The sequence below is a fragment of the Diadema antillarum genome, unplaced genomic scaffold (assembly GCF_040938485.1).
Source record: "Diadema antillarum isolate AM-2024a unplaced genomic scaffold, OU_Dant_1.0 seq00000118_RagTag, whole genome shotgun sequence".
In the NCBI taxonomy this organism is placed as follows: Eukaryota; Metazoa; Echinodermata; class Echinoidea; order Diadematoida; family Diadematidae; genus Diadema; species Diadema antillarum.
The window spans coordinates 260,818-332,906 of record NW_027271199.1 but is presented as its reverse complement, the minus strand read 5'-3'; the positions used below and the strand labels follow the sequence as shown (position 1 = coordinate 332,906).

General features: G+C 35.9%; 2 protein-coding genes and 1 long non-coding RNA gene across 5 annotated transcripts; all 3 read left to right on the top strand.

Annotated features, from left to right (window-relative positions):
• The first annotated feature begins 25,698 nt into the window (after window positions 1-25,698).
• LOC139727074 (uncharacterized) lies at window positions 25,699-35,392 on the top strand. Its single transcript, XM_071638051.1, has 5 exons — window positions 25,699-25,775; window positions 26,822-26,938; window positions 27,697-27,822; window positions 28,721-28,933; window positions 35,052-35,392. Exons 2-5 carry the CDS (start codon window positions 26,902-26,904, stop codon window positions 35,390-35,392), a joined length of 717 nt encoding a protein of 238 aa, XP_071494152.1. The 5' UTR covers window positions 25,699-25,775; window positions 26,822-26,901.
• A 7,365-nt stretch (window positions 35,393-42,757) lies between these two features.
• LOC139727070 (uncharacterized) lies at window positions 42,758-47,458 on the top strand. The gene is made up of 3 exons (XR_011710730.1): window positions 42,758-43,794; window positions 44,780-44,837; window positions 45,794-47,458. It is a non-coding gene; the product is annotated as an uncharacterized lncRNA (long non-coding RNA).
• Window positions 47,459-59,448: 11,990 nt separating this feature from the next.
• Window positions 59,449-68,739, top strand: LOC139727082 (uncharacterized). 3 transcript variants are annotated; one of them, XM_071638063.1, is made up of 8 exons: window positions 59,449-60,202; window positions 61,401-61,497; window positions 62,290-62,409; window positions 63,219-63,428; window positions 66,169-66,528; window positions 67,028-67,099; window positions 67,769-67,807; window positions 68,560-68,739. In XM_071638063.1, exons 2-8 carry the CDS (start codon window positions 61,434-61,436, stop codon window positions 68,658-68,660), a joined length of 966 nt encoding a protein of 321 aa, XP_071494164.1. In that variant the 5' UTR covers window positions 59,449-60,202; window positions 61,401-61,433; the 3' UTR covers window positions 68,661-68,739. The 3 variants fall into 3 exon arrangements, with proteins under 3 accessions (XP_071494164.1, XP_071494162.1, XP_071494163.1); XM_071638061.1 differs by having other exon boundaries at window positions 59,450-60,202; window positions 61,405-61,497; XM_071638062.1 differs by having other exon boundaries at window positions 59,450-60,202; window positions 61,375-61,497.
• Window positions 68,740-72,089: the final 3,350 nt, after the last annotated feature.

Sequence of the window (72,089 nt, the reverse complement as noted above, 5' to 3'; positions counted from 1 at the left end):
ACCTAGCCAGTCTTGAGTTTTTCATATTTTCTGAAAGAGCAAGTCTTCTTCTGCATTTTAAAGTTTGGGATCATAAAACAAGCAGGAAACTGTCTTTTTAGCAGTTTTTCTCAAACACTTTATTGTAGAAGAGTGTGATTAGATGTTTCTAAAAGAGTCCCCCTTTCATTTCTTAAAAACCCTGCACACACTCTTCACTTTCAACACTAATAACTTTTGAAAGGATACTGCTTCTGCTTTGAAAGCTATCATTAATCATGGACAAGATGTATTGATAAAGCATGCCTAATTTCAGCCTGCAATAATCTGATAATTCCTTCATTATTATTGCCCCAGTGGTTAACACCCTGTATTTTGTCCCATTCATGGCACAGCTATAGCGTGGCTTGGAACAGATTGAGCGCTTGAATAGACTCTTTACTTCAGAGCCTCTTTTCTCAGTTCACACTTTTCAGAGTGTATGCTTTCTTTCCAACATTTAAATAGGTTAGTGGAGTCAATTTGAATTGAGTTATACATCATTTTAAAGCTTAGAGTGGGCTCTTTCAGAATTTGCCCTTAACTGAAAATCCACGTCTGGCGACTTTTTGTTTATTTTGTGGTGCAGGGTCACAAATAGTGAATCCCTTTGTGGTATTGTGAAAGTGTTACCGAGTATTTTTTTTTTTATTCAGAAAAGGAAATACAACATGATAAACATCATAATCATGTTTATTTTATGAAACAATATTGCTCGTCAAACCAAGGACTGCGCTAGGATTCTACTTAAGTATCTTTGTTTGATACATGTGCTCCAACTCAATTTGCTCGATAATCCTCAAAAGCAAAGTCGCACTCCGAGAGTGAAAGAATATGCATGTTGTGTAAGTGTAGCTCTCTTTACGAACATAAAATCTTTCATAATCAAATATGAGCCTAATTATTGATCAATGTCTTCCTGTATTTATTATGTCATACCGAAATTCAAGTTAACAGTACTTAATGTCCTTGCTACAAATACAGTAACATTTAAAACCTGGTGATATGTGCAAAATCAAGATTAATATAACAATATCATTTTAGTTGCAGTTTTGATGTTATTGATTATTTTTCCTCACTTGTCGTGCTTACATTGATTCTTTCTCTTTAGATTAAAAAGATCGGAGCGTTATCCTTTGTGATACAAGATCAACTGAAAAGACGGATACACAGTTTAGTTTATATATGAAGAGTTTGTTTGCAAAAACCGATAAGTCCATATTTGCCAAATGGAGATATTTGCGATTAAAGGTCAAGAAAAATAAAGAGAATAATAGGAATATTTTTGCTTCTTTTACCATAACTTCAAAAATGTACCTTTATACGTAGTGACCAATATGTCATTTAAAAGGTATTATTTTGTACTTTGTAACCTAGACCATACTTCAAAATCTTCAAAAATGGACCTATCGGTTTTTGCTAACAAACTCTTCATATGTATATATTTAAGTGAAGTAATATATTTCTGTACAAATATGTGTCAATATTTTCTTTTTATCTCAATGTGTGCATAGATACTGGTTATTTTTGCAGTAATCATGATGTCCTTTAGAAAATAAGAGTATTTGTCAATAACTGCTTCCAAATGGTTTTGTCATGGAATGAAATATGAATTGAATTATATCGTTTGGCTTTTCATGGGGCCATAGAAGGTCATTCATTATGTACTTTGTGTATTTTTATGTATCAAGTTATGTAATCGCAGATTGTGTTTGGTTTTTGGTGTTAAATAAAATTCAAACTTCTACTTCAATCTTCTCACAAAAGGAGAGCATACTTTGATGTCATCATCGAGTCCTACGGGCAAATCCGTTTTTCAGCTTTGTCCTGCTGCTACTGAATTTGAACCTGTTGGTCCAAAACTTGATGTTCTCTTTGCTGCCTTATAGAAACGTTCACCCACAAAAAGGAATAAGGGAATATTCCCCTTCAACACAAACACAAAACAAGCAAGCACACACATACATACCCACACACGCACACGTTTAGGCAAGGAGTCGCTTCTTTCCCCATTAATATCTGCGAAACAAAAAAAAAAAAAAAATCAATTCACCGTACAATATACCACTAGTCTTAGAATATTATATACATAATGTCTACGGTTACTGCGGATATTCAGAGGCCTACAACAAAATAATGAACTCTCAAACTCTCTTTTGCTCGTTGTCTTTCGCAAAGAGGCCCACGTTAAAGTTGGACAATTTTGTTTTTTCTTCCTCCTCCGTGTATCAATATAATTATACGGAGAAAATCTTATTTGAATTTGAAGTTGTCACAGAATCAGGGGCGTCCCTACACACACACACACACACACACACACACACACACACACACACACGCACACTCACGCTCACATACACATACACACACACAAACACATAGACAAAAACACACAAAATTTATGAGAAGCTGTGACCCCCCCCCCGCCGAAAGGAAGGGGATAATGCAAGTAATGTAAAGATCAAAGAAGATTACAGATAACAAGAATAATGACAGATAATACTAGAAACAAAAATTAGACAATTATAATGTATCATTCTGGTCTGTTCCTCAAATTATGTAAACACGTTCCACAAGGGGAACCGGGGATGGCGATAACCATTAATCTCATAAAGGCACAATAAAATTATTAAGGAACTGTATCTGATCTCTGTAGGAAATACTGAATATCTAGTCGACGCATCATACTACGCTTTACCAGCAATAAAAAGCCGCCGCTCGTATGTCATGTGTCGAGCCGCTTTGTTACCACGCATACTTTTGCGCACGTAAATGCATTTTCCACCCGAATATTTTAACCAGGAAAACGAGATGTCTTGATGTCTGTACATGTGTATGCTGATGTGGATGGTAAAGATATTTCCTTTAGAGATCAGCGAATTCTCTTGAGTAGTTAAATCACCAATTATTATGTATACTGCCCTCACGTGACCAGCTCAGGACAACATGAAGGGAAGTGTGCACCAAAGAGTATAGGGCTCACACCCGTAAATACAATGGAATGTCCCAGACCCCTTCACAAATTCTTACCAAAGATACCAAAATAAATGAAGGAAAAAATTGATTAAAAATCAATGATGTAGTTTGGCAAAAAAAAAAACTGAATAGCTGTAGATGTTGAGTATGAATTCCCCTACAAACCGCATTTTGGTTGGAAGATGAAAGCTTTTCTGATGGAATTTGAGGGGACTATATTTCATTGGGTACGTGTACGGAAAATAGGAGATTTTTTTTGAGTGACAAGAACTCGTAGTCTGGCTTTGCGGACCCCTGGACAGAATTTGGACTGAAGAATCCACCCAGAAAAAGTTGATGGATGAAAGGGGATATCTCACTTATCCAGGTTAGTGAAGCTGAAACACCTGATTTCTCCCAGCTATTTTACAGAGTTTTTTGAAATTTGATTTTTAACACACATCCCTATGGGGAAATATTTATGGGTGTGAGCCCTATAGAGGCGCACGCAGTGCGCCAAGAGGGTCTACTGTCGCGATTTTACGTAGTACGCTCATGGGTAGGTTCCGGCGCTATTTTAGGAAGCAAAGTGAGCGATGACGGGCGTATTTTCACGTGACCCTCGATGGAGAGGTATCTGCCTTCCTTTCATTTTCTCCTTTACTTCGGACCTCATTTCGACATTTAGAAATATCATTCCCTTCAAAAACGAAATATAAATGAAGAAATTCCCTTTATTATCCAATCTGTAGTCCCTCCAAAGTTGAGCTGTAATTAAACTAATGACTTAATGATAGGGATTTTATAAACATGGTGTTTGATAATTGCATGAGATTGCTCACAGCTTCAGAGCCCCCCCCCCCCCCCCCCCTATCTCTCTCTCTCTCTCTCTCTCTCTCAACTCTTCTCATGGATAACGATGTAGACTATACCCAAATATATTTTCCCTAGAACAACCAATAGAAATCATTGCCATATGCCGGTCAATGAAATTGTCATTTTCATACAGTCATTCACAGAAAAGCTGTATAGAGCATTTATTTCTTCTTTTGGGGTTATCTTTTTTTTATATATTTACTTTTTTGGTGGCGGGTGGGGGGGGGGGGGGTACCGTGGATCAGGGTAATGTAGACCTCAAGATACGCTTAGTGAGCATTTCACTTTGTTGGCACTTTTACAATTTCTGAATTGTATGTGTCTTCTTTTTAGTACTGATTATATATTATAAACATGAACATGTTGTTATTTTTCTCCGTGTAGGCCCTATATTTTCAACGACACGCATGTCAAATTTCACGTATTTTTTTTTTGTACATTCTGTCGAAGAAATAAAAGTAAATTTTGAATTTGAATTTGAATTTGAACTTGAATTAGCATGGACCAAACGGATGAAGGGTATTATTTTTTATATAAAAGTATTGGTTGATATGATGCGCGAATTTGGGCAGAACAGCCCTTAGTTGGTTGAATCATATGCCTTCCTGAAGTAAATGGAATGAAATTAAATGGTATAATTATCAACATTCTTGTTTTTAATAATATTATCGTTATCTTATTTAATCGTGATTTTGTCGCCGTCACCTTATATTTTCAAATTACTGAACCCCGCCCATAAAAACAACGTCTAAAAAAAATGATTATTCTTGCCCTAATATTCCTGAGTGAAGTGACCATGTGTGTGTGTGTGTGTGTGTGTGTGTGTGTGTGGAGGGGGTGAACGTATATTAACCTCCTTTCTTGGCCGCAATACACATGTCAGATCGTCTCTCTTGGCCGCAAATTTTAATACCTCCAGGTCTGATCTGAGGACTTTTCTATACCCCACTGCCCTCTCCATCACGTCGGATCTCTTGGATTTTTCATGTAGAAATTCAACAATCTCAGCGCCCACTTTGTAGGCGGAATGATATTTAAAATGTCTATAATCAAAGAGAAAATCTTCTGGGACAATGCGTGATTGCCTGAATCGTGGTCTGTCACCTCTTGATCCACGTTGCCGGACGGTCTTCACGATGTATTGGAGGTCGACACTCATGGGGCGAGGGAGGGGGGGGGGGGGGGGGGGTAGGGACTCATTAGAAGATGTCTCCTTCCTACATGAGGGAGCTTTTGCAGACCTATTCTCAGACTTGACGATTTGGTGCACACTTTGGTGGAATATTTGCAATTTTTAATTAAAAAAAGATGAAATGTAAGAAAAATGGCTAAATGGTAGGCCTATGTGCGTCTTCAATGTGTAAGTTTATTAGAGGTGGACCTAAGATGCACGCATGGAGCAATGCTAGTTTGCAGGCACAAACCCTTGTAGGTCGTAAACGAGTCTGTGTGCGCCAAGACTACTACACGCACCATTGTACTGCAGCCGCCTGCAAACTAGAGCATTGCCATGATTAATCCTATTGTGAGCCCCTCAGGAAGCGACACAGCCAAGACTTTAGTTGTCGTCATTTTTCGCACAGAAGTGGATTATCTCCTGGATGGTTATTGGTGAGTATTGCAGTCTGTTGTAATTGACCTTTTATTACAAAAAAAAAAAATAAAAATGCCCCACCCAAAAAGAAATATAAAGGGGGGAGGGATGGGCACGAGAAGAGCCGCCATACTGCCACAATAGCATTGGTACTTACAAACAAACACGAGCGAAGGCCCACATGATATGCCGGTACCAGCGCGAGTAAAGTTCAGTTCTCATATCGCGTGCCTCTTCATGAACGGCTACGTATGCAACAGCACCTGCCATTGTTCGCGCTTTCTATGTTCTAATTTGGATATTTGGCGTGACACTTGTCATTATTATCGCCATAAATTTACCTTCACTTTTCAATCCTTACATTAGTATGTAAAGCCTGCCCATTTTTAGTTGTTGTATTTTTTTTTTTTCAGCGAACTCATTGGTATGATGAGACTGCCGAATGTCACTTACACAGAAACTTCAAAGAGAGAAAAGAATGGAGGGGCGTGCGGACCAATATGGATAGGCCCTACAACAGAATGTGCACATTTGACACGTACAACCTTCCCAGTTAAGAATTGGGATATCGTGTTACTTGCCATTTTGCTTGACGCATGTGCAATAAACTTTCTGGGACCCGGATTATCGTTGCGGAATAACATGCATGGCACGGAAATTAAGTCAATGAAATACGAAATCTTGATGAAGTCCCCACGCAAATTTTTTTGAAAGTACATCTTTATTTTGCTTTATTTTGGGCATAATTAGCTCTCTCTCTCTCTCTCTTTCGAAGTAAAGTTTATTTGGGCATCATCAGCTCCCAGGCTCAACGCTTTCCTGCGGTACTTCTTATCCTGGATTATATCTCGATAAGAGATCACTCTTCCTATTTCAAAACATATTGTGTAGGAATTCATACTTTCATCTAAATTACAACATTTTGCAGTTTTCTCATTGCTTGATGCATGTTACTTTGTCAGGGCAACGTGGTGATATCATAAAGTGTACTTCTATAAAATGTTCAGCAGTTTGTCAACATTTCATATACAAAACTCATTTTTATCATCACCTCTTGAAGGGGGAGGGAACAGCCTTGCTGCATTGCCCGTCCATTCGATTGTTGGTTCATTACATGTATACAAATTATTTCATTCAATGCGTGCAACTTCAAGCAGAAGATACAAGTAGACTTAAAAATACAATGTTTACAAGCATAAAGAATCTTTGAATTGCAAGAATCATACGAAATACATACCAAAATGTATAAGGCCAATCAACAATATTATTCCTTAGCTGCTAATTCAGCTACTTTCATGGACAGGGGATATCATTTATGACGTAAAACGTCCATAGGGTATATGCTGTAATCGATAATAGAGAGAAACCGAGTTGAGTATTGAGCCCAACTGGATATAAACATTTTCATCTTTTGATGGTCCTGTAAATTTATAATGGACATGATCTGTCTGCGATACCCTTGCTCCAATGAAAAACGTTAAAGGCATAATTTACCATTTGCAGATGAAGCAAAAACCCAGGATAAGTTCTTCATAATAGTCCTGCAATATGAGTTAGAGATAATTATAGAAACAACCAACATAAATATTTGAATCAGTATAACTCAAAATGAGAGCAACAGTTATAGTAAAATTGTGTCCAAACTATTCAACCGTCTGCAATTATGGTTTATTTGGAAAGATAATGATATCTTATTATATTTTGACATTTATTGCAAAAATTTTATATGGTAGGGTGATTTGCGATAGAAGTGACCTACAGATATGCATCAAAAGTGATATCTTGAACTTTTTTTTAATCATTGCTCCCAAAGGTAAACAGGACCTTTAACGGAATTATGCCAAACCCTATATCTCTAACTAAACTCAACACTCTCCGTTTACTTCCCACTTGTTGCGTTTGATTAAATCAGCTTCTGACACTTTTTATAGACAGTATTTTCACTTATAGTAATTCGCCATTTTTACGAAAACAGTTGCAACATGCATGCAGCATTAGAAAAAAAAAAAAACACAGAGTGGTATTGGTCAACTGAAACCAGCAGACGGAGGCAAAACACACTGCCATATTCACATTGATAGAGAGCAGTGTATAGGTTATGCAGCTGGTGCCATTTAGTAAAGTACATTCAGAGGGAAACGAAAGACTATTTTGTACATTCATATCATAAGACATTGGTAGTTGTGGTAGTTTTCACCCCGCAATTCATGGAGGAGAATGCAAAAAGGACTTTAATAAAAATTCTCGTCAGAATCGTTACCTAGATAAAGACAATCGGTGACCATAGCACAAGGACAAAAATTATAAATAATGATAATTAATATACCTATCATTCCATTCTGTCTTGATATTTAGCCCTGGTAAACATGCAAACAGCAAGGCAAGCTGTAGGTGTGGGATCTTGCTGGCAAAATATTCCACGATTTATGAGATCCGATACCGCAATTAATCATCATGCTAATAATCAATGTACTTTGACCGTGTGGACCTTGACCTGGCACCATGTTACTCTTATGTCTATATGGATTGAACCGAGCCTATTAAAAGCTTTGAAGGGACCATTCTTTACTGTATGTATATGTATGTGCATTTTGTCGTGATTGTAAATACATTATCTGCAACGGGCATGTCAAATCAGGTGTAAGGGTTATCTCAGAAAGCGCTTTGATAAATACGATTATAGATATGTAAATTACATCAATACGAGGAAAAATATGGTAGCACATCAAGATTGTTTTATCCAGTATGAAAATTATTATCATTATTATTATTATTATTATTATTATTATTATTATTATTATTATTATCATTATTATTATCATTATTATTATTATTACTACTACTATCATCTATAGTGCGCTTTTCCCACAAGGCCAAAAGCGCTTACAATCAATTCAAAACATGTACGACAGTATGTGTAATTTGATAGATGTTGCAGCTACGAACTAGTTGCTACTAGAAAGATGTGTTTTCAAGGCTTTTTTGAAAACACTGACTGATGGAGACTGTCTAACCGTAAGTGGTAAATTGTTCCAGTGCTTTGAAGCAGACACAGTAAATGTCCTATCACCGGCTAAGGTGCGAGTAACAGAGTATGTAAGAAGAAGCGGATCACCAGATGACCTCAAATTTCTAGTAGGTGTATATAAAGTCAAACAGGCGTCTAGATATTTCGGAACTTGATTGTTGAGTATTTTATAGACAAAAAAAAAAACTAGTTTGAAAATTATCCGTTGCTTGTCCTTATCTGTATTGCACCGTCTGCTTCTCCCTTCGAGCTGAACAATTATCATTTTGATTTACATTTACGCAAGCCATACAGGCACTGCATGTACAACGATAATGCAGAAACCAACGAATGATATCATGTCATATCAAATCAAATCAAATCAAATTATTCTAACGCTGTATTCCCTTGGTTTAAATGAGGATGGGATATGACATGAATATATCACCATCTGGTACACAGGCTGTCACAGGCCAGTACAGTTATTATGGCCCTTTAATCTTCACATTTTTCTCACGATCAAAGAAAGCTATCATCAAGTTGATGTATTTATTTATGCAGTACCAATAAGTTTCTGGAAACATGCGAAACGTTGGGTTCTTCTGCTTCGTTTGCCATGATCTCTTCCCTTAATGACTGTCCCATTCAAATGTTCATGTAAATAACTCATAACGAAAATCACTTGTCTCTACCCCCTCGTTACAGTTATATTTGATAATGATGAAAGGTGTACCCCTGCACTTCACAATACCATGAATACATTGTAAGGTCTGGCTACTCTTGTTTTAAGCCCATCATGAGCATTATCGCTTTCAAGCACAGCAGCTAGTCGTACAGGGTAATCTTATTCCTGTAATATGAACAGGCCAAGGAAGAGCAGTTGCTTGCAAATAATTGTTATTTGCAACTTTATCATTAACTTTTAACTACCTGCATGACTTGACTTCTTCCTTTAGTTACCCAAAGGTTATTTTGCTCAACAGTAAACTGAACAGATTCCATAATCGTTTACCACTTTTTCTTTATTTACATTCTTTATTGTACATAATTTTCTGGTATCAATTTTCTAGGAAAGCAACGTAAGTATGGAAGGTCTGTGTGATCAAAGAATAAGATACTGATTAAATTCAAAAAGAAAACACTTAAGCTGTTACTTAAGACAAGAAGAAAGAAGTACTTTCCCACCAGTTACTCCATTCACTCTTTTCAAATGTCACATTGAATGTACAAAACATGTATACATTTGTATTCATAATCTAGTACATTTAGTTATGCAGCCTGATGTGTTCATTCATGTCATTCTTCACATAGGTATCACCTGCGGGACAGAGAACCTCGGAGCAATGACTATCTACAGTACTCTTGCTATCTATCTCAATTTTCTTTGGTGTTAATCTCTACAGAAGTCGGTAATTCATACAATTCTAAATTGATTCTCAAAACGGAAAGGACAAAAAGTAATATCGTGTATTTATATGAATTCATCTCCGTCTCCCTGTTATTGTTTATTTCATCATATCTTAACTTTATCTTTTAGCTCATTTTAGTTCTTTAGTTATTTGCAAATATTGATTTATTGCAAATAGGTTTTATATTTTATGACAAAAAGACGGATATTGCTCTTTCTTTCGTGATCATAAAATGTACGATGTACTAAAAATATGCTTTTTAGCAGTCTCCTCCATTTCCAACAATTTTGTTTCTGCCTTTACCACAGTGACGTAACAGTTGTTTGTATCTCTGTTGATAATTTTCCTGTATATCTTTTACAATGTTATCTGTTCATCGCATTATGGTACTGATTTCCTTACATCTGTATAATGGTATTTCATTGTATTTCTAATTATTTGTTTGTTGGAAATGGAATAGATCAACTTGAATCAACTTGAACTATACTAAACATTTAGGAATATTTAACGAGGACGCTTGAATGTGGCGAAGTTTAGCACACAACACCCACAATACACAGATATACAATAACTCTTATTAGATATAATACACACAAAATGAATATCCCCGACAAATTTGTGAGGTGCCATTGAAAACCAATGCACTGTGTCAACACTACCACAATAAACTCGCAATAGTCACAAAAGAATTGAGAGTAAAAACCTAAACAAACCGAGACATAAGTTAGAATGTCTTCAGAGAGCAAATGATGTAACTCACATTGACTGACAAGTTGATAACAATTGTAATAATCAGCGACTGAAACTGGCGATATGTTGTTTTCTTTTTGATTGCTCAATAGGTTGTCGCATACCTGATGACGTCGTGATTGTTGATGTCCGCCCGGTTCTTTTGAGAGGTCTTCAGGGAAAACTTAATTGCGAATTCCATGGGACACCTAATTTTGTAATGTGGCGCAAAGGTGATAACTATCAAAATCAATGCAAGACTCTCGTACTGGAAGAAACTAGCCTTGAAATCAGATTCATTAGATTAAACACCTCCTGTCATCCCCTTCCCCCATCCCCCTTCCCCCTTCTACCCCCCCCCCCCCCCCAAAAAAAAAAGAAAAAAAAAGCAATGCAATTTGCCTTCAGGTTAATGTGTTTAGATATCAGAGACAACTACGGAATCAAAATATAACAAGTAAAGCCAAGTTGTATTCAATGCATTGTCTGTTGAAGGAAGAAGACGAGGAAATACGCGCTGGTCATTACTGTGATGTGAGAATTGAGCACTTGAATCCAAGACAGGGCAAATCAAGTCATGTTAATGTATCATGTGATAATTTTTTAGAGATAATTAATAGAAATTTAGATGAATATATTCCCAAAATAAAAGATAAGTTAGTTAATTATAAAACATCCCCTAAGCTTCCATGGATTTCTAAATCCCTTTTGCGTTCTGTGAATAGGAAAAATAGGTTATAGATATAAAATGAAAAAAAAAAATGAAGAGTCAAAAAGGAAATATACATCGTATAAAAATGTTTTAACTAAAGTTATACGATTTGAAAAGAGGAAATATTATGTGATTCAGTTAGAAAAATATAAACATGATATGAAGAATACATGGAAGGTATTGAAACAGGCCATGAATGTATCAAAAAAGAAATCAAGTATTACAAAAATTCGATTCGATGATAGAATTTTTGAAGATTCTGGTGATATAATTCTTATTTTTCAATGATTGGAGAGAATTTGGCGAAAGAAGTACCACCGTCTAATACACATTTTTTCACATTTTTTAGGTGAATCTAATTCTAGTTCTATTTTTTTTTTCGTTCCAACCACGAAACATGAAATAATGGATATTGTTACTGGAATGAATAACAAACGCAGTGCGGGTTATGATGACATAAGTAATTTCATTTTAAAGGGTATTATTTCTTCAATTGTGGACCCACTTGTACATATTTTCAATAAATCTATGTTATATGGTGTTTTTCCTGATCAAATGAAAATTGCTAAGGTTGTCCTTTTATTTAAAAAAGGAGATGATCTTGATGTAAGCAATTATAGACCCATTTCTTTACTTTCATCCTTTGCAATGTATCTAAAATTTTAGAAAAAATTAATATTTAAAAGAACAATTAATTTTCTTAACTCTCATAATGTTTTTGTAAACTCTCAGTTTGGGTTACGTCGGAAACATAGCACTATTCACGCTCTATTGAAGCTTATTGATAATGCCGCGCATACAATAGATAATCATTCACATCTTGTTGGTATCTTCCTGGACTTCTCCAAGGCCTTCGATACAATTAATCATGACATTTTATTTCATAAATTGTCACATTATGGTATAAGGGGGAAGGCCTTGGAGTGGTTCAGGAGTTACCTGCAAAACCGAAAATAATATGTATCTCTGAACGAGAATAACTCAAGTTTCAAATTTATTAAATGTGGCGTCCCTCAGGGTAGTATATTAGGTCCTTTACTTTTTATTGTTTACATCAATGATTTTTGCAGGTCATCTGATACACTCTCATTTATACTTTTTGCTGATGACTCAAATGTTTTCTTTTCCCATCAAGACCCAGTTACTTTAATTGACACCGTCAACTCTGAATTGAAAAAAGTGACTCAATGGATAAGAGCTAATGTATTATCACTTAATCTTCAGAAAACTAAGTATATGCTTTTTAGTAAATCCATAGAAACATTAAGCACAGATCTTATTTTTGATGGTATTCAATTAGAACGTGTATCCCACATAAAATTCCTTGGTATTACAGTGGATGATAAACTTTCGTGGAGGCCTCTCATATTATCAACATAAGTAAAATAATTTCACGAAATATTGGTATTATCAACAGACTTAAGTTTCACATTCCATCGTCGTCTTTGTTAGACGTTGTATTTTTCTTTAATATTACCTTATCTTAATTACGGAATTTAGCATGGGGTAGCGCCCATCAAACTTTATTAGATAAACTATTATTATTACAAAAGAAAGTGCTTCGTATTATTTGTGGGGTTTTCGCCACGTTCTCATTCAGATTCATTGTTCATTGAATATAAGATTTTAAAAATTAAAGATTTGTTTCTTTTTCAACTGGGCCAGTTCATGTTCAATTATAACACAAATGCTCATCTTCCCAATATTTTTAACTCAATGTTTCCACGAAATCAATCTTTTCATGATTATCCTACTAGGAGGTCTAATGAGTTTTCACTTACCCCTTTTGAGAACCGTATTAGCTCAGAACACATTTTATATACATCGGCCCTAAATTTTGGAATTCATTAGGACCTGAAATAAAAAATTCTTCATCGTTATACATTTTTAAGCGTAATTTGAAATCTTTTTTGTTAAATTCTAGCTGAGATATTTATTTTCATTACCTATACAGGTTACAGCAAACATGAGGGTCATCATCGGTTATTTAATTCATTATTACGCAGTGAAAAACGGCATTACTAGGCAGTGAAATACGGCATGTTATTTGCATAATTTCTACACAGCTGCTGTGCAGTCACCAGCTGTTCGAAGCACCTCATCAATTCTCTCTTCCGTTTCTCTTGTTCAGCGTGTAGGCATTCTCTATCTTTCCTCTCCCCATCTCCCCCCTTCTCTCTCTCTCTCTCTCTCTCTCTCTCTCTTTCTTCCTTTCCCTTTCTTCCTCTAATTTTGTTTTTGTCCCATTCCGTTTGATTGTATCTCCTTAGTTTAGTTATGCCATGTTGTTGTGTGTAATGTATTTGTAATTGTATGTGAAGTACTGTATTTTTGGAAGAAATTCTTGAGTGGTCCACAATCTACAAGCACTGCTTTTTAGTGGACCTCTCAGTTCTCTTTTCTTCTCCTCAAAATGTAACTTTGTATTTTCCCGTATGTATACATGATTCATCTCTATTAGTTTGTTGTATATCGTTAATCCTTCGCACTTTGTACTGTATACATGCTTATGATGGATTTTCTGATTTACCTCGTGTTATGTTTTGTTGGAAAGAAAATGAGAATGAAATAAATGAATTGAATTGAATTGAATTGAATTGAATGTGTGCTGATACAGAATGAAAAAAAAATAAAATGTGTACATACACGTATCTATACTAAGGAGAGAAATGGCTGATGCAAATGTACGTCACATAATCTTTAAGTTAAAAAATAAACCGAAAAAAAACTTAAAGTCTCCAGCGATGCTTCACTGCTTTATCGTACATAATTGTACTTTTTTTGATGATGATAATGATAAGAGTAATCTTTATCCTTCATCATAAGTATTCTCCTTCCGTCTAGTACATCATATTAATGTGCACGGACACGGTTATGTTTATATGACTTTTTTACATTGATATATTTTGTGCTTCACACTGCGAGTATTTGTTTGTTTGATTGGTTTTTTTTTCTTTCTCACCCAACCCCTTGACCTAAAATCAAAATCCAGGAAATACTTCCACCTCTACGCTTCTGGTACTGTGGCACGACCATGTGATAGATGGTGAAAGTTATCGCGAGGGTTTGGTGACGTTGAATGCCAACTATTCTCTTGTCATCAACAGAGTTGATGAAGATGATGCTGGGCGATACCACTGCATTGTGAACGATTACAGAGGCATCCTTATCAGAAACGTCACGGATGTTTCTGTTATAGGTTCGATTCTATATACGTATATTCCTTCCAATACATCCAGAGACATAACAGTAAACTATTACAATAGGCTGATGAATTTATATTTGATATACGTAGGCCTGTTTGTGGTAGTAGAGCAACTGACACAATCCCAGTCGAAATGACGAAATAATTCTGGGCTTTCTTCCGAGGAAGAAGAAATTGTACTGGTTAAGTTAACGACATAATAAAGCATGATCTTTAAAAGAATGTTCATGAACAAAAGAGTGAAAGAGTTGTAAAGTGATGACATCATCTCTTCTCCTAAAACAATGTGACCGTTAAGCAGAAACATGTGAGAAGGTGGTAAAGCTCAAATATCACTATTACTATGCTGTGCACTTTTCTCATGAAACTCGTACCGATCTGTATGTGTGATTTTAAACATTATATTTCCTTGAACAGAGTTGAATGCACTTTAACTTCAATTGCGTAAAATGCAGTGTTGACGCTTAAACATATTTGATGTTGATTTTTCAAGTTTAAGTTGTTTAACTGTGATGATTACCATGAGTACTTACATGTGTACTACATGAGTAAACATTTTGGAATGCGGTCCTGAGAGGATCAGCATGCATGGAAGTGTTCATCTGGTCGCTATCCTGCAGATTTCCTCTCGGTCAAAGGATGCTCAAATGCGAACTGCTCCCTCATTTACGACCCGCAAGATCCAAGCCTGCTATGTCGAGCAAAAAACGTGCCACAAGATCTTGTTAATCTATACTGGCTTTATGATGGAAGCGACGCCTCCGATATTGCCTACCACTTTTCAAAGAATAATAATGGAACACAGAACATCTACGCGAAAATTCCAATTTCGTCAGGTGTGCAAGGGATCTTTGAATGTGTAGCTGAATGGAAGTCCACGCAGGTCGAAATACAGCGCATTACCGTGACCATTGCAACTCCGACTTCACCGACGACTACAGACAGTATTACGTCATCAAAATCAAAGGAAAGCCGTATTGGTACTTGATCGCAATTATTTTCCCTCCTTTATACCTTTTGAAGAAATTATATTTACAGTGATTTGTGCTTACCATAATCATACGCTGAAATCCAACCAAACGTAATCGGTAGGTTCTAGAGATAGCAAAATAGATATAAAATAGAATAAACAAAAATACCTTTGTCATGTGGAGGTTTCTCCACATTTGTCTTTTAGCTTTAAGAGGCTTTATTTCTTGGAGCCACAGACCTAGATAACTAACAATGTAGGAGAGTCAAAGTATAACACACATTTCAAAGGACTAATGATTAAGTAGAGGAAACATCAGTGCTCTTGACGTTAGGTATTTAAGTGTTTTGAGCTTTGATTTACTCTCTGGCTGTTCTTTATAACCGCAACTGTTTCAATATCTGTGTGTTCCCTGTCATCCCATCACATTCGCCAAGCTTTTACCCCTCCTTGTCTTTTCTTGTCGCTAACGTCTATCAATGGTTCTTTTATAGCTCTCATAGTTGGTGTTATTGTCGGCATGGTCGCGGTTTTCCTTGGTATCACCTGTTTGGTAAAGAGGCTCGTCGGCAAAGGTAAGTAAAAAACTGCAGACCTGAATCTTTGATGTGTGAGTTGCTTCGATGAGGTAGCAACGTTGAAATATATGAAAGACACAAGCCTGAAATGAATAATGCGGTAGTTACAAAGGAAGAGAAAAGGAAGTATAAAAGGGACGGGAATTGGAAAAATAAAATGAGTTGGAGCGAGCTAGAAACGAAAGGGAGAGAGCCAGGAAAAGAAATAGATACACACACACACACACACACACACACATACACACACAAGAATATGTGCATTGATTCTTACACATATCACCGATGTATCTTGACATTGTTTATCTGTGGATAATCTGTTCAAATGATGTCCACTGGTAATACTGCAGTCATTAGCTCATATATAAAGGGAAAATGGTTTCACGATCAAGGGAAAGATTGGACTATCATGTAAAACGTCACAAGAAGGAGCTGCGCAATCTAAAAATGATTGGCTTGGCAAGCAAATGAGATAATGGCCATGAAAGTGTTATAAAAGTGTGTGTGTGTGTGTGTGTGTGTGTGTGTGTTAATGCGTTGACCTTGCGAGATTTAAATTTTTAGGCACGGCTTTGAATGAATTAATTTTACCGATGACGAGAAAATAATTATTTCTCAAATGACACTTTCATGCATTTCTTTTGTTCTCGGCAGGAAAGCGGAAGCCAGAAATCAACCAATCGCGATACTCTGGTGAGCTGATAATATGGTCTCGTCGCAATCGTCTAAATCTTATGTCTGATTAGTAAAGGATCGGATTAGATACTGTAAATCATTTTTTATTCCGTCTCTAACTGCCTAGATTACCATGATTTCATTGAGAATGTATTTTTTTTTTCTTCAAAGAGAATTGTTTTAGCCATTTTTTTTTTTCTGACTAAGAGTGGGATACACATTACCATGTTATTACGTAAGATCAAATGAGATTCTTGCATGCCATGTCATGTTTCAAGCGAATTTTATTTCCCCCCATCAATTTTTTATTTCTTTTTTATTTTCAGTGCTTCATTCTTTTCATATTTCGAGTTAGAACGTCTTGGGATAGTTATGCGACCTTAACAGTATTTGGAATGGGCTTCACAACTAGAAATCTTAATTTGTAGAATTCTAATACATGCATTATCAAAACGTTTGATGTTATGCCTACTGCTCACACAATAAGGAGAACAACGTAATCAATGATAATAACTCGACTTACCCCGGAACGTTTCCACGTATTTCATGTAATATAATGTTGATCTTCCTCTGTACTAACTCCAAAAAAAAAAAAAATGTTTAAAACCATCAACTATGTTTAAAACCATCAACTTTGCACATGAAAGATCAACGGACATTTTGCCGAGGAGGTGTCGCTAAAGCACTGACTTATCTATGGCTTATTGCCTTGTATCATTATTACGCTAGTATGTTTCAGTCATATAAGATTTCCTTCCTTCTAATTTGTTGTTCAAAGGGCCCATCAGCTACATGGAGCTTTGGGAGATTAACGATAACAAAGAGGTCGGTGAGGCCCTTATGCAGTTCCTCATTGACAACAAAGAACTGGGTGATGACTGTCAGTTACCTAAGGACATGTACAACGGTCTGTGTAGATGGAAAGAGAAGACTGAAGAGGCAATACAGTGGAGCCAACTCAGCAAAAATAGCACTTTACAGAAGGCAATGGAAGGTTAAGTTATTGGTCATTTATACTACTTATATGCCCTAGTCTGTATATGTAAAGACGCAGTATGTCTGTCTGTATGTGTATGTGTTTGTGTATGTGAGAGAGAGAGAGAGAGAGAGAGAGAGAGAGAGATTATCAGTGCCTATGGAATCAACAATGGGAGATTGATACACATCCCGAGTTTATTGGATATGTTTATTAGATGGTTAATAGCATCGAAGATAATATGATGACATAAAAACTTTATTTAGTTAATTTGTGGTTTTTTTTTCTGTTAACTTCGCTGACTATTACTTGTACTTTCCATAGTTGTTACGCCTGTTTGTTGTTTTTGCTTTGTTTAACACTGTTACTGAACGATAATCTGATATTTGATATCCTTTTGTATTTGAAGTTCTATACTACACAACACTTTCTTTGTACCTTAAATTCTCAGAATATCACAGTAAACAAGGTGAGATTTCTCACGACGACATCAGTCATATCTGTTGGTGTGTCGCCAAACAACCTCAGCGAATTGAAAAGCTGCTGAATGAACTGGGCATCGAAACACAAATAGAACTTGTATCAGAGACGAAAAGAGACAAGGTGGAGAAGTGTTCTTCATTGCTGATAGAGTGGGCGGCTAAATATACACAAAGTAGTGGTGAGATGCAGAGGACAGGTCTCCATGTCAATGAAAGAGAAGATATAGAACTAATGGAGATGAGAGTGACACAAGGAGAGAAACAGGAAAAGACGACAATTAAAGGAGACAGGAAAGAAGAAAAGACGCTAGTGAAAGAGAGACCTGGTAACGTGAAGGTGACTTTGTGCTTGGCTCTGGAAAACACTGGTTGTAAGAAGGTGGCAAAGACGTTTTTTCCAGAGTAAGTTGATGTTTGTCAGAAAGTGAAAGACATGTGAAGTACAGTTGAACCTCTCGTATCCGGACAAGTCGGGACCGGGGCTCATCCGGATAAGGGATTTGGCCGGATACGGGAGACTCAATGCTTTATACATGTACATATACATACACATGTACCACATGTAGCCCATTGTAGTACCACATGTAGTAATGTGTATACTGCAACCTTTTCATTATTACATTTGGGGATGTTTCGGGATGTTGAAATGTCTGAAGGTAAGCAATTTGGAAGGAAATTTGATGCAATGTATGTTAATCATATATTGGAAGTAATATGTAATTCATGTGTGTTTGGGTAGGAGTTCTCAAGGAGTTGGGAATCCCCCTTTCTTCCCGTAATTATTAAAAAAAAAATCACGGCGAGATTGCGTCCGGATAATAGAGAGATCCGGATAAAGGGAGGCCGGATAATAGAGGTTCAACTGTACTTCATGTTGAAGTAACATAATAGATACATTGCACAGAGAGAAAGACACCTTCTAAACACGATATATTTTTTTAATCAAAAAATAAAAATGTCCCAGAGTTCCGGTATCTGTTATAGTCCTTGTGCAAAAAGATACGTTATGCTGATTCTCTGAGAGGATTTTTAACGAAGCTTTATATAATTGTACCTTGCATCTTCTTGTCAGAAGTTAACCCTATTAAGCCCAAGCTATTTTGACCCCTCGCAGGCCCAAGGGGGGCACATTGTGCCCCCCCTATATAACTTTTTTATTATTTGATGTATCATCGTCATATTTGGCACGTGGATAGAGTAACTCATACTGTACATGACCGTACATTTGAATTTTCACAAGGTCACCCATGGAGGGCGCTATTTACCAAAATATAAAGAAATACATAGGAAATATGCTAAAACCATGATTTTTCTGTATAATTTCTTTATCCCCATTATGTATGTCATATTGATACACCAATCATTTTCATATTTGCCACAAATGATAAGCAAGTGGAATTTTATCATCTGTTATGGTTGAAATTTCTCAAGGTCACCACATGGGGGCGCTATTCATATCAACATAGTGATACATTATGAGACCCGAGATGAAATGTTTGGGATGGGTACATGTATATAGTTATGACATTTCATATTTGCATAATACTGGAATTTTGAGATTGCACATTGATGATATGATAAACTAATGATATTAGAGGCATAACTTGGGTGAAGGAATCAAAATAACTCAAAATATAAGGGCAATCTTTAGAAAATATCATTGTTTTCAATTATCTCTATTATATCTATTGTTTTATGCCTTTGTCACATAAAAACAAAGAAAATAATAAGAAAAACTTTCCAGGACCATAATTACTTCGAATTTTGCTCCTTCAACAAATTTCAGCCAAGAAACACCCATTTCATACACTGTAATGTTGTTAAATGAAATGGGAACAGAAAAAAGATGTAAAATCTGACTGACATGGTTGTCAGTTTATGGTTGCCATGGCAACCAGCAACATCAAATATAGCTAAATTATATATCAAAATGTTTGCAATAAGATTTCAGGAAAAGTCACTAAATTTGGTTGAAATCGGATTAAGGGCGAAGGAGTGGCAAACGAAAATCTGGTAGGGGGGCACTATGTGCCCCCCCCCCCCCCTTGGGCTTTATAGGGTTAAGAGGGCCGAGTATCAAGGATGAAAACTGTCAGCAGAGATCATGTTTTCTAACGGTTAGCGAATGAGAGAGGCTGACTCTCTAAAAGCAAAGAATATTGGCTAGGCATGTCTGAAAGACAGTAGGCCTACATAGTACGGATTAAATCATAACGTTGAATTTCAGGAAGATGAATTCACAAGCTGTAACACAATTTATTGTGTACTGTTTTTTTTTTTTGTCGTTCTACCCAATCATAATTGTTATATCTTGAACTTTTTTTTCGTAATAATATGTTGGGTTAGTTTCTTTTTCAATGATTTTTGGTGGCGTTTGAAGGAGTTTTGGTGTGTTCTGAACCGATTGACTGTTTTTCATGACAGCTGTAATCAGATTTACAGGGTGACATATATAGCAACTGTAATTCATGTGATAAATACAGGTAGACAAGTCCTAGAAATTGGGCTGTAATGAATCTAATCTAATTAAAACCTTGTATGGTTGAATAAGAATGTGTAAATGAGCAAATTACTTACGGTTTTTGACTTTGATGATAAGTGCATTTAGTCCAAGTACATACAGTAGAGAAAATAGGCAGAGGAGAGGAAAAAAAAGAGCTATACTGATCACGACTTCGTACAGTTATGTCTAAATTATCTTTTTTTTTTCAGTTTTTGTTCTTTTTTTTCAGGCAGAAGTATAACACTTCCAACGACTCACCCTATTGCGATGTGAAAAACAAAATATTAATGTGACCAGAATTCATACGCGTTTACCACATTGGCCCAGATTCACGAAGGTGGTAAAATTGAAACGATGGTTTAAACCATGGACAATTTGTATGAAGGGCCAAGTGTCGCATGGCCTATTTCGTTACGAATTCAGCCATTTCGTCGAAAAAATGATCATTCATACCGAAATGACAACATTTCGTCGACAAAATGACTGATTTCGTAACGAAATAGGCCACACGACACGTGACGCTTCATAATTGTCCATGATTTGAACGATGGTTCGATTGTACCACCTTCATGAATTCGGGCCAATGTCACCAAGTTCATCTTGATAATGTACCCACTGAAAGCAAAACGAGTTTACCAGTGTTAACAAATTGGCCGCATTGTTATCGTTTTAGTATACCTCGTTGCCTTTAAGACCGTTACCGAAAAATATTGGCTGTACGACAGCCCATTTACATTATCGGGGTCATCCCACGAGACCGACACCCACGAGTCATACGGTCCACGAGACCGACATCAAAAATAGGTTCATGAGTCACACAGCCCATGACTTATACGGCTCACGAGTCATACAGCCCATGAGTTCGACACTAGGCACAAAAGCCCCACGAGACCGACACTACACAATTAAGGCTCACGAGACCGACAGTACGCAAAAGAGGCTAACGAGACCGACAATGGGCAAAGAGAGCCTACGAGACCGACACTAGGCAAAGAAGGCTCACGAGACCGACAAATATGTATCTGTACAGGGTGTTCCATTAAGGGGAAAATTACATGCTGGCGGGTGCAATTTCGTTACGCTGTCGAGCGAGAGATTGTAATTAACTAATAACAGCACAATCTACATATCACCGACATTAAATATGTACTTGTACACGTGTGGCTTTTAGGGGGCAGTTCTGCCACGCTACGGTTAGTGACATTGTTACCATTTTTTTCTTTAAAAAAAAGTATGAAAAAATGATAGAGGACAAGAACGATGAATGGTTCAATTTTAGATGCTATCGAGCTTTATTAAATAGGCTTTCCTAATTTCTAATTAGAAGGCGGACAGGATGTAAGTTTTTTTTTCGCCCTTTTCTTTCTCGCTTCACAAGTTAAGTAGGCCTTATGAGATATCCTATCTGCCTGCTTATACCCGCCTGCTTAGAGTTTAATTTGTAATTTTCTCTTAAACTATGATGTATGAAATTCAACGGATAAAAACGTTTTTTTTTTAATCGCAGCGATTTATCTCGATTTTAGTTGCTTGTGTTTGTAAAATCATTCTTCTCAAAACAGTACATTTTTAATAAAATATAAAAGATGTTTTCATGGGTACATCTTCTTTTTCCAAATTTTCAACGCTGACTTAATTGACGATTACATTATTTTCTGTGAATCTATACCATTTCAACACCTTTGCAGATGACTATCCCCCCCCCCTTATCATGTAAAGCAGTTGTGCACTACAACACTGACCATTTTTGAGAATAATTTTCTTGTTGTGAACTAACTCATTCCATTCCTGTGTATTTTTCAAGTTGGTTGATCCTAATGTCCACATTATTTCTTTTTTCAGTAGGTGTATACCGGTATGGGCTTTTCAGATAGGGAAACGAGGGTGTTTTGGCATTTTCGAAAGTAATGTTGAAACATCCCAACCATTTTTACTTAATTTTGTTGGGTTTTTTTTTTCACAAACACTTACTTACGCAAAAACAATTAAAGACCTTGAACCGTTCAGGGGGTGAGGGAGGGCAATTGACGAGGTAATATCCAAGCAACTCTCCATTTCCATCTCTTATACCTTCTTTATGCCATTACCTGGACACCCTATACAATTAGTTGGTCTATAGGTGGCGCTGTTCATCCTGTCGGTCTCGTGGGTCTTCTTTGCCTAGTGTCGGTCTCGCGATCTCTTTTGCCTAGTGTCGGTCTCATGGGCCTCTTTTGCCTAGTGTCGGTCTCGTGATTCTTTTAAGCGTAGTGTCGGTCTCGTGGGCTTTCTTTGCTTAGTGTCGGTCTCGTGATCCTTTTAAGCGTAGTATCGAAATCATGGGCTGTATGACTCTTGGACTTATTTCACTTGATGTCGAAATCGTGGGCTTTATTTACTCAGTGTCGAACTCGTGGGCTGTATAAATAGCGGGCTGTATGACTCGTGAGCTCTATGACTCGTGGGCTATATGACTATACTTGTGAGCTGTATGACTTGTGGGCTGTATGACTCGTGGGTGTCGGTCTCGTGACGTGCACCCATCAATAAGACGCGTCAACACATGGTGAAGTATATCTAATAGCAAGGCCACATGAATAAGCATCGTGGCTAGAAACTTCGTTTTCTTCTTTGTAGTAGTAGTAGTAGTAGTAGTAGCAGTTGTTGTTGTGTAAAGATGATTTCCGGTACCGTCAAGATCATTTATACGAGCTAGTAAATGATGTGGCAAGTGCACAACGTGATTTTTGACAACTACTATAGTGAATGTTGTGCTTCTAAAATTTGTTGCCGGTCTCGTATCTTATACAGTTTCAGAAAAGAACAAGAAGCCGTTGGATAAGGAGTACATTGAGACAGTGGCCCTCGCTATAACCAAACGGCACTTTGAGTCGCTAAGTAAAGAAACACACATGAAGCCGGAAGACATAGATGCCAGAAACAGGGAAAACTTAGAATGTCTGTTTCGAACAGACAAGCTGCTGGAAGACTGGGTGTCGAGACAAGAATGCAGCAACTACGAAATTAGATGTCGACTTCGGAAAGCTGCTCAAAAATGTGACCGCCAAGACGTTGCAGGTATCACGTGACTACTGAATATATTTTCACTTAATTATGCATAAATCAAATCGACATTGATTATGCTTATATAGGTTGTGATGTGTTTTACAATAACATGAATAACAAAAGCAAATACTACCATGATTACTATTATGCTATTGTGATGATAAATAATATATTGATAGGACATAATTATATGTTGACAGAGTGAGGAAGGGGAGGAGGCGAGTGGAGAAGCAGTGTGTAAAACTCTTCAAGAAATGAGTTCGATTTAAATGATTTTTCCCACCTTCTCATTCTCGAGCTTTTCACTTTTTGTTCTTAGGGCCTATGCAAACGAGTATAGGAGCCCGTAATCGGATTCTACTGATGGTATATTTTCACCCGATGATACGTCAATATGGCATGAAGAAAACCCCATGTCAGATATCTAATATGTCACACCTGCTTGTTGCAAAAAATACGTCAAGATCTCTCTTCTCATTTTTTCACTCTTCTCATTTTGATTGCGTCTTGTAACACACATATGCATTGAGAAAGCTCAATGCGCCATCTACTACGACAAGAAGCCAATCTAATATGTCAAAAAATAATTGTCAAAAAGGCAAAAAAAAAAAAAAATGTAATCGCCAGGATATTCCTGGTATAGCAAATTACGTGATTATTTAATAGCCTACGTAATTCTCTTTAAAATTCTGTATTAATCAAATAAACGTAGCATTTGTATATTGGTTGTGGGGCACTTTATGAAAAATATGAATTATAAGAGCAAATACTACCATGATAACTATAATGCTATTATGAAGTTAAATAACAGACAGATAACATAGTAAGTTGACAGAGAGAAGAAAAGGGAGGGCGCGTGGAGAAGCAGTGTGTGGAACTCCTGAAGAAATGAGTTCGGTTCAAAGAATTCGAGCTATCCACTTTTCTATCCAGCACCACTTTGTCACTGGAAGGGACACAATATCTAAAGACTGATGGGCGTTGGGAGGCATATTAACAAATAAGTGCAAATGTGAAAACAATATGTTACAGTGCTTAATTCATCGTAAAATTTATGTCTGTTTTCAGAATAACATACATTTTGGAAAGTGTGTTCTTTTTTTTTTTTTTTGTTCATAGGTCCTATACAAACATCTGCTTATAGCAAAGAGTACGTCGAAATAGCTCTCCTCTTGTTTCTTGAAGAATTTGGTTTGCGTTTTGTAACAGATATAGGCATTGAGAAAGAGCAAAGCGCCATCTACTACGAGAAGGAGCAAAGACTATCCATCCAAAATGAGCAAGGGAGACCATCAGGGAAAGAAGGTAAGCAGTCTACAAGGGAGTATTGGTCACTCACCTAGTTTTGTATTACAGTCGGTAGTTAGATGTCCTATCACAAGACTGAATTGCTAAGAATAATTCTATCTTTAAAAAATGGCGCATGGTGATTGGTAAACACGAGGAAACAATCTTTAAAACTACAGGGAATCTTAGATTTATTCGATACTACGATGCATATGATGGGAGAGGAAAATGTTGATGGTAACTATAGTGCTATGTCCAATGTGTCTACGTGCTTAAATTCAGTCATCAGTATACAATCATGTTATTTTTGAAAAATCGAGTGACTCTTCAAGAAACATTGCGGGTTTTTTTTTTTTTTTCTTTCCGGCACCACACAGTCACTGGAAGGGACACAATATCTAAAGACTGATAGGTGTTGGGAGGAGTCATAGGCCCTATTAAGAAAGACGTGCAATTGTGAAAACAAAATGTTACAGTGCTTATTCATCGTAAAAGTTATGTCTGTTTTCAGAATAACATACATTTTGGAAAGGGTTTTTTTTTCCATAAAATTCTGGACAGGTGTGATGATTATAATGATCGTAACAATGAGGGCAAGAATAAAAATGGTGAAAGCAAAAGTATAGAAAGACTGTGATTTTAACAAGGACTATAATTCTTTTTTTAACCACAATCCTCACAGGCACTGCCGCGGATTCCATCACTGTCTGAAGCAATGACGCCGAGAATTCCACGGAGGAAACACCGTCTGAAAGGAGTAGGGTTTTTTGTTTTGTTTGTTTGTTTTGTTTGTTTTGTTTTGTAAGGCAAGGAATAAGTACAATAGACTGCTTTATAGCGATGATTTATCAAGAGTGTAGCTCGTTTCGAGGATCTGTACCTTCGCTATTTGTTTTCAGTTTATTTTAACGCGTAGATGTCAACGATGCTAATCATACTCACGATCGGGATAATGAAGATACTGATTTAAAAAAAAACACTACAAAAAACTTGAAAATCACAAGTAGACAGTTAAAAAATATCAGCAAACAAAAATAGTACATGCAACCAGGGCAAAGTTCCTGCGAAAGTACATCCACGCTGCAACCACAGCACGACCAAAACTGCTATTTTGAAAAGCAGGTACCACTCGTGCACTGCATCCAATGCTGAAGTTGCTGACTTCTCGCATGAAATGACTCCGCTTTTACAAATAAGGAATATTGTCATTATTCAACAGAGATTTTTTGCTGTTATAAAGTGTTATAACGACACTTGTTTAAGGGAAAGTGGTGGTGTTTAGAAAAAAATGTCAATTACAACTTGGAGTAAAACAAAATGAAAACAAGAACTGTCCAGAGCTACAATTGCTCGGCTGCATGACCCAGGTTGACATAAGTTATAATTATCCATGTCAAAGCATGTTTGTGCAAACTGAACTGGTGATGATAAATAAGAAGATGACAATATTTATAATACTTGTTAGGTTGTCCTATTTATTGCTTCTTTTTTTATTGCTTGTCTTCATATTTTTGTTTCCATGAAGAGTGACATGGTAAAAAGCTAGAAATGGCCTTTGATGCCATAGAATACAAATCGCTAATTGAAATAGGCAAATCACATTTTGAGTATCGTAAGGCTGACAAACTCTATTTCATACCTGGATGGTCATCAAAGCGCTATTGAATATATTATTTAACTCATTGTAATTGCAGACTGATTGTTGTGAGCCCACCTGAAATTATAATCACCACTCACACAGAACCGAATGAAATTGATGACAGAGCTGTGCTTTGTCATTCTTATTCTCCATAAAATGTACAGCCAAACTGTTGTCCGAAACCAAAAATCAAATAACGGAAGGAATTGAGGAGAATTCCTGCTCGAATGAATCCGAGGAAGGGATGTACGGGAACAAAGCCAGTGCCGAAGGCAAAAGTGGTAAATATTCGTAAACCTTTTTGTACGTACAAATCTTTTTGGCCACAAGAAAATACTATAGAATGACATTTGAACAATTTTAATGATGCATACAACTGATTGAAATGCCTTCGCGTCCCATGCAACCACTGTATAGTAAAGAACATGTATACAGCCTAAATTTGTTTTCAGATGGAAGTCAGGTAATTCTGACTGGAAAAATAAAAGCAAAGGATTGCATAGCCAGTGGCGAAGATGTTAGTAGGTAATGTGCATAATTCACTGGGACCCCTTTTCTTTCAAACTGGCATGAGGGTTGGTGACGGCATGTAGGCATATACTGTGATAATATTCATCCATTCGTTTCATTCATTTGCGTAGTATAAAATACGTGGAAAATATGTTTTCAATAGCTTAAATTAATTGAATGAAATGAAGGACATACCTAAATGTATGAACATAATGACACGTATATAAAGATGTCTGTGTGTATGTCGGTAAAATATGTCTCTCTCATTTTTTTTTTGACATTCAAGTTTGTGCATTGTCTTAATATCACACAAGCAAAGAAAGAAAATAGACCACTTTACCCATGATGCAGTCCAGCAGAATTTTTGAGCTTGTATGGCCGGCTGAAAAACATACATTGTATTTATATGCAATTTATATCGTAAATATCATTCGAGTGAAAAAAAAAAAAAACATTTGTCTGACAGTGTTAGGTGGAAAGATTCTTTTTTTTATTTCACTTCGACTTTTTTTACTTACTACATTAACAGATCCTCCTATGTGTAAAACAGAGGGTCATAAAACAGAGCAGAATGACATCGAATCAGGATTGACAATAAAGGAACAGGAAGACGTGGAAGTAGCCAGCAGGGAAGAAGAAGAAGAAGTAGGTTTAGGTAAGTATTTCTCACGGACCGCAGTGTACTAGTATTTCAAACGGTCGTGATTTTAGAGACGTTTAATACTTATTTTCTTTGATATCCTATTCCTCCTTGACAATTATCTAAACAAACAAAATTATCAAAGGCCACAATTTCGAAAAGCGAAACTATGTCTTTTTGAATCTGTTTTGATGTTAATAATTATAATAATTCTGAATGTGATAGTAGTTTTTTCTTTGCTTCTCTCTCTCTCTATCTCTTTCTCTCCTTATTTTGCAGTATACTTTTGCATTATTTTCTGACATGAGCAATACATAATAAGAATCTCTATGTTATAATAATCAACTATGTTTATACAATATAGCATGACTGTAATTCTGTGGTAATCTGAGACTGCAATAATGTGTGCATGTATGGATGCATTCGTCAGACAACTCTCCCAAATTTATTCGGAAATCGAAATTGCCCTTAAATCTCAGATTTAATGACTTCTTGTCAAATTGTTATAACAAACTTTAAGTTTTGATTTACAGTCAAGTCGATATCGAGGGTAATTATGACAATGGTGAAACTTTTTTGGAAGTGTTACCACAAAAACCTTCAGGAGAAATGTAAATCTTTGATTAGAGTTTGAATTTTGTTCTTGAATTGTGTTTAGTTGTTGTGTCCGTTTAGATAATTCTTTTTAGTTAGTTTATACTTTGTTTGTACTTTGTACCTTGTTAACTGCTTTAATATCTTTAATATCTTTTATATCAGGGACCAGGTCAAAATACACAAGTAACAACAATGCCAAAATCGCGTTAAAATCATCCACCAAACGTTGCCTAAGCAGTGTTGTTTAGCTGCAGGTAAGACAGTGTGAAAAGGAACAGATTCGAAATCTTCCTCACAATGTCTTTGTTACATTTAGTTAGCAGTATAACAATCGACGAAATCCAACTCATCAGAAAGTATGCCGACCCCGAGGTGATGCGAAGTATCGCCGCAGACTTAAAGCTTGATAACCCAGGGTCTGTTGATGATATGGACATCGTTCTGGTGCTGGAAAAAGAAAGAGGAGGAAGGAGAGTAGGACAGCGAAGGAGGATCAGAAAAATGCTTAAAAAGAAGAATCCCAGATATGGTAAAACCAGCTCTTATTCAAAATACGGTTTACTTGGTTGATATTGTACATTCTTGTTCTTTTTTTAAAGAATGTTATGCATCAATCTCAAACGCAATCTAAACTATGGATTTTGTGTATACAATACATTATATTCGGGATTGATTGATTGATTTTTTTTTTTTTTTAGCTGGAGTGACGCAGAACTCTTCAAAAGGGGTAGTAGAGACAATAAGGAGCAATGTCCGACAAAGCTCACTCAGTCAAGAAAATTCAAGATACATTCCATTTGCTAAAGACAAAGAAATTAGTGTTTTTAAGAAGCCCGCAGCTGTTCAGCTATGGACAGCAAAGCGATTTCTATCTGCAATATTTTACAAGTCTCTGTGTCATTGTATTTAGAATACAGAGCCATTTTATTTATCCTTTGGTTTTGACTTTACATTTGTTGTCTGTTGATGACATATCAATTTTACTAAGAGTTTATTGAAGGTGAATAGAAATTGTAACGTAGTTATATTTAATATTGTAATGTATTCATTTTATCATTGTAAAGTGTTAAATGCGCAGAAGAATGTAACAGGAATAAGAATAAAGGTAAATGTTCGACGTGATTCCTAATCGTGGATTATGGGTTATTGCAATAGTCATCTATTTTTTGGTAACAGCGCCTTCATTAAAACGTTGTCGCTGTCAAAGTCTGCATGTGTCATGACTTTAACAACTTGCAGGGAGTATGATGATGATGACTCTGGTATATTCGCTGGAATTAATTTTACACACGTGCATCCATCCTTACATTTAAATAAGCTGAGTCTCTGATCAGGTGATACGTTCCTATTTTATGTAAAAATAACATAGGTCTATAGCAAACCTCATGTTCACCTTCAACTCCACCAGTAATGTATCCCATATATCACCAAAGGTGCTTGATGGGTTTTGAGTGAAAATGCAGGATCCTGATAGGCTTCGTACAATCTGTCCATGGGACGAAAATCAAAACACTGACGAATAGTAATCGTTATCAAAAAGACTTCCTGAGCTGCCCTTGATGTAAAACGTGTTGTACATAATCGCCGTTTACGTTTGGATGATATTGTTATAGTAAGCAGGGCGGTAAACGAGATGAATATTTGACGCATATAATCATGTCAGCTAGTGTACGTTGCAACCCAGGTATCGTAAGATATCCGGGGGCTCACGTCTTTTACCTGTAGGCCCTACTATTCACTTACTACTTTGTTATATGCAAGGTTATATAATTGTAATCAACGTTCGGTACCAACACAAGATATACTACAGGTGAAGAAGTCCCACCTCACATCCAACTGGACCCCATGGAAGACCAGCTTAAAGGGATCGTATAGTTTTGGTTGAGACTTAACTTGAGGTTTTTATCATTTTTTGACGAGATATTTAGAAACCTCCTATGAAATATGAAAGAGCATGTAATTCCAAGAGGGATTCAATGTTCATTTGATGAAAATTGGTTTTTAAAAGGCCGAGATATCGAAAACAGAGCGATCCTAATTTCATGTCATTTATTGCCACATTAAAAACAACAATCATTACATTTCAAGTCATAGTATAAACATATTCATTGTGGGGGACCAATTAAAGCCTTTCAGGCTTGTTGGGAATAGGCCCCAAAATAAATACAAGACTTTCTCAACTTACAATATATAGATACAAAATATATAGAACACAAATGGAGCACAATCAAAGCAGGATGAAGAAGGAAAAAGAAGAGAGTAAAATACCGGCAGAATATACAAAACCATGTTGCTATTACATACTGAAAGTGCGTCTAAAATTGTTTCTGAACAGCTGTAATGATTTGTAGATTTTCAGTTCTTTTGGTAAAGTATTCCACAAAATGGGACCTTGATAAAAAATTGTTGACTTGGCTAAATCGGTTCGATAAAGGGGAGGATGAAAATTCTGTTTGTTTCTTGTATTATAAGAATGGATACTGCTGTTGAGATGAAAACATAGTTGTAAGGGGGCTGGTAGTGCACCAAATAAATACTGTTGCATAAAAAATTCCTGTTTGGAAGGAGATTATATGTTGAATTGGTAATATATTCATTTTTTTGAATAATGCAGAAGTTTGTGACAAATAATGTGAATGAGTTATGATACGAATAGCTTTCTTTTGCAACAAATGAATACGTTTCACATTCTTTTTAGTTGAATGGCCCCAGACGAGAGTACAATAACTCAAGTGAGATGAAATGAAAGAATGATATAACAATTTCAACACATGCTTAGGTAAAAATTTCAGTTTTCGCAATATACCACTATTTCTCGACAGTGTGTTGCAGAGCATATTGACGTGACTATTCCAAGACAGCTTGTCATCCAGCATAACATCCAGAAACTTTACATTTGTTACACGTTTAATCATATCACTATTATAATATAAAACAAAATTATCAGTACACTCACGAGTCCCAAATATCATAAAATTAGTTTTTCCTGCATTCAAAATTAACTTATTTGCCTGCATCCATGTATCTAATTTCTTCAATTCCGTTTTCATATTGTCAAATAATAATGACAGATCATTGTTACGCATAAAAATATTTGTATCGTCAGCAAACAGTATACATGAGAACAGTTTGGTAAATCATTTATGTAAATCAAAAAGAGAAGAGGGCCAAGAATGGAACCTTGAGGGACTCCACATTTTACAACCTTATAATCCGATTTGAAACCTTCTATTACAGTATATTGCTGTCGATTATATAAATAACTTTCGAACCACTTAAAAGCCACACCCCGTATACCATAATGACTAAGCTTAACATAAATGCAATAAAATATCATGATCAATAGAGTCAAAGGCTTTTGACAGGTCAATGAAGACAGATAAAGTAAATTCTTTGTTTTCAATCCCTTGGATGATATTTTGCATAAATTCCAATACTGCGGAACAAGTGGAGTGCCCGTTTCTGAAACCATACTGATTTGGAATGAGTGTATTGGAATCTTGAAGAAATGCGGTAACTCTATTGTAAATACATCTTTCAAATATCTTAGCAAATGTATTAAGAATAGATATGGGACGATAATTACTCTTAATACTTCTATCACCTTTTTTATATATTGGGATTACACGTGCTATTTTCATATTATTTGGGACTATACCAGTTGATAAACTTATATTGAAAATGTCACACAATGTTCTCACAATAAATGGTATAACTTGTTTCACAACCCGGATACTTATGAAATCAGATCCTGCACTAGTGTTATTTTTCATCTCAGAAACAATAGACAAAATTTCACCACATGTGATAGGCTAAAAGAATATTGATGAATACACAGGGGTGCCTAAGAAGGATATAAACTCACCATCATCTTTAAAACCTTGATTTAATGACAAATTATGACCAATGGTTGAAAAATAATCATTGAACACATTTGAGATTTCAGCTTTATCTGTGACGGACTCATTATCTATTTTTATTCCGTGTGAACTTAAATTTCTATTCTCATTATTTTTTAAGAGCCCATTCACACATTGCCATATTTTCCGAATATCATTCTTCACAATATCAAATTTATCAGAATAATATTTACATTTTGCTTTTTTCAACTCATTCGTAACATAATTTCTAAATTGCTTATAAACATTTCTACGGTATTGAGTTGGGTTTCTCAAATACTTTTTATACAAAGCAGATCTTTTCCGACATAACTTCTGCAAATGAAAAGTTATCCAAACGTTCTTATTCTTCCTTTTACATTTATGTTCCTTTAATGGAAAACACTTATTATATATATCTGTTATCTCTTGCACATAGTTATCATAACATTCATTCACATCATTTGTGATTTCTACTGATATACTCTGACTTTCAACACAAAATTTATGAAGAGTTTCATTATTGATGCATCTTGTGCTAAAACAAATTTCAGAGTGATCCTTTGAAGGTAACAATTCAGCCATAATGACAAAGACCGGCAGGTGGTCACTAACGTCACAAACAAGTATACCAGGTGTATAATAATAAAATATAATATGAAAATAAATAAATGAATAAATAAATGAAATGAAATGAAAGTGAATAATATCATAAGTGACACCCTCACCACATGCTTATCGGTATCATATTGAATTCCTAGGTTGTAAAGCAAAGCAAACTCTTGCAGTGAATAAATCATTTTACCAAAGAAAGCAGGCATCCTTTCTAAGACATAATCTTAGCTCTATAGGATATATCTGATGCTCCAATCATCGTCATCTCTGAAGCAAGGATTAATTGTGTCGTCTTCCTAATTTCCTGTTGTAAAGCAAAGCAAAGCAAAGTGTGGGACCCACATTTTATTACGATCGTTTTGTTTTACTTTGTTTTTGGATATTTCAGCTATTCCAAACCCGATTTTTATCAAATAAACTGTGAATTCCTCTTAAAATTGTATGCCCTGTACTATTTCATAAGTGTTTTCTTGGTATCTCGCAAAAAAGTTAAAGCCCAATTTTCACCTCCACCAATACTGTACTATCCCTTTAAAGGGTGTGTACAGTTCTGGTCGAGGTGTAGACTTAGCTTTAAAATTTTGCGAGATATTCAGAAACCACTCCATGAGATGTCAAAGAGCATGCAGTTCTAAGGGGTATCAAAAGTTTATTCGATGAAAATCGCTTTTTGAAATGGCTGAGATATCCAAAAACAAGATGAAACAAAGAGACCCTAATGAAGTTGGGGCATGTCACCTTTTATCATTAGCACTTTTTTTGATATCTGAAAAAAACATTTGAAAAACAAATTTCATCAAATAAAAGTTGAATTCTTCTTTAGATTACATGCTCTTTCATATTTCATAAGAGGCTTTTCATTATCTCACTTAAAAATGTTCAAAACATGAATCCCTGTTTTGAACATTGCTAAATGAGATAATGAACAGTACAGTACTGTACAGTCCCTTTAACGTAGCTGAATATGGGCCATCCAGCCATCTTCTCAGATGGAAATGAGCAAACAAACAAACAAACAAACAAATAAACAAGCGATTTGGTAACAAACGAGGAAATACGTTTCAATTATTCCAATGACCATTTGTGACCCTGCACCACAAAACAAACAAAAAGTCGCCAGAGATGAATTTTTAGTTAAGACCATATTCTGAAAGAGAAGACTTTAAGCTTGAAAATGATGTATAACTCAAATCATATGGACTCTCCAAACCTCTCTAAATATTGGAAAGAAAGCACAAACTCAGGAAAAGTGTGAACTTAGAAAAGAGGCTCTGAAGTACAGTGTCTATTCAAGCGCTTAATCTTTACCAAACCGTGCTGGCTGTGCGATGAATGGGACAAAAAACAGGAAGTAAACCACTAGAGTAAAAACAATGAAGGGATTATCAGATTAAACTGAAATTAAGTATGCCTCATTAACACATTCAGTCCATAATTAATGTAAACTTTCAAAGCAGTAGCACTATCATTTCTAAAGTTATTAGAGTTGAAAGTGAATAGTGTGGACAAGGTTTTTCAGAAATGAAAAAGAGATTCTAAAGACACACCTAATCACACTATTCTCCAAAAAAAAAAAAAAAATGTTCGAGATAAACTGCTAAAAACACACACTTTCCAGCCCGTTTTATGATACCAAATTCTAGCATAATGTAAACGAAGACCCGCTCTGTCAGAAAATATTGAAAAGTCAAGTTCGGCTAGGTTGACCCATTTCACTTATTTTCAGTCCTTACGCAAAATCAGTGTGTGCGACTTTATGTTCGTTCTGAGGTGCACGGTCACATTTGCAGTGGGCTGCTTCTTTATTGCCCCCCCCCCCCCCGTCCATTGTTGTTGTTGTTGTTGTTGTTGTTGTTGTTGTTGTTATCATTGCTGTTTTCTACAATCTTCCAGCGGGTTATGACTTTGTATAATCTCTCTTCCGCCGTGAGCATAAATAAACGTGGTGTGAACGGGATGATGTCTTTGAATGTAACGTGATGGATGTAAAGCGTTATGCGGAATCATATGTTTTTATAGATAGAGTTATATAGAGTTATATGATATTATATATCTTTCCATAAACATGAAGCTTTCAAGCAATGCCCTTTGTGTACATCAAACATATTCAGCTTTTTTATACACGTACTGCTTCACATATTTCACTGTTCACAGAGGAGCTTCTTGCGGAGAAAAAGGACGCGGCAACCTCCAAGGCTGAGATTCCTCGACTGGCTTTGCGCTTACTCATGACAGATGTCTACTCATTCGCCCAAGCGTTGGACTACAGCAAATTCAAGTTGAGTCAGTTTCAACTCGATCATTGCTCAGCAGCCAGTGAAAAGGGGACAAATAAAATCATACGACAACAATATGACTTTCAGAAGAAGGCATCTAAAACTGTAAAGTTGAATCAGAATAGGACAAGGCTACCCAAGCTACTGAGGGAGTGCGGTTATACAAAAATAGGCCGAGCATTCTATTTTGGTAAGTACGTGATTATGATCGCAACATGAAAACTGAGATGACTTTTCTCTAGCACGACTGAAAGAAATAAACGATTTCTTAATTGACCACCCAAAATTATCTTTAGTATTGAAACAGATATTCATATAGGCTATTAATTTGTCATTCTCTAATCCATCGGAACTAGATAATCTCGTAATCGGGTACTACGCAGCAGAGAAGAGGATCTGACCCGCTCCCACTTTTTCTTGCATGTGAGAATGTTTTTTTTTTGTTTGTTTGTCTTTTTTTAAGGAAGAGGAAAGAAAGCTTATGGAAGTGACAGTTATTCTAGACAATAATAAACAACGTACCCTGTATGAATAAAAGATTCGGATTTCAAGAGAATTCTATGAGGAATGTAAATGACCCGATGAGCAACTGCAGGTTAACAAAAAAAAAACAACAACAACAACCATGTCTTCGTGCTGCCTTGACTTCAATCGGTAACTTTATTTTGTCACAACCTAAAGAAGTTGCAACAACTGGTGAAGAGAAGATTCAGCACTTCTTACAGCCATAAATAATATTAAAAAATGCCGATAATTAATGCTGTGACGACGTAATGACATACAGTATAAAAACCACAAGTAAAATATTATAGCAGCTAATATTGAGAATCACTTCCTTTGATAGTTCATTAAATGCAATGCCCCTTCATGGTAATACAATCCTATAATATGGTTACTATGAATATTGCAGTTATTGTTTTTAGTCACAAATGAGTAGAAGTAAAAAAATGAGTATTAAAAATGTCTGAAACATTAGTTGAGAATCTATTATTACTTAAAAAAGCTGAATAAATAAAAGGAATGTCAAAGCTTCAATTGAATAAGAATCAATGATATTCATAAATCTATACCCTGACATAATCCGACGATAAATTATTAACACTTGGGTGCACAATGGATGCGCTATAAACACCGTTGTAGTTGCATATTTATAAGTTTTAATCTCTTGATACTGCAAAAAATAATTGTGTCAGGATATTCGCTTGACTCGTTCTCAAAGCGAGCAAATATAATGACAACAACAACAAAAAGAAACCTCTTCTGCCGCGTATAGTTATTAGAAAAAAACATACTGATTAAAGATAGCTTATCCATCGATTGTTACTGTATAATATAATTGTGAGTAGCTGTAAACAAAAAATCATATTCAAGTTGTATGTATTTGCCTGAAAAACAAAAACAAACAAAACTAGGACTTCAAAGCCATCTGTTGACTGACGTTTTTTATTAAACACCGCGCAAAATAGTTATTCTATACTGCGCTTTGGAACAAGGCTTGAGGCTTTAGGGTTCAAACACTTGTGAAAGAATTTCTGTTGACACACGTGCAGAGTGGAAAATTAAGAATTCTGCACTACACGAAATATAATATTGTATCTTTTTGTTTCATATCTAGATATATTTACTTTTGAATTGGTCCTGTAATATTCAAGGGATTTGTCTGCTCAAACACATTCTACACAAATCAAACATTGCAAATATTTTCTTGTTCTTGACGCAAGACGGATAGTTCCTGTACAGCTGTATTCCTTCTGTCTATTCTGCTATCTTTGTATCAACAGAGTGATGGGGCTCGGAAGAGTCTATTTTGATAAGTGTGTGGCACGAACAAATATAACGTGGCTCAAACCAAACTTGAGTGTATCCCTCTGTCTAGGCAACTGGTCCCGTAAGGAGCTACGGCACAGTGATATATCAATTGTAGATACTTTGCCAAATCAACATGCTAAGTCATAAGTAAATCACCTTTACAATAACTTTGACGTCACAACAGATTACGAAGTAAGTACCAGCGATCTGATGGCCGTAGCAACACAAATCGAACCAGCAATGCTAGCCGACATGTTGGGCATTGACCATCACACTGAGACTCGAACTCGTACAGGAGACAAGATCCAAGCCAACATGAAGATGCTGGCAGAGTGGAGAAAGGTGGTGTGTCCACCAGACTGCAACCATCGTACCACCTTGGCTGATATCATGTATGACGCTGGATTTAAATATGTTGCCACTGGAATTTTAATAGGTAATACGTTTTGCCAACTAATGATTTTTCCCCATGCGCTTTGATGATTTAACGAGATGAACATTAACCTTACATTACCAAGTCTACCACTGGCTGGTTAACCTTTGCTGAATCTTCTTTTTCGACACAATTAAGAGTAAGACAAAAGCCAAGTAATAGTTTTAATGAAAGAATAATGTTGCATATGATTTGAAAGGTTGTGACTCTTGGAGGCAAGAGTTGTGAACCAATATCACGGTTGCATGGAAACGTACGACAATTTTGTAGGCAGTATTCTATTTCGTGTAGTATCTTTTTGAAGCCTCTACCAGTCTGTTTTTTTTTTTTTTTAATATGTAAAAATAGCGTAAAATCAACAATAAATGGAACACGAATTCTTTGGAAAAAGGAAACATGTTGGAATCGTTCTTGATGCCATGCTTTCGCCCCTTACTCACTGGTTACTCAGAATGATGACGATACGCGCACTCATAATACGTTGCAACTTATATTTCAAAGTGTAAATACTAGAACTGACTTAAACTGACACAAAGGTTGTTTTCTCCTATCTCCCCATCACGATTCATGAAAATTTACTCTGAATAGTAAGAAATGAGCTTCAATTGAAACGCATCAATGAAAGGGACATCGGAGAACACGTCTTTACTATCCAGCGGTTCTAGAGCAATATGCCGTGTGGCAGTGAGGAGACACCTGTATACGAGTTGACGATACTGGAGAGACAGGCTAATGCTTAATCATTAAGCTGCATTAGAATAGATTAGCAACATGATACAATGTCTAATTTCACTCATGAATCAACCTTCACATGGTCACTCTCTAACTGTACCGCCTTTTAGTCTATTTCGCATGTGATCTGACGAACGAATCCTTACTGTAAATATCTGTTACTAGGTGACTACAGAGACTGTGTCCCAAGTAGGGAAGTTCTCACAGAGCTGGCGAGCCAAATTCCGGCGAGTGCAGGTGATCAGCTGTGCAAAGTGTTGGGTGTCCAGGCGGAGCAGCCTGGCGCACACAATGGAAACGACATCGTGGAACTGCTTGTAAGATGGGTCGAACGTGGCAAAGAAAAATCAAGAAATATACGTCAGATTGTGTTGGATAAATCCAAAGAAGGTAAAAAAAAAAAAAAAAAAAAAAAAAAAAAAAAAAAAAAAAAAAAAAACACCTTAGCCCGCTTGACAACACATACAAGTTTTAACACCTTTTTTTTTTTTTTGTTTTGTTTTGTTTTGTTTTTTTTTTGTTTTTTTTTTTGGTTTTTTTTTTTTTTTTTTACAGCAGATCCTGGCATAAGCACTAGTTGATTCCATGTTCGATCCAAATGCCTTGACCTATAGTTTCACAACTAAGTCTATGCTAAGGATTGGAGGTGTCCATGCGAGGACCAACCCTTAAGAAGAATCTTTACACTGTTAGGTTGCCCAAGTATGATGAAACAACATCATGATCTCACAACCAGGATAGCAGTGTCTTCCAAACTGCGAAAAAAATATATATAATGGGTGAGAATTTTGAACGATGTACAATTGCCAATTTTCGCACCTTGTGACATTCTTTCCCTTAGAACACGCCAGGATGATCTAAGAAACCAGATTTTTTTTCATGTCATCTCAAAGATTGGTAAATTTCCTTTCAGGAAATATATGGTTTGGTTGACTTTTGCCTGATATTTTTCATTTGACAAGGACTTAAAGCGTAAAAATACGGTAAAAACGCTATTTTCACAATAATTTCTGTTTTTCAAACTAATGATGTGCATTTTTAAGCGTACGTGGCATCTAATATCTGACCATGTTCTGGATCTGACATATCATGGGTATGAACCACAAAATCATAAGAACTTTATGAGCACGTATAAAATCACAGAGAACAATTGAAATATCAAAGTCCTAAACAGACGAACGTCCGTGGTGCTTTTATTTCTATCGCTGCTGCAAATTCTACTTTGTTGTCCCAACTGTAATGTATACGAAAATTTGGTGTTCCACCTAATGAACATATCCTGCAAAAATTGTACGTCTGCTGGCTGTACATGGGACGTAATATTCTTTTATGCAAAATTATACTCAGTTTTCGTCACGGACGTGCTTCCGCTATTTTCTAATAAAGATCGTATCCCATTAAACGTTATTGGTGATATTGTTCTGAGTCGTAATCAACTAAGATCTAGCCACACGATACTATATTTGTTTTGAGTTTCTGTCCATCCTTTGTCAAATAGGAACCGAAATTATATTTTTAGACGAACCTCCGAGAAAAAAAGAACGTCCGTGATGATAAAAACGTTTTCGAGTGGGACACCATCTTGCTTTGATGACGAAGGGGCATTTTACCTTTGGCTCTCTAGCCGAGGAGCTGCATGTTATTTTTGGAGCGGACTGAGGCTTGTCCGCAGTTTTTGGACCATACAATTCACCGAAAACCAAGCAAATAATTAATATTTTCTCTGAAAATTCATCTCCTGATCCCCCTCTGAGCAATACATATGTTGTAAGGATGTCAAATTTCTTATAATTTGCATTGACAATACCTTTTCAAATTTTTGAAAGAGTTAGGAAGGCTAGGTACTCTCTGCCGATTAGTTATCCGTACTGGAACATGACCCTATCAGTAGAACGAACGTCCGTGACAATTCCAGCGAACGTCCGTGACGTATGTAATCCCTTCGATAGGGATAACCTGTCCCGAAAGTGTCCTGTATTCTTTAAAACTTTTAGCTCCAATAGCCACAAATAAAGTTTTGCAAAGTAAACAATGAGTTTAGGGCAGTTGTTTCAGAATTTTTAAGGCGTTATGTGATCATGATGAACAAACAGTTGAAAATTTATTCACAATTTTACGCTTGTTTTCCCTCTAATTATACAAAAACAGCTGAACACCGAAAACAAAGTTATAGGAAAATGGAATTTTGCGTAATCTGTAATTTCTGTGCATTTAAATTTCTTTCTAATGAGGATCTGGAGACAATTTGTACTGTTAAAGGTTCTGAAAGTTTCTCTCACGGACGTTCTGTCCGAGAAAGGAAATTTCTGATAATTACAAATATATTACTGCACATAAAGTTAATGTTAGTTGAAAATATTACCAAATCACCGAGCCGCTCATACCCAAAAGTGAGTAACGTTCAGCACTCAATTTACTTGTAATAACAAAAGGAAAACGTTTTGGTCACGGATGTTCGTTGGTAGAATAAATCAATGGATTACATAGTAGGAGAAAGAGGATCAGTGCCACTTTTTAGTGACAGGTGCGCCAAGTGTTTATCTTTTGAGTATGGTAGCTGCCGTCTCAAACAGAACACATCCAGTTTCGGTCTCCACAACGGACGTTCGCTGTAATTGTCATGATATTAAATGCCTCAATTCATTATTATTTTTCTCTTCATGACGATTTTTCTCTCATTCCCTCAATAGCCTGGACATGCTGCGACCAAACAGAAAACAGAAACAAAACAAAACAAACCAAAACAAATCCGAAAAGTGCTATGTAATCGCATGCAGGATAATGACGGAAGAAGTCTGAAATGGGCATGTGTTGAATAAAAAATGGAAATTTTAAAAAGGACGTGGAAGCAGTTGAATGAAAATGACTTAGAAACAGAGAAGGGATCGAGCTCCAACACACAGAGAAAAGAATTGCCAGTGCACTCCCGTTGTACCAAATTCCTCTGGAGAAGTTTTTGCTTGTTTGTTTAATATGTTTTTCATTCATCGAAATGCCGTCACAAGCGAACAAAAATAATGCAGTATACAATTATTGTCTGATGAACACAAACAAATCCTCCGCTTATCATCACATGGTGTTGTTTTATACTCATCAATGAAAAGCAATGTTCATTTGTAATTCTTTCCAAGATTTTTTTTTTTCATTTTATATTTAAGAGACAGAGAGATCGTCAATTTGTTTGTGCTTTTGTGCTTATTTTGAAAACACATGTTAAAAAAGTAATGATTAAGAATAGGTTTAAGGTTGCACTTTGATACGTTCGCTCTTCCTAAGATTCGTTACTCCGATGTCCAAAGGTTTGTTATTCCGAAAATGAAAAAAAAAAAAGTTTGTAGTTAATTAAGGAGGTTTGTTATTAAAATTTTTCTTATTCCGAAAGTTTGTTAGTCCGAAAAATAAATATTAAGGATCATTATTTTTAGGTCCGTTCTTCTAAAAGTGGAAAGGGCCTAATATTCGTTTAGGTGAAAACGGTTATTATGAGGTTTTGAAATTTGGAGGATTTTAGTTGTTCACTTGTTTCTCCACATTTGGATAAGCGAACATGATTTTTTATGTTCAAATTAATAAACCTTTCGATAAACCTTCAGAGATTCCTATCATTTACCGAATAAAAAAGCTTCATAATTATACGAACTCTATCAATTTTCGTATTGACAAACTGTATGAATAACGAGCCTCCGAAATGACGCGCTACAAAATGTTTGTTATAACGAACCATATTGTATAATATCGAAGTCACAAACATCCATCCAAGTTAGGACTTATTGTGTCTTGTTATAACGAAACTTCGCAGTATCGAACCTATTATCATTTCTGACTAATATAATAACACACATTCTCCTCGGTAACAGTGTGTAACACAAGGAGCAAACATAGAGGGATTTCTTCCCAACGTATTTGTTTGCCCTCCCCAGCTAAACTTCGTATTTCTATAACGGAGCACATTTCTGTTGTCTTTTTATGTTAATTCTTTGTCATAATTTTAGCTGTGACCATGTTCGTTATAAGCAAATTTTGCATTGTAGACTTTAGATAACAAATTAAGGACCTGAATCTTTACTTCATGATAACGAAATTTTGATAAATATATTCGTTGTCAAGGATGGACTGCGTCACTGAGATTACACGTACGTTTGTACGTTCATTTACGAGAGATAGAAAAATTGTTTTCTTCGATTCCTCAGTATGAGAAGATAAACAAGCTTATATAATTGAGAATTGGTAATATCTATTCAGGATTTTGCAGAGGAGTTTGTTCTCGATATGCAATTGCTGTTTGTTGTGAGTAGAATGCGTTTCCAACTCAAGAGAACTGCATCTTGTTTGTTCCGAACGTCCGTGAGCTACATGCGAACCTCCGTGATGAAAACTATGCTATGTCCGTTGGGTTATAGAGACTGCCTAGATCAGATACATCTTAAAAGGGTATGTTATTATTTGGGAGTGAGGATTAAAATATGGGGTAGTGAAATAAGAGGTCAAAATATTGAGTTTCTGTGTAATGCGCGTAAAGTGGAAAAAGTGTTTAGCGGAAGAGCAATATTTCAACAGAAACGACGAATTTCGTTAAATCATCAGTTGTCTACCATTACGTACAGACTAAGAGTACAAGCTTAATATTCTGCAAGCACGTACACATGTCCCTTAAGATATTTCGTTAGGATTTTGAACAGAATCAGATCTTTGCAAACTATGTTAAATGGTATTCAAGTGTATGTGCTGTACTATTCCTCACGGACGTTCGCTGCTCTGGACATGGTAAATTTTAGCGGTGAATAAAAACTTGTTCCTCTGGGAAAATCCTAGTATAATTGGGTTCATATTAAAGCTTGAGTAATACTCTTTCAGGTAAGATGAATATTTTGGAGAATTTCCTACTTTTTAAATTTGGCCTTGTTTTGGCTCAATTGTACATCGTTCAAAATTCTTCTATATGAAATAAATCTGACAAAAGTGTCCCCCCTCCCATAGTCTCTTCCATCAAACCCGTTAAGACTTTATTTGTATGCGGGAAGTACAACAATGCAAGGCACATTAGCTAACACGTATCCAGTCAAGTCAAAGCTATACAACATAGCAATACACCATGTGGCAAGGCAGAGACAACAGTATGATTTGATGATACTTTGGCTGTTTTTCAGTGAGAAAACGAATACCGAATAATCAAGCAGCATTTTGTAATTACATGTACTGTCAACTGTATCCATACGATTGGTGTGTAGTAACTATGGAAGCTGTTATGGGTTGATATCATCCCCATCTTTGCATCCTTAGCGAAATGGCGTTATGAGAAAAGAAGAGACTGAAGGCGTAAAACAACATTGGACTCGGGGCACTTCTTATCATAAACACGACAAAAGCATTTGTATTTCAATCAAACCATTTGTTGATATTGTGAACGGAAGTACAAGAGATGGACTTTTGTTTGCTAATTTCTTCCTTTTTAGTGGTGCTTCGAAAATGCACCACAAATAACTCAATGCACATTATGAATAGGCAGTTAGAAATCAATCAAAGTTTATCTTGTATCGCGCAAATTGATATCTTTTGAAATTAGAAATTCTCAAGGAAATTCAGGCAAACTTCAGCGATACAGTCTACGATGCCGGATTCTTCGATCTGGCAAACGAAATCATGACAGGTAAATCAGCCTTACTCTCTATCTTAAAGGACAAGTTCACCATCATAAACATAAGGATTGAGAGAATGCAGAAATATTAGTAGAACACATCAGTGAAAATTTGAGGAAAATTGGACAATCGATGCAAACGTTATGAATTTTTAAAATGTTTGTGTTGGAACCGCTGGATGAGGAGACTACTAAGGCTCGTGATGTCATATGAGTACAACAGTATAAAGAAAATGTAAAGAAAATTCAACATATTTTCACTTTTTTCGCATAATAAAAGAGCACTTGACTTGCCTCTTTCTAAAGGCAATGGAAATAATATTACCCATAACATATGTCAGTAACGAGTCAAGGGAATGTGTACTTTTTTCAAAAGATGAAATTTTGTGAAATTCTCTTTATATTTTCCTTATATTGTTGTACGCATGTGACATCATACACTGCAGTAGTCTTCTCATTCAGCGGTAACTGCACAAAAACTTCAAAAATTCATAACTTTTGAACGGATTATCCGATTTTCCTCAAACTTTCAATGATGTGTTCTACTAATATTGCTACATTATGTCAATCCTTATGTTAATGAAGGTGAACTTGCCCTTTAACTGATTTGCGTGATTAAGAAGAAAAAAATGTTAAAAGTTGTGTTTGAATTGCATTTGTAAGGCAAAATGCAGTGGTTGTCAAGAACTATGTATATAACTGTAAAATGTGCACTACGACTTTAAACTGCATGACATCATTTAATGTGTTATTGACTTGACAGATCTGTATTATAATCCAAATGATACAATACTTCAGATGCAAATTCTTCTCAGACTTTTATAGAGTGTGTACAATTAATAATTGGTAAGACAATAGATATAATTTTCTTAAAGCTGTTTTTTATTTCATTTTGTAAAATGCAACCGTATTCTATTCTATCCAGCTGCTCTTTCACTACAACTGCTACGTCCAATATGTGACATTGGTTTTTCTTTTTTTTTTCTTTTGAAACCAGGAATGAAACATGGTAAAGTGACAGAACTGACTAAAATCTGAGTCCAGTGGGGAAGCACGTATGTTTGTAATGTATTTAGCCTACATAAAATGATCTAACAGTCTTATCATACTTTACAGCGGCACCCATCCATCGGTCCCTACACACACACACTCACACACACACACAAACACACATACACAAAGGCATAAATCTAGGGCATTTTAAACACATTCGATGGATAAACATTTGAATGAAAGTATTGGCATCTGATGGTGCTGTGGGACATGATCAGACCTGCTAGAGATACTGCATTACATTCTTTACTGAAAGTCCCATTTTTTTCAATAAATATGTTTTCGTAAATAGAATACTCGTTAAATTTTACCACAATTCTATGCAGGAAGAAGTGTAAATATTCCAGAGTTTTGCAACAACATGTTCACATTATAGTTATCCGTAACAACCATCAGATCGTAAGATGATGCATATGAATGGGAGCACTCTAAGAATACTATAATGAAATCCCCCGTGTCAAGTCCTTTTAACATAGTAACCTCATCTATGCAACATAGATGGATTCAAAGAACGGCTTAGAATCTTTACTCCAGTGGATTAAGTGTCAGGAGGTGTCAGAAACGTACACTACAACTAATACTCTCCTTCACGTCGTATTGTATTTTCCAGGCATTTGCCGTAGACGTAACAACGAGCAAGTAGGCATACTTCTTTTTTGCTATAACAATATTTGATTGAATTGTGAATTGTAAATAGTTGGAAGAGTATAGCAGCTGCTGTAGCAAATTAGTTCAATGATTCAATTCATCTCTAGCTGCTATATGAAAAAAACATTTTTAAACTCAGCTTTTGAGTTGGATGAAGAGAAAAGAACATTGTAAATTAGAAAGTAGCCTAAAAATCAGATTTACAAAATAAGAGTTAGAATTATTTATGTAGTAGATCTCACTCGTACTAAAGTAGGAATTAGACCACCAATCATTACATATCTCCATTTTTTTCACTTCTCCCTTACAGTGTGCCAAAGAGAGGATTCACGATGCGCCAGAACAATCAATTCCCCTGTGCTTCGAAATGATGTTACAGTCTGGGATATATATTCCAGTGTTACTCTTGCCGAAGAATTCTCATGGAAGGTTAAAAGTCAAAGAAATACTTTCCATGGTAGCAATATTGTAACAAGAATAAGTGACAGCCTCACTACGAGTCCTGCTCACCGGTATCACATTGAATTCCTACATTATAACTTGTAGCACTTAACTCTTAGAATTTAATAGCAATTATTTTCCATAAAGAAGACATTATGTTAGCTCTACAGTATTGTGATTCTCGCACATCATTGGCTATACGTGTCCTGAAATCAGGATTGATAGTGTCTTCTTCCTTATTTCTTGGGACATGGGAAATGACAGTCCTCAAAAGAGAAGCCATCACTTCGGATAGCACCTACGCACTTATATTCACATTCCACTGTAGATAATCGTGAGACTTGCTCTGGATGTAATTCCATCGTTATCATAAACAACACAAAATCAGTTTCAAGTACGCAACGTATATATGCCATTCATGAGGAACGTTCATTGCTTTTATGTACAGCATATAAGTTGTAAATAAATTTAAATATATGGAAATAAGAACATGTATTTGTTTTGATCTCTACGCTAAAAAGAAATAACTATGCCCATTTGTGAAGGAAACTATTCTTAATTAATTCCGGTCAGCGATTTTCAACATGAAAGTTGTTTGTACACAAGATTGGTGAAACTTTCAACATTATGATGTTGGAAGATTTTACGAGAAAATAATAATACTGATGTTTGGCTTCATCAAAGGTTGGAAAGGACCCGAAATATTGTTATCAAGTCATATGATATTACTCTTCAAATGATAAATTCATATTGGCAAATGTAAAAACGTTAACACAATGTTTATCTAGAATGATGATTCAGAACACAAAATACATAGAACTTGCTATTGCCAAACAAAAGAAACTGAAGCAATTTGTGTGTTTTCTTTTTCGTTCCACAGTTTTGTTGTTGTTGCTGTGGTTGATCCTACTGTACAAATTCATTATTATGATCAGTGTTGTTCTGATGGACGTGTAAGTTATGGGATCAATAAAAAGTTTCAAAAGATAGGAAAAAAAAACCGCGACAGTTGAGACTTAACTGCAATCATCCCTCCTGAAAAAAGAGATGTTTGTGAAGACACGATGAATACCTGTCATGCACCTTTACACTTGGGACGTAGATATAGTATTGTATTCTTTCTATAATCAATCACAAAGTAATTTTCACTAATAGTAAAACACCTATTGTTATTTTCTTTGTAAGATCATGTTGAACACACTCGCGTACATAATGAATGTGTGGAAAAGGAAATCGCCCCTCAAAACATTTTATCCAGTTTCATAGTAGTATACCTTTATACTGACACCCACTGATGTGTTGCAAGTTCTATATAGAGTAAAAAATATAGATTATAAAACAATGGATCCAAACCAAGAATCCGAGTCACCGCAGACTATTCCGCCCATCATGGCCGTCGTATATACAATGTATACAATGAAAAGGGTGTTGTTATTTCTCGCAAACCATGACCTGGAAAACAATGGGACTAGAAGTTGAGAAAAGACGACAACGAATTGTCTTGTTGTGTCTGAGAGTTCCTGAGAAACTTATTTGGGAGGATATTTGGGCCATTCTCAGATTAAGTGTTCAATTCCATGTGAGTAAAACCGAAAAATCAACCACAAAGTAATACATTCAAAGATGTGTTTTCGGAAACTTCAAAACCGGTCAAATACGAAACAAAAAGTGGAACATTCTAAATGATGGCCATTCATTGAGTAAAAATGAATTGAAATAGAGCATCATATATGATTTTTGATCACCAATCAGATACGTTACCACAAATTTACATGTTGTAATGGACTCCTAACTCTGAATTAAATTTATTGTTTTGATCCAATTTCTGTTCAGGAAAAGACATCTGTCCCCCCTAAAGATATTGGGGGTTTTCAAGAGGTAAAAATGTTGTCATCCCTTGCTAATTGGTAGAAATTATTTCTGTGTGGTAGGTTGAAATATGCTTTTTGCTGAAATGAAACATAACCTTAAAATTCACTTTGTATTTTTAGCAAATTTCGCTTACAAATAAAGTTTCGAATCCCACAAATCATGCAAAGGGAACGATCCGATCTGGAATTTCACAGGAAACAAATATGAATTGCTTTCCTGGGGAAATAACTATTGAAAAACATCGAATCACCCTTGGTAACGTATCTGGTAAAATATAAGTAATAATTTTAGTTGTGTATGAATTAATAAATATCACCTGTTTAATTATTTACCTCATGAATTGATGTAAAAATGAATGATGTAAGCCCAAATTAACCATTTTAAACATTGTACGTAATATTTAAACTATGAAATGTAGTGGAAAAGAGCCCTAAATGTGAAAGCTGAGTTCTTCATTCACAGAATATTCTCATCTTATACGTCTGAATGTATTTATCCATCTGACTATAAATATTCATTAAGTTTTGATGGATAATGCAAACAAGGTTTAAAAAATATATTTTTGCAGGCACTTAGAAGGAAGTAGGAACAGTCTCTATGAACTCGATATGCTAAACAGTTGTTTGACCTATGGTAACGTATGTGGCTCATCCCTTTTAATCAAAATGAATAAATAATTGTTCAACTTATCAATGAATCTTGAGTAGTTCTTCATATGTTGAAAAACACTAGAATAAATATGCAACAGAACACTGAAACTTTTCTCGGAAGCGTTTCATAAACTACTTTTTACTCTTTTAAAGTTTGGTAACGTATCTGGCGTACCGTAAATGAATCTGTCGGTGAAGTTACAGAGCAATTTCTACTGAATATTCTTCATTTGAACATAACTTTATTTTTTTATGGAAGCGTCATTCTATGCAGAATTGTTTTATGAACACTTTGTTTTACATAACATTATTTGTCACCGTGGGTGCCCTGAATTATACGTAACGTATCTGCTAAATCTGAAAAGCAAAAAACTGATATGCTGAATCTTAGCTTCGTCTTGTAAAATAAACGTTCAAAGTTGTTGCATAGAATATGAAAGTGGCTGGGTTTTATAGAATAGAACTTTGGAGTTTATGAGCACACAACGATTTGTTTGTAAAAACATTTACAATTTCTTTTCAGCATTTTGATTATGTGGTAACGTATCTGTCGGAAAACTTGGCATTAAGTTGTGAGACACTGACGCAGAAAAAAAATCATGTGGACGTGTTGATCTTTTTCACCTCTCTGTCCTTTTGGTGTAAGAATATAATCCTGAGGTCCAACAAAACGAAGCATGTAATGTGTAGGGATGAATTTTGACCAGATTTGATCCCCAGAAAGCACAAGACCAATGAGCAAAATTCGGTCACGTATCTGGGGTAACGTATCTGTGGTAACGTATATGGTCGATCATATTATTATGAGAGCGATATCTACCAAATATTTCTCACTTGTACTAAACTTTAATGTTGAATCGATGCGTCATTCCGAGGAGTAATGTATAATATACAATTTGTCTGACATTGCAATATCTGTCGCAGTGGGTGGCGTGAAAAGTATGTCACGTATCTGTCCAAATAAAAGTGTAGAAAACCGATATTTCAAACATTGTACCGTATTCTCAAAAAAGAGCTGTTGCACAAAAAATCTAAGTACTTGCAATGTATGAAGTATATCCTCAGGGTTTCATATACACAGGGTCATTGCATAGTCTTGTTATTTTCGCAATGCTGTAACACTAAAAAAACTGGTAACGTATCTGGCGGTGAACTTGGCGACAGGTTTCAAAAGGCTATAAAAAAAGAAGTCAATAACAATTTTGGAACTTTTTGAGTATTGTGATTAGCACATATGATATGCTCATCGTCCATGAAAATGATATTTGGAAAGTGTGTTTGTGGACGGAGAGGAGCAATAAAACATAATTCTAAAATAGCCGGCGACACTGCATTTTGGGGGTCTTAACGAAGTTTAACAGCAAAATTTTATACAATAAGGCAGACAACCGCATTTGATCGTGTTTATTTTTAACAAATAAAGTCCTCGTGATATATTATAAACATTTAAATAGTATCTAATAGGTTTCAAGGAACTGCAAACTGTCATGGAATGTCGGCGACACCAAAATTCCGTATTTGAACGCTTTTACTGAGAATGGGCCATTTAAAGATAATAAAAAGTTTTGGTACCTCAAAAGTGTCCTTGAATTTCCTTGTGTTAGTTTGTGTTTCAGGTCAAAGTACCTTTCGTATAACTAACACTGTGAGACTTACTCGCCCCAAAGTGCTCTCATGTCTTAGTAATCATGCAATAACTGCGACCAGCAGCCCCATACGCATAGCGACCAGCAGTCCCATACGCATAGCGTAATCGGGCTTCGCATTGTAGCATTCAGGATCATGACAGATTTAGTATCGCAGGGTAATGTCAACTTAAAATCCCATAAATTCTTCAATTTGAAGACTTACCAATTAAGTTGAAGTATTGAAAACAGGCTTCGGGCAACGTTTGGTTCTGCCTATAGTCCCTTTCTGTTCGAATTGATGACTGAATGTGACTCGGTCGACAGGACCTTAGGAGAGGTACCTACAGTACACTGAATACTACAGCCAGTGCATGCGAACACATCACATGCACACAAATTTCAAATCCATGAACGGATAAGATGTTTGTGTGCGCATGCGCTGGCCATAGTATCCATTGTATAGCTCTCCCAAGGTCCTCTCGACCGAGTCACATTCAGTCATCAATTCGAACAGAAAGGGACTATTGGCAGAATCAAACGTTGTTCGAAGCCTGTTTTCAATACTTCAACTTAATTGGTAAGTCTTCAAATCGAAGAAATTTTTGGATTTTAAGTTGACATTTACCCGCGATACTAATTCTGTCATGATCCTAAATGCTACAGTGCGAAGCCCCATTACGCTATGCGTATGGGACTGCTGGTCGCAGTTAGCTATGCGTACAATGGGCTGCACGCTGCTGGTCGCAGTCAGTGGTTTCGTACAATATTTATCGACGCTGTACAGCATTGGCTCTGGTACGAAACCATTATTGCATGATTACTAAGACATGAGAGCACTTTGGGGCGAGTAATTCTCACAGACAACGTACTTTAACCTGAAACACAAACCAAGACAAGGAAATTCAGGGAAGCTTTTGAGGTACCAAAACTTTTTATTATCTTTAAATATATCCCCGCCACATTTGTTCGTGTGTACATTTCAAAAATATGTAGACGTTATCTTATTATATAGATAACAGCTATACAACTAATGAATAATCGAAAGCAACAGAAGTATAATTCAAATCCTGGCTTTTTTTTTTTTTACAACGATGATATTTTCATAATATTATTTTGACATGTGTTTCTCCCCAAGATCTCAAGTAAAGTCCACAAATACATCAATCTTAAAGATGGCCCTTCCCTTTTTAACCGGAGGGCCAAGCCCCAAAAAGTCGCTTAACGAGTGAGTTGCACTCTCTCTTCAAACTAAGTAGACCATGCTTATTTTCAAGTTTTTATTGTAACAAACAACATTCCACTGGTCTACCTCAAAAAATTTGTTGCGAAAGCCTCCAAATCCAAGATGGCGTCCAAGATGGCCGCCATATTTACTGAATTTGTTATTTGAAAGATAGAATTTGATTGAAAGATCAGATTTCAACAAACGTGATGTCATATGAAAGAGAATAAAATTTTCTACAAGTTGATACCATTTTTGTGGGTTATTGTGATAAGTGGATTGAGATTTTAAGGAAAAAACACTCATTTTTTGATATTTTTCTGAAAAAAGGAAAATCATGAAAATGCTTGATTCAGCATAAATCAGAGAAAGACTGAAGGATTATCTTGAAACGTTTTAAGAATTTTGTTTGACATATAATTGATATTTGGAGAAAATTAGGGGTCAGTACCATTTTTGGTTCAGGAGTTATAATGTCTCAAACTTGAAAACTCACTCTGTAAAAATGGCCACTTTAGTTGTGACAATACCTTGTTGGTCGTAAAAAGAGCCTGCGCACGCTAAGACTACTACACGCACCACTGACACTGGCGGTTGTAGCAGTGCCAGTGGTGCGTGTAGTAGTCTTGGCAAACGCAGACATTTTCTTTGACAAACAAGGGTTTGTGCCTGCAAACTAACTTTTCATACCAAGTGGTAGCTCAGGTGACGCTGATTGCTATTATTTCAAAGTAGATTGTTCTGAAGCAGATGAGATGAAGCAAAAATATCTTTCAAATAGAGGTAGAAGCTTGAAACAACCTTGCTATAGAAAGTTTAAAACAAAATCTGGATCAATCACTCAAAAAATTCAAGATTGCAGGCCATCAAAGCTGACATAGTGTATTGCGCCAAAGTAAATGTATCATTTCGATTTTGATACAATTTTGTCTGTTTTGCTGTCTATTTATATGGTTTTTATATTATATTCTGAACATTTTAATGCTATTTCAAACCATCTTAGGTTTTTACGGAGACATTTTTTTCAGAATGCACCATGAATATTTCTCTAAAAAGTTAAAAAAAAAACAAATTAAAAATGTTTATGAAAACCATGCAGAAATTAACATCTTTCCCATATAATCAATATTTGGAGAAAATTAGAAGTCAGTATTGTATTTGGTTCAGGAGTTATAATGTCTCAAACTTGAAATCCCATTTTACATAATATGCATTTACACGCATCTGTTCCCAAAGACGTCACAGAGGGTCAAATCCAAGATCGTGCTTACTTTTCGAGTTCAACTCTCTCTACAAACAAGACCATACATAATATTAAGCATACTAAGCAATGTTCCGTAAGTACACCTCAATAGATTTGTTGCAAAAACCTCCCAAAGTACAGATGCGGTCCAATAGGGCCGCCATTTTTATTGAAGTTAACATTTCAAACATAAAATTTGATAGAGACATTGGATTGCAACACATTTGATGTCATATGAAGGAGAGTAAAACTTCCTAAAAGTTGATACCACTTTAGCTGTGTATTGTGATAAATTGGGGGGGGGGGGGGGATCCATATATTTATATTGTTTTGAAAAAAGGAAGAAATGTGAAAATGCATGATTTAGTATTTATCAAAGAAGAACTGAAGAATTATTTTGAAACCTACGATTGAGATTGAGATTTACTGAGATTGAGACATAATTCATATTTCTGGAATTACAGGCAATATCATACACTATTGACAAGTTAACGTCTGAAACTTGAAAAAATTACATTTATGCATTATAAATTTTGCATACAATGTGTTTACATGGTCACATGTAATACTGTAACGGTCTAGTGACTTGCAAGTACCTGCAAACTAACTTTTCATGCCAAGTGGTAGGTAACGCTTATCGCTATTACTGTAGCATTTCATCATAGTAGATTGTTCTGAGGCAGATAAAATTGAACAGAAAGTATTTTCCAAAAAGAGATAGGAGCTTGGAATTTGGCACAAATTTTGCCAATGTGTAATATTTAGCGATAAAAATAGTATCCACACAAAATTCAAGATGGCAGTAATTAATCGAGGTTGTCGTTCAAGGCATTATTTACCATTAGTGCACGTAAAACAAAAACCCAGCTTTACTTAATTCCTCAAACTAGTTCTAAACTGTGAGTTAGGGATAGAACAACTAATGTACAAACTGAAATCAGTATAATTAATGCTAAATATTGTTAGATATACTAAATAGATCTGATAAGAATGTTTTTTTTTTTATATACTAAATTGTCAACAGTTATGGCTATGGTTTCTTGAAAAGCAATGGTGATATCTCAGTATGTTTTAGGCTTTATTATATTTTTTTTTTACATGGTAGAATGTTTTGTAATACAACTAACCTGCACATATAAATCGAATGTGATATCTCTCCCAATGGTAGAATACCTTTAGTGTGTTGCGTCAAAGTTAAATCTCAACTTATAACTTATAATTTGATATATTTTTTAATCTTCTTATATTGCTGTCTATTACATGGTCCTATACATCCGAACGATATTGTGCTAGTGTAAACCACATTGAGGGTCTTTTTTTTTTGGGGGGGGGGGGGGGGGGTGGAGCTCATTCCAGTGTTAGGGTAAGGCCCAATCTTTGATAAAAAAGAAATGCTTCTGTATCAAAGATATGCTTTTTTACTTGTATGTTGCTCTGCTGTTGTAGAAACGCCTGAATAATGATGGTATATGTGTAATAATGTCTGATCCGTAGATGTCCTTGAAAGCCCTTCTGATCCGGAACCCCCCCCCCCCCCCCCAAAAAAAAAAAAAAAAAAAAAAAAAATCCGACATGGCGGCAATTTCTCAACTTTGTTGTGCGAAATGTGTTGTGCGAAATTACTTTTCAGTATATTGTTCGAATAAAATTGTCCAAATCGATTATTCGTACTGTATACTAGTATTCACATTTACAAATAAGCATGCTGAAACTGTATTTTCTTTTACCAGATTTTTCTTACATTGTTTTTAAGCTGGTTTCATGTGGGTTATAGTGTCACAATTGATCTGAGCTTATGCCATTGGTAGATGCTTTCCCATATTAGATATCAGGATCACTCGAGAGTGAAAATGTTCATTTTCATTCATTTTAGAGTGACTTCGGGGATCACTCGAAGAGTGACAAGTGATCCCTAAGGCAGGGCTCGACACTAACGGTGGTCCGGTGGCCCGGGGCCACCAAAAACGCACGTCGGGCCACCAAAATGTCAGAAATGAAGAACATAGGTGGCCTGATCGGGCCACCAAAAAAGATCGGATATTTGCCTTTGGGCCACCAAAAATAAAAGTTAGTGTGGAGCCCTGCCTATTAAGGTCACTCTAAAATGAGTGAAAATGAACATTTTCACTCAAAAGTAACTCCAATTTCACTCTAAATTCACCGTTTTCTTGTTATTCACTCCTCACATCAAAAGCAAAAACTTCCACTCGATTTGGGTTTTTTTTTCTTTTTCTGAGAGTAGAATATCACTGGTTCTAAAAATGTGTCCATAAAAACCTAAGACGGTTTAAGATAGCACAACAGACAAAATTGTATCAAAAACGAAATAATACATTTACTTTGGCGCAATTTTATACACTATGTCAGCTTTGATGGCCTGCAATCTTGAATTTTTTGAGTGATTGATCCAGATTTTGTTTTAAACTTTCTATAGCAAGGTTGTTTCAAGCTTTTACCTCTATTTGAAAGATATTTTTGCTTCATCTTATCTGCTTCAGAACAATCTACTTAGAAATAATAGCAATTAGCGTCACCTGAGCTACCACTTGGTATGAAAAGTTAGTTTGCAGGCACAAACCCTTGTTTGTCAAAGAAAATGTCTGCGTTTGCCAAGACTACTACACGCACCACTGGCACTGCTACAACCGCCAGTGTCAGTGGTGCGTGTAGTAGTCTTAGCGTGCGCAGGCTCTTTTTACGACCAACAAGGTATTGTCACAACTAAAGTGGCCATTTTTACATAGTGAGTTTTCAAGTTTGAGACATTATAACTCCTGAACCAAAAATGGTACTGACATCTAATTTTCTCCAAATATCAATTATATGTCAAACAAAATTCTTAAAACGTTTCAAGATAATCCTTCAGTCTTTCTCTGATTTATGCTGAATCAAGCATTTTCATGATTTTCCTTTTTTCAGAAAAATATCAAAAAATGAGTGTTTTTTCCTTAAAATCTCAATCCACTTATCACAATAACCCACAAAAATGGTATCAACTTGTAGAAAATTTTATTCTCTTTCATATGACATCACGTTTGTTGAAATCTGATCTTTCAATCAAATTCTATCTTTCAAATAACAAATTCAGTAAATATGGCGGCCATCTTGGACGCCATCTTGGATTTGGAGGCTTTCGCAACAAATTTTTTGAGGTAGACCAGTGGAATGTTGTTTGTTACAATAAAAACTTGAAAATAAGCATGGTCTACTTAGTTTGTAGAGAGAGTGCAACTCGACCTCTGTTTTTAGCTTTTGGCCCCCCGGTTATTTGCATTCCTTCCCAAATAGCACAAAACATGATATATTCCACCAGAATGACAAGACTATTGTAAATCTATAACATTTCTGTGATATTTGAAGGTTGTTAGCCGTTAGAATTCAAATAATGCACCAAACGCTCACTGTAACGTATTCTGTGTACTAGGCACAGCTGCATGCATTAATCCTCCTGTGGTTGTAATATGATACTTACACTTCGAACAACAGAATAATATGCATGTCAAAGCTGTCAGAAAAGAAGAATTCACTAGCTTCTCTTACTTTGTTATCAATGGCAAATAACAACAACCACTTACATGAACTTCATGTACAACTAAGTGCATCACACAGGTCTGTAAAACTAGACTAGTATTTAGATTTGTAATTTCTTGCGAAGTTCGCAAATATTCTTCAAATCTTAACGGTCATTTTAACTACACGAATAAAGACCCTCTTAAGTTCAAAATTTACAGGAGGTTTCCAAACAGTGTTTTCTTCAATACCTAAGTGTTCTCACCAATTTTTCAAAAATTTGCATGCATAAGGGATTGGCTGTCTTTAAGCTCTGTGTATATTACATATTTACATAAATGCGATGAATACATGACTGTGATGTACCTTTTTAATTATTTCCATTTATCTTTCAATTGTTTGATGTCATACCGATTGTGAAGCAATGTCTTGCTAGGATATCTAAAGTAAGAAGCATATTTATGTAATGTCCTTGGTTAAATTCATTGAAGGATGAAATGGAAAACATTCTATGAGATATCAAATTATAGGCTAAAAGGCAGAGTGTTGGTTGGGAGTATTGTTTTATTGTGATTTTTTTTTTTTAGTAAATGAAGTGGTACCTATCAACGTTGTGGCTGAGTGTGGCTGATTTTAAGTGGGTTCTGTTGTGTCACATGATTAGATGTAAGATTTGAAGTCCAGTTGACTTTAAATTAACTTACAACAAAAGGAATAAGAATTGTTTTTGATAATGTCAAAGAAATATCTGATTTACTTTGAAAAAAGCAGTATAATCAATGGACGTAAAGTACGTATTAAAAGATGAAACAACGCATCAAAGAAAATCTCACCACTCTGGAAGATTATTTGAGGCTACTTAGTTGCATGTGTGACGAGCAGTATAGCTTTGAGACCAGAATTACTGAGAAGGAGCGTTCGTACCTTGAAAAAGCAGAACAGTGATATTCATATGCCTTTTTGTACAACAGCATATAATCCAACCTGTGGTTTACTAACTCATGTCTATCCACCAGGAGCAAAATATCAAACCCCATATGCCATCTTGTACAACAGCATATAACCCAACCTGTGGTTTACTAACTAATGTCTATCCGGTTACAGCTCGTTATTCCGAAGGCTCTTTATTCCTAACATTCGTTATTCCGAAGGTTCATTGTTCCGAATTTCATTTTCGGATTAACCAATCTTCGGAATATCGAACCTTCGGAATAACGCCACAAATTTTCGGATTAACGAACCTTTTTTCATTTTCGTATTAACGAACAGCACCCGTCTATCCCACAGGAGCAATATATCAAACCTGGCGCATGTTAGCTATAGTAACATTATGTATCATTATGGCCTTTACATCAGATGTGAAGAAACATAAAATACATCATAAGTGCTTTCCATCTTACTTGAATTTCACGTGTGCCTGAATGTCTTAAGTTTCCTTTGTTTATTTTAATATATTGCAAAATTATGCTTTATTAGTGCCATTGCCACTGATAGAGACACATACACAGACACACACACACATACATGTATTGATACTAAACATACAATCTGATGTTTAATTATATCTAATCATGAAAGTATTAGTGTGTTATTGTGATAATGAGGAAGATATCGAGTGGGATTTTTATCACTGAAATACAAAAAAAAAAAAAAAAATGTTGGACACCAGTGTGCAAGTGTTGAATATATTACACAAACATGTAATGTTTACTCTCAAGTAAATTTTCTGTGATTCCATCGTTAATTCTAACAGATATTAGTCTTGTAGCATGACATATTAAATACCCACACCATGAAATTAGTGAATGAGGGCCTGGCAGAGTGCTAGATTCTGGGATGCCCTATCTGAGTTACATGAGAGTGCCGCAGACCCCGGCAAAATTCAAATATCCAAGCATCATAACCCACTTCACATAATCTTATGAGGGTGTAATATTTACCACTGGGGAAAATATGAAATTCAATAATGTGTGTATATATATGTGACCGTGCATCACAAAACAAACAAAAAGTCGCCAGACATTGATTTCTGGTTAAGAGCAGATTCTGAAAGAACAGACTCTAAGCATTAAAATGATGTATAACTCAATTGAAATGGACTCTCCTAACCTATCTAAATATTGGAAAGAAAGCACGCATTCTGGAAAAGTGTGAACTGAGAGTATCTGCCTATTCAAGCGTGTAATCTTTATTAAACCGTCCTTGCTATGAGATGAATGGGACAAAAATAGGATGTAAACCACTGGGGCAACAACAATGAAGTGATTCTCAGATTAAGTTGAAATTGAGCATGGTCTATTAACACATTCTGACAATCATTAATGTCAACTTTCAAAGCAGTAGCCGTATCCCTTCAAAAGTTATCAGACTTGAAAGTGATGAGTGTGCAAAGGGTTATGAAGAAATGAAAAGGGGCCACTGAGACATACCTGATCTCTCACTCTACAAAAAAAAAAAAGAGTTGTAGAAAACTGCTGAAATGCACTTTCCCATTCATTTTATGATCCCAAACTTAAAAATAATGTAGAAGAAGGGTAGTTCCTTCAGAAAATATGAAAAACTCAATATTGACTTAGTTGACCCGGTTCGCCTTTTTTGAGTCCTCACATAAAATCAAGTGGTGCGACTTTTTGTTCGTTTTGTGATGCACGTTCACACACACACACACACACACACACACACACACACACACACACATATATATATATATATATATATATATATATATATATATAAGTGTGTGTGTGTGTCTGTGTGTTGAATATCCATGCGCACAAGTATTGATATCTTTGAATATGAATGTGGTTAAAATCAGTTTAATATCTAATGGATGCGACCACAACGCACACACTCCCTCCCAAAACATACGTGCGCCTCGTGGTTGCTGACTGATAATAAGGGCTTATGCAATATCATTAAGCATGACTAAAGTTAACGCTCGCTAAATTTGATATCAAAATGACTTTTGGTTGAGAAAGTAGGATCAATTATGTGACAAAATGGCGCCAAGATGACGTCATTTATACGCTATGACACACACATACACACACACAAAATACAGGGACATCTCGAAATGTAACATGATCATGGAAAGTCACATGTCGAACCGGTCATGGTACTTCTGAGAAAAACCTCGGACCACATTCAACAGAAATGAAGAAACGAAAAGATAAACTGAGTAACACATACACTGGTATAGCTCATAACCTATTATGACAGTATTTGTTACCACTTTCCACATTATCATACTACGGAAATGGCTGTTTTTTGTGGGGGGTAGGTGCGCGTGTAACAGCAAAATACTAAGAATTCGTTTTCACACAATAAGAATGGTTAAATAAGTATACAGTCATCAGTCGGTAGTTGACAGCACAAAGGGTGTTATTTTATCATATTTTTATCATATTTGTTTTTCAATGTAATGTAATGTACACAATGGATAAGCATTATCTACTGCCAGCAGTACATTTTCTACTCCATTTTGCTTCGCTAGTCTCACAATAGCAAATGAATGGACTAATATTGTATTGATGATCTTATATCGCCATCTGCCACGCCAAGTACATTTCCCCGATGGACCTTGGCCTATTGCTTAGTAGCGTCTGATGTTTACACAGGTACCGACACTTGACGAGGTTTTATGTGGGCCATTCTTTAACCCGTTCCATACGGGAATCTGATGGCCTGTGCATTAAGTTGATATTTCGTGTATACCTTGACGTGGATGCAGACTTGTCGGTCTAAAGATCGTGATGTCTTTGCTTGAATGATTGTCTGAACAGAGGTTTACATTAATACAATAGTTCTTGAAGTCAATATGTTAGCAATTCGACCCACACATCAGGATAATAATCAAAGAAATCAAATATAGCCTTTGAATTTTATACTCTTTAGGATACTATCTAGAGGCAGGATCTTTGGACTTAAATTAGTAAGTGTGTGTCAACGGTACCATCAAAGACACATTTTAATTCTTCTATATAGAATTACGTGAGAGTAGAGCATGACATACATGAATATCATCAATATGTACCATTGCTGTCGGCGACATCGGCTGCTATATATGATCATCGAATTTGACATTTTCCCCCGTCAAAGACACATATAGGCTAATCGCGGTGTCTGTGCACGACTGCTAGAATTCTGGGAACAGGTGAGACATTACATTCCTCTGTTTCTTTCTTTCTTTCTTTTTTTAGTGTGAGAGCATCAATCAATTTGCTAGTACCCTTCACGTTAATAGATTTGAGCTGTAGGCCCAATTGAGAGATTTCGAAATGTTTTTATCTTTTTCTTTTTCTTTGCTGGTAGGGGTTGACGTATGGGGGAAAGATATGTGCTGAACGAATTCAGAGTTACTGACAGTAGATTACAAGCACGTTTTTGTCCATGAACACTGATACCCGCATGTACTTTAGATCTTTCATCGTTTATTTCTGCAAAATTTTAGGATAGCAGATAAAGCGATAACGGTTTGTGTTGGGGGGGGGGGGAGGACTGACAACAGGACTGATTTTTCAAAGTTTTGTTTGCTGTTATACAGCGCTCATGTTAAGAGTTCTTTTAAACAACCCTTCCCATCATTCTCATCAGCCCGACCCCATCCCATCACGTAGTTGTTAACTATTAGCTCAGTAGTTTGATTATTCCTGAAAAATTAGTCCATCATTTTATACGTGTACATAACAAGCATTGTATAATCCTATACATGTATTTATTTTACCCGAAATGAATAACTATAGAGTTAATAAAAAAACATTTTAATACTATAAAAACTCTCATAAAATACGTGACAAAATGTTTTCAAACCTAAATTCTGTCCTCACTCACGTCCCCCCCCCCCCCCCCCCCCCCCACCCCGGAAAAAAAAAATCATTCAAGGCACATCTTCTATGTAGTAAGATATACCTTAACCTGTCATTAAAAGAACCTCCACAAAAATCCTGGCATTCTAACAGTCTAACTTTGTTCGTTTTTATTGTCATTACAAACTGGTGAGAGTCAGATTTGGGGAGGAATATTCTATCGTGTAAAATAAGGATCATGAAATTACCTTTTTGGTGTCAAAATGCCAGAAGTAGAACAATAAATATGACAAGAATAGTGGAATCCTTTTATTTCAATCTTACAGAGTAATTTAGACCCCATTCTTTATTAGTAAAGGAGAACAATTTCCACATGTACGAATCCTTTCAAATTAATTAGCAACAGCAAAGTAAACAGGATTTCTTGAAATTTGTAAATCGTCTCCCATGCCAAATGAAAAACATTAAAGTAGCATCTCATCGATATACACGAGGTATTGCATTTATCATTTTTGTACAGTCATACAGTTAGATTGTTCTTCCAAGACAGGTGTTTTGGCGGAAAAGAAGCTAACAAGGATGACTTTCTGTAGGAGTCTTGGCATCGTTACATTTTTTCTGTTGGCAATCACTGTAGAAGTCGGTAAGTCACAGAAAAGAAATGATTTATGCTGAATATATATATATATATATATATATATGGCCTATACTTTGCTTTTCTTCTTTATCTTCATTTTCTATGTCTGACCCTATTTCTGCAGCTCTCGTTATTTGCAAACACTGAAATGATATTTGACATGAATTTAAACAACCTGCAGATGGATTTCATATCGTGTATCTTAATACGTCAAGAGGGTGTTTGTTTTTAGACATGGTTGTTTCTTTTATGACAACATCAACATAATTGCTAAATAAAATGACTAAAAACTATGCAATGAAATTATGCTATAGCAATAAAATAAATAAAATCTTTGCTGCAAAAACCCTGAAAACGTCAAAGTTGACATGCCCCACAAAATGAACGAGATTTACAATAGCCATCACAAGTAATGAAGAAAATAGCCAGGGCAACCTTAGCCTTTTGGCAAGGCCTCGTTGTTTAAAAAGAGACTAACTGCGACAGAACGTTCACCCATATCTTGCAGTGTTCGGTGTGGCGAGTTAGGCGCAATCTTCCGCCCGAGGCCTTGTAAAAAGGCTAGAGCAAACTCAGTGTGAAAAATCAAATCGGAAACTATTGCACTGCTAGAATTCTACTAAAATGACTCGGCTAAACAAAAAGAAGTAGTGTAACAAGCCAAGACGTAAGTAAAAATGTCACAAGAGAAAATAGTGTAATAGGATTGACGGAAATCTTGACAATTCCTGTGATGATCAGCAATAGCGGGGCTTGCCATATTATTTGTGTTTCTTTGTGGACTTCAATGCATGACAGGTTGTCGAATTCCTGATGATGTCGTGATCGTTGATGTCCGTCCGGAGTTGTTGAGAGGTTTTCAAGGGAAACTGCAGTGCAAATTCCATGGAGCACCACAATCTGTAACATGGCGCAAAGGTTATGACTTAATTGATGTAGTTTTTTTAATATTGCAAAAGTTATCACCTTAGAGCACAATTAAGGAGATCAAAGAAAACCCTCTTCCACACAGAGAGAAAGAGAGAGAGAGAGAGAAAGAGAGAAACTTAAAAAAAAATAGGATCTTGGAAATTGTGTCCAGAGACTTCTTACATATTAAAGACAATCATGGAACTAGACATTACGAGTCCAAGTTTAGTGAGATTACGCATACTTTTATAAGTGGATAGTCTAATAAGGTCCTTGCTATTGGAAAATGAGGAGATTTTTTTTTTAATGTGTTGGTCATTTGGATGAAAGTAGAATTCGAACTTAACAAGAGAAAGGACAGGTTCATTTAAGTGTAAGGACACAGAGTAAATATTATAGACAAACAAACACAAAGACCAAAAAAGAAAAAAAAATCAATCAATTTAGGATAAAACCACATAAATTGTGATAAAAAGAAAATAAAAGCAACAGCGCCGGAGTCGCTTGATTTAAGAAATCCATAGAAAGCTCCGTTATTACTGTTGTTTGGTTGTTTGTTTGTCTATTTGTTTTTTCTCATAAGAGTAACCCCTGACATTTGCTTCTGTGATAACTCTATTATACTCGTATACCATCCATGCCCTTTACTTCTTCTATTAACGAGAACCCCGTCACTCAGAGACCATTGCATGTCATTTTGTGTACGGAGACAATGTTATAGGATTTTCTGCGCGTCAGACTGTACTGTACAATTATGAACGATTGTTTTTTATTTGTTTTTCTCATACCTCTACCCCTTGGCCTGGAAATGCCTTTAGGGAATACTTTCAGTTCCTCTTCGACTCTTGTCCTTTGGCATGAGAATGTGATCGATGGCGAAAGCTACCGAGCAGGTTTGTTGACGTTGGATGCCAACTATTCTCTGGTCATCAACAGAGTTGATGAAGATGATGCTGGGCGATACTACTGCAATGTGACCGATTACAGGGGTATCCTCATCGGAAACTTCACGGATGTGTCCGTGAAAGGTTTGTTTAAAGCGTACTATGATTTCAAGTCGTTTATGTATATATATATATATATATATATATATATATATATATGTATATGTGTGTGTGTGTGTGTGTGTGTGCTGGTGTATATGTGTTTGTCTGTCATACTGCCATATTCAAACTTGTTAGGAGAGGTAGAATACTCTGAACACATATCTTTATTTTTTATGAAGGGGGATGAAGTCTAGCGTAGTATGCCACATGAGATATGCGGTAGTAGGTAAAGAGGCAATAGATTCTTAAAGACCCTGATATCAAATTTTCGAAATAGAGATTTCACCAGCTTCTTTTGTAGGCGCCTGAACAGATCATATCCCGCACTTCATGCTCCGTTAATGTTCAAGACATGACTGATAGAGTGTCGCTCTATGTACATCCGACATATACTTGAATATGGAGCACCTGTTTTCAGTGGCAGCTTAACAAAAGAAGGAAGTGATCTCCTTGAAGTCATTCAAAAACGTTCTTACAGGATAATACTAGGCGACAATTATACCACGTATAATGAAGCACTTGAAATGTGTTCCTTGGATACGCTCAGAAACAGGCGAAACAAGCTTTGCCTGGATTTTGCTACCAAAATAGTAAAAACCCCATTGTGTAGTGATTGGATTCCTGTTACTCAGAATGTCAACTACAGCCTAATTGTATCCTTTTTATACCATTATTCTCGGACACGGTTCAAAATATTTCATAATGTTATCTTTCGGTGATTTGGTGTTTTATTACGTGAGATCAAATTCTGGTACAAAATGTGCAATTTATATCATACAGAGTGTTGGTTACATACAATAGTGTTTATTTGCTGGTTAGATGTACGAGAAAGTGTGTGTATAAGTAGAATGAAAGTTAGGAGAGAGAGAGAGAGAGAGTAAGAGAGAAAGGGAGGGGGAGAGGTGGAGAGAGAGAGGGAGATAGATGTGCAAATATCAGACTTTCTTAAAACGGTTTCAAACAAAATGGTTTCAAATAGTGCCATTCTCTACCTCATACATATATTAATGAATAGTACAGTGTTTTGTTTCTTTGTCTGTTTGCTTTGTTTATGTCTCCTTCATAAAATGCCACAGAGCATTAATTATTTCCCTCATTATGTGAAGACGTAACTTTTGAAAGTATACATACATATTGTTTTAATTATGATGTGCATGGTATGCGTTGTCTCAAAAACGGTTGGACTTTTTTTTATAACGTTATGTTTTAGCGTTTTGGTGTTGGTTATTTGTGAGATCGAATTTTGGTGTAAAATGTGTAATAATATAACACAGAGTGTTGGTCATAGAAACAATAGTATATATTTGTTTGTTAAATATACATATTGTACGTGAGAGTGTGTGTAATAGTGGAATGAGAGTTAGAAGAGAGAGAGAGAGAGAGAGAGGGGGGCGAAAGAGGGGGAGAGATGTGCAATTATCAGATGCTATTTTCGTATGTACAATGCACACAATGCGAATCATTGATTGACTGATATGATGTAATGCGCTGTGTATAGATTGAATGTGCAGATTCTGATATGGGAGTTTTTGGATATTACGAAGAGAAGGTTGTGATGATTTTTTCCTTTTTTTAATCACGTGTTATACAACACAACATCTGTATTAATTATTAAGTATGAATGACTGGTATATATAATTAACATAAATCTAGTGTTGTTTTTTTATACTAATTGAGAACAGTAATATATTGTATCTGTAATATCTGACTTTGTTTTGTATTATAGGTTAATCTATTTGTGCAATGGTTCTGATGAATAAGATTGACCCTTTGTTATTTTAATGTATTTTTTTTTTCATCGCTACATTGTATTTTGTGAGCATTTTTAATGTATACATGACCATTGTTAACAATGTCTGTAATTCAGCCTCCGGGCTGCTAAAGATATTGATTAATAATACACCATTTCAATTCAATTCAATTCAAATATGTGACGAAATATTGTCTTGGAGAGCAACGCGTTCACTTGGAGATCGATTTGTAAATATATCACATCGTTTTTATCATTGTCATCAGTAGCGCTTTTACTACTATTATTATCATTTTCAATAACATCATTAACGATGTTATTTACATGGCCTATTGCATCAAAGGGTTGTTTTGGAGGATTTATACAGTTATATAGTGTATGTTGTGTTTGTTGTTGGTTTTTTGAAGGAACCTACCACTCCATCTCGATCATTTCTTTGAACTCTGCCCACACAGCAATGTCCTAATAGTGCTTGCTCTTTGTCACCTTTCTGTATCAGATTAAAGCCTAACATGATTTTCTTTCATTAAATAGAATGTAAATGCAATGCAATTCTGACCATTATTGATTCACGATAACCTTATAGGATAAAATGTGGCCAAAAAGAGTAATGACAGATGAGCCAATATTTCATAGTAAATCAAATAAATCCACAAAAACCAAACAAATCTTATCCAAGATTCTGTCAGTGACATTATCTGTCGAACACAATAAGGTACTCTTTTGATTAGCACACACACAAAAATGGAACCTTCTCGTGGACATGGCATAATTTGCATGCTTTGCTGAATAACTTTTGTTAATCATATTAGTCACATTTTTATTGAAGGTAATAATTGATTTGGTTGATTATCACCATCGATTACCGGTACGACAGTAAAAAAAAAAACAAAAAACAAAAAAAACAAACATTGAGGAGAGTCAGTGATCCTGTGAGAATTAACGTGCAAAATGTTCATCTCCATTCTGCAGATTTCCTCTCGGTCAAAGGATGCTCAAATACAAACTGTTCCCTGGCTTACAACCCGCAAGATCCAAGCCTGCTATGTCGGGCAAAAAACATGCCACAGGATCTCGTTAATATTTACTGGCTTCACGATGGAAGCGAGGTCTCCGATATCATCTACCACTTTTCAAAGGACGACAACGGAACGCAAAATATAGACGCGAAGATACCGATTTCGTTAGGTGCGAAAGGGGTCTTCGCATGTATAGCTGAATCAAAGTCCAAACAGGTCGAACTACAGCGGATTAACGTGACCATTGTGACTTCGACTTCACCGACGACTACAGACAGTATTCCGCCATCAAAATCAAAAGGAAACCGCATTGGTATTTGATAAAACTTTGATGTTTTGAGACCTATGTATTCATGACATTAACAACATCGCAAATTTTCCTTCCTTACCTTTTATAGAAGGAATATTTAAGTGATTTGAGCCTACCATAATCATGATTATATGGATAAATTCTGGAGATAGCAACGTAAATGTGAAATAGAATAAAAAGCCACCATTGTCATGGGCAGTTTTATCCATATTTATCTTCCAGTTTAGGCTGGGCAACTAGTTAAAATGTCAAAAGTCAAAAGTATAGCACATATTTGAAAGGACAAAGAATTACGTCACCTATAAGCAGAGGAACAATCAGCGCTCCTTGGCTTAAATATATGTAAGTGTTTTGATCTTTGATTTTATTTCTGATTGTTCGTCAAAGCCAAGAACTGTTCCAATAGTCTGTGTGTTCTCTCACATCCCAGCACACTCGCCAAGCCTTTAACCATCCCCTTATCTTTTCTTGTCGTTATTGTCCTGCATGGTTACTTTTATAGCTGTCATTGTTGGTGTTGTTGCTGGGGTTGTGCTTGGTGTCACCTGTTTGGCAAAGTGGTTCCTCGGCAAAAGTAAGTAAAAGCTACATACCTGAATCTTTGACGTGTGAGTTATTTTAGTGAGCTAACAGCGCTAAAATGATTGATAGCCACGTATTTAATGTGCAATAGATAACGTTGAAGCTGGAAAGGCTCCGAGAAGGAATTATGAAAAGGACGGGAATTGGGAGTGATATAGATTGAGTTGGAGCGAGATAGAAGTAAGAGAGAGAGAGCGAGAGAGCGAGGAAAAGAAATGGATCCCCCCCCCCCCGTACACACACATACACACAAAATTGATATCTGCATTGATTCTTACATATTATAGTGAGTATCACAGTTGTACGTATCTTGATATTACTTATCGGTGGTAAACTGTTCAAATGATATCCACGGGTTATGCTGCAATTATTAGTTAATATGTAAAGGGGGAGATGGTCGCACAAGAGAAAACATTGGAATTTCTTGTAAAATATCACAAGAACGAGCTGCGCAATCTAAAAGTGATTGGCATTGCAAGAAATTGAAATGGTGGTCATGAAAATATTATGCAATAATTCTACATTGTGTTAATGCGTTTACCTTGCAAGATATAATTGATTTATACGCACGGTTTTGTATTTTTTCCTTTTTTTTTACAGATTACGAGAAAATATTCATTTCTCAAATGACAACTTTATGTATTTCTTTTGTCCTCGGCAGGAAAGCAGAAGCCGAAAATCAACCAATTGCGATACTCTGGTGAGCTGATATGCTGTCGCCGCACTCGCTTCAATCTTATGTCTGATTAGTAAAGGATCGGATTAGAAACTGTATTTATTTTTTTCTGTCTCTATTGCCTAGATTCCCCGATTTTGTTGAGAATGTATTTTTTCCCTCTTCAAAGAGAACTGTTTTAGCCATTCTTTTTTTTTTTGTCTGACTGGGAATGGGATACGCATCTCAGTGTTATTACGTAAAATTAAACATGATTCTTCGATGCCATTTCATGTTTCATTTAGTTTGCCCATAAAATGTTCATTTTCAGTGTTTCATTCCTTTCTTATTTCGGGTTTGAACGTCTTAAGATAGTTATATGACGTTGACAACATTTGGAATGGGTTTGACAACTGGAATCTTTTATTTGTAGAATTCTAATGCATGCACTATCAAAACGTTTGGTTTTATACCTACTGCTTTCACAAACAGGAAAACAAGGTTTATTAATGATAATAACTCGACTTACCCCAAAACGTTTTCCACGTATTTCATATAAAATAATGTTGATCTTGGCTTGTACTAACGCCAAACAAGCAAAAAATAAATAGTTTAAAACCATTGACTCTGCAAGTGAAAGAATAACGAATATTTTCCTGAGGAGTACTGAACTATACCAACTTTCGCTAAAGCGCTGACTTTATAGGCCTATCTGTGGCTTATTGCCTTATTATATTATTACGCGAATACCTTTCAGTCATGAAGGTTTGTACCGTCTTCTAATTTGTTGTTCAAAGGGTCCATCACCTACTTGGAGCTTTGGGAGATGTGCTCACAGAGAAACGATAAGAAAAACCTCGCTAAGCCCCTTACACAGTTCCTCATGGGTGATGACTGACAGTTGGTGATACCACCTAAAGACATGTACAGCGGTCTGTGCAGATGGAAAGAGAAGACTGAAGAGGGAATGCAGTGCAGCCAACTTAGCAAAAACAGCACATTACAGAAGGCAATGAAAGGTTAATTTATTGACCGTTTATACTATTTATATGCCCTCGTCTGTATATGTAAAGACGCAGTAAGTGTGTGTGTGTGTCTGTGTGCGTGTGTTAGAGAGAGAGAGAGAGAGAGTTAATCAGTATATGTAATCAACAATGGGAGATTAATACACATCCTGAGTTATTACTGGTTATGTTAATTAGCTGTTTTACATGGTTTATATAGCATCAAAGATGATAAGTTAACATTAAAAATTAATTTTCTAATTGTTTTTTCAACTTTCGCGAACTACCAATTGTACAGTCCTTAATAGTTGTTTCGCCTGTGGTGTTGTTGTTGTTTTTGCTTTGTTTAACTTTGTTACCAAACGATATTCTGATATTCTTTTGTATTCGAAGTTCTACTACGCATACTTTCTTTGTACTTTAACTTCTCAGAATATCGCAGTAAACAAGACAAGATATCTCACTACGACATTATTCATATCTGCTGGTCTGTCGCCGAACAGCCTCACCAAATTGAGAAGCTGCTGAATGAACTGGGCATCGAAACCCAAATAGATCTTGAATCACAGACGAAGAGAGCGTTGGTAGAGAAATGTTCTGCATTACTGGCAGAATTGGCGGATAAGTGTACTCAAAGTAGTGCTGAGACGCAGAGGACAAGTTCCCATTTCAATGAAGGAGGAGATATAGAACTGAGAGAGGTTAGCATGCAAAATGACCAGAAAACAGAAAAGAAACCAGAGGAGGGAGAAAGTAAAGAAGAAAAGACAACAGTGGAAGGAAAAAAGAAAGACGAAAAGCCACGAGAGGAAGGAAAAAGGAAAGAAGAAAAGCCACCAGTGGAAGTAAAAAGTAAAGAAGAAAAGCCACGAGAGGAAGGAAAAAAGAAAGAAGAAAAGCCAGCAGAGGAAGGAAAAAGGAAAGAAGAAAAGCCATTTGTGGAAGGAAAAATAAAAGAAGAAAAGCCACCAGTGGAAGGAAAAAGGAAAGAAGAAAAGCTAGCAGAGGAAGGAAAAAGGAAAGAAGAAAAGCCACTAGTGGAAGGAAAAAGGAAAGAAGAAAAGCCATTAGTGGAAGGAAAGAGAAAAGAAGAAAAGCCACCAGTGGAAGTAAAAATTAAAGACGAAAAGCCACGAGACAAAGGAAAAAAGAAAGAAGAAAAGCCACCAGAGGAAGGAAAAAGTAAAGAAGAAAAGCCACTAGAAGAAGGAAAAACGAAAAGAAGAAAAGCCACTGGAGGAAGGAAAAAGGAAAGAAGAAAAGCCACCAGAGGAAGGGAAAAGGAAAGAAGAAAAGCCACCAATGGAAGGAAAAAAGAAAGAAGAAAAGCCACCAATGGAAGGAAAAAGGAATAAAGAAAAGCCACCAGTGGAAGGAAAAAAGAAAGAAGAAAAGCCACCAGCGGGAGGAAAAAGAAAAGAAGAAGAGCCTCCAGAGGAAGGAAAGAAGAAAGAAGAAAAGACACAAGAGGAAGTAAAAAGGAAAGAAGAAAAGCCACCAGTGCAAGGAAAAAGGAAAGAAGAACAAACTACAGGGAAAGGAAAAAGGAAAGAAGAACAAACTACAGGGAAAGGAAAAAGGAAAGAAGAGCAAACTACAGGAAACGGACACAAGAAGAAACAACAGACAACAGTGAAAGAGAAAGCTTTCAACACTAAGGTGGCTCTTTGTCTCTGGAAAACACTGATTGTAAAGAAGTTGCGAAGACGTTTTTCCAGAGTAAGTAGATTTCTGTCAGAAATTGAAAGTTATTCGAAGTACTTATTCGGTGCAGAGGAACCGCGTGTTTTTTTTTTTTTCATTGGACACAAAGAGCTGGTTTTTTTCAGATTTAATTAAAACAAAATCCCCTAGAGTTAAGGTTTCTCTTTTAGATCTTCCGTAAAGAAAGATCTTATGCTGGTTCTCTCGGATTAGTTAAAGTAAGCTGTAAAACTTGGATCTTCGTGCCGATATCAGTTGGCATCTCCCTCGCGCATTAAACCCATAAGTATGTAAAATGTGACATAAGAAAACATGGTTTTTAAAGGTTAAGGAATGACGTTTTCTTTGTTAATGCAAAACATATTTCTTATGAAGGCATGTCTAAAAGACTATAGGCCTATAGTAGGCCTACGGATGAATCTGATAACACTACAGTTCAGGAAGGTGAATGCACAAACGCAAGTATATCATTCATGGGTTATTGCATTTTTCCCTTGGGGTTGTTTGAAAGAGTTTTACTGAAAGCATTGATGTGTTGCTAAACCAGTCGACTGCCTTGCACGACAACCGTATTTTGACGGCTGACATAGAAACTGTAATTAATGGATTACAGGTTGGTAAGTCCTGCAAATACGAAATGGAACGATCAAGTGTCTATTCAAAACTTTTCATGGTAGGGCAAAATATAGAAATGAATAATCTATTTATAATTTTCGATTTCAGTGATAGATAGTCCAAATACACAATATTAGCAGCGGAGGGAACAGGCAGAGGAGAAGGATAAAATAAGCAAATTTGCACACACAAAAAAAACAACACTGGGTATAGTTGTTACAAAATGAACATGTATATTGCATTATTAATTAATTATTTCTTCTACTTTTTTGGCCGAAGTATAGCACTTCCAACAAATTAGCAAATCGCACTGGGGGAAAAGTATTCTTAAGTATTCTTAACTGGATCGGAATTTATAGGCCTACACGTTTACCATAATGTCGCCGAGTTCGTCTTGATGATATGGACGGATGCGAAGACAAAACGTCGTTACGAGTTTTCGCAAAATGTCCTTATTTATAATAGGGGGTCCTGTATGAATGATGTTAGCAGACAATTTCTGTACAACGTTAATCAAAACCTTAAACGTAACTCTGTTAAGGCAAAATATCAGTATGTTGTTTAGAAATTTGGTTAACATCTTTGTTGTTGAAAGATAACTCAGAAATAGGCCCTACTGTATCTACAAAAGCTGATAACAAAATATCGTCCAGCAAGAAATCGTCGCTCTCAGTCCAGACATCTGTTGTGCACCCTCACAATATCAACACAATTTTACGACGCAAAATCTTTTCAACTGGCAGCAGCAAAATTATGGAACAAATTACCCACGTATCTCAAGCAAACCAACACAGTAGATGAATTTAACCGTTTGTTGAAAACACATCTTTTTAATATGTCCGTGAATTATGTTTAACACTATACAATGTTTTTTCACAGCTCTGTCACTTTTCATCTTGTTTTGCCTCCTCTCTTTCTCTCTCTCTCTCATGTCTATTTTCCTAATTTCTGTTAGTTTCCTTTCTTCAATGTGCATAGAGACATTAATCTATTTTGCGATATGC

What these genes read in the sequence shown, in the direction of transcription:
- LOC139727074 (XM_071638051.1), top strand. Translation starts at nt 26,902, where the DNA reads ATGTACGGGAACAAAGCCAGTGCCGAAGGCAAAAGTG. An exon ending in CAGTGCCGAAGGCAAAAGTG is followed by an intron (nt 26,939 to 27,696) that starts GTAAATATTCGT and finishes CTACATTAACAG; the next exon opens with ATCCTCCTATGTGTAAAACA. An exon ending in AGAAGAAGAAGTAGGTTTAG is followed by an intron (nt 27,823 to 28,720) that starts GTAAGTATTTCT and finishes TGTTACATTTAG; the next exon opens with TTAGCAGTATAACAATCGAC.
- LOC139727082 (XM_071638063.1), top strand. Translation starts at nt 61,434, where the DNA reads ATGACTTTCTGTAGGAGTCTTGGCATCGTTACATTTTTTCTGTTGGCA. An exon ending in CACGGATGTGTCCGTGAAAG is followed by an intron (nt 63,429 to 66,168) that starts GTTTGTTTAAAG and finishes TCCATTCTGCAG; the next exon opens with ATTTCCTCTCGGTCAAAGGA. An exon ending in CAACCAATTGCGATACTCTG is followed by an intron (nt 67,808 to 68,559) that starts GTGAGCTGATAT and finishes TGTTGTTCAAAG; the next exon opens with GGTCCATCACCTACTTGGAG.